Source organism: Helianthus annuus, chromosome 9 (assembly GCF_002127325.2).
Source record: "Helianthus annuus cultivar XRQ/B chromosome 9, HanXRQr2.0-SUNRISE, whole genome shotgun sequence".
Classification (NCBI taxonomy): domain Eukaryota; kingdom Viridiplantae; phylum Streptophyta; class Magnoliopsida; order Asterales; family Asteraceae; genus Helianthus; species Helianthus annuus.
In genome coordinates, this window is record NC_035441.2 from 161,862,414 (window position 1) to 161,913,246 (window position 50,833).

At 35.8% G+C, this 50,833-nt stretch overlaps 3 protein-coding genes and 1 long non-coding RNA gene across 5 annotated transcripts; all 4 read left to right on the plus strand.

Annotated features, from left to right (window-relative positions):
* The first annotated feature begins 16,693 nt into the window (after positions 1 to 16,693).
* On the plus strand, positions 16,694 to 20,846 carry LOC110879297. Of its 2 annotated transcripts, none has more exons than XR_002558602.2 (4): positions 16,694 to 17,728; positions 17,815 to 17,874; positions 19,958 to 20,514; positions 20,613 to 20,846. It is a non-coding gene; the product is annotated as an uncharacterized LOC110879297 (long non-coding RNA). The 2 variants fall into 2 exon arrangements; XR_002558603.2 differs by having other exon boundaries at positions 17,591 to 17,728; positions 17,815 to 17,848.
* A 6,670-nt stretch (positions 20,847 to 27,516) lies between these two features.
* LOC110879296 (protein KINESIN LIGHT CHAIN-RELATED 2) lies at positions 27,517 to 31,197 on the plus strand. The gene is made up of 3 exons (XM_022127720.2): positions 27,517 to 27,701; positions 28,206 to 30,097; positions 30,872 to 31,197. Exons 2-3 carry the CDS (start codon positions 28,242 to 28,244, stop codon positions 31,044 to 31,046), a joined length of 2,031 nt encoding a protein of 676 aa, XP_021983412.1. The 5' UTR covers positions 27,517 to 27,701; positions 28,206 to 28,241; the 3' UTR covers positions 31,047 to 31,197.
* Positions 31,198 to 32,285: 1,088 nt separating this feature from the next.
* On the plus strand, positions 32,286 to 37,886 carry LOC110879295. The gene is made up of 14 exons (XM_022127717.2): positions 32,286 to 32,589; positions 34,011 to 34,155; positions 34,315 to 34,382; positions 34,487 to 34,540; positions 34,627 to 34,710; positions 34,788 to 34,873; positions 35,126 to 35,206; positions 35,970 to 36,100; positions 36,282 to 36,323; positions 36,418 to 36,494; positions 36,566 to 36,656; positions 37,174 to 37,255; positions 37,440 to 37,509; positions 37,593 to 37,886. The coding sequence occupies exons 1-14, from the start codon at positions 32,495 to 32,497 to the stop codon at positions 37,759 to 37,761; spliced, it is 1,275 nt and encodes a 424-aa protein (XP_021983409.1). The 5' UTR covers positions 32,286 to 32,494; the 3' UTR covers positions 37,762 to 37,886.
* Positions 37,887 to 41,479: 3,593 nt separating this feature from the next.
* Positions 41,480 to 45,707, plus strand: LOC110879294 (protease Do-like 1, chloroplastic). The gene is made up of 8 exons (XM_022127716.2): positions 41,480 to 41,929; positions 42,132 to 42,254; positions 42,806 to 42,977; positions 43,145 to 43,182; positions 43,992 to 44,190; positions 44,306 to 44,458; positions 44,561 to 44,695; positions 45,415 to 45,707. The coding sequence occupies exons 1-8, from the start codon at positions 41,541 to 41,543 to the stop codon at positions 45,490 to 45,492; spliced, it is 1,287 nt and encodes a 428-aa protein (XP_021983408.1). The 5' UTR covers positions 41,480 to 41,540; the 3' UTR covers positions 45,493 to 45,707.
* The last annotated feature ends 5,126 nt before the right edge of the window (positions 45,708 to 50,833 follow it).

Genomic DNA, 50,833 nt, shown 5'->3' on the forward strand with positions numbered 1-50,833 from the left:
TTCATTTTACTAAAACGACACATTGTTATAATTTACAGTATTAAGAGTTTTTACATATGTTTTATGTTTCAGATATCTACCAACTACCCATAGTATTTGTCACTCGACCGGATCTGTGACTGTGGTCATATCACCATTGGCTGCCCCAATGAATGACGTATATCACTTAATTTTAGGTTCGCCCACCTAATGTGATTAAAACAGTAGTAATGTGCACAATACCCCACATACTGGCTGTAATTTGGTGATTACATAAACTTAATCACTATAATTTATAATTCTGAAAATAGTTTGGAGTATTGTAAAACATTGGATAAAAAGAGAATGACTCACATTGCAGATTTAGTACGGGCAGAAATATGGATTAGCCTTGTTAACCTAATTTAAATAATAATGTACACAAAACCGGGTTAGTGATCAATACAGCAGTTACGATAACTCACGAGATCAAATTCTCACAACGAATTACAAAGTGCGATACTTAAACATCCATCGATTTAACGACGAACGACAAAGTATCACCCTGATGTGGGCGGCACTTAAACATTCATTGGATATATTGATCAGTCGGAAAATGAATCGTAATAGCGATCGAGTGATTACCCTGTTTTGTGGCAGCACTTCGTGATCAGTGTGTGTTTAATTGTAATAATACTATGATATCTCGACGTCCACAGAGAGTTTATGCGTCGTTTCAACTTCAGAAAGCTACTGCCAAGGTCTGCTATTTATAGTGATTTTTGGGACTGGCTTACGGACCGTATGGCTTTTCCCTTTACGGTCCGTAAAGGGTGCAGTCTAATTACATAGACTAGCTGGGTTCGGGACTAGCTTGCATGAATCATCTAAAAATCAAATTTCAATTGTGACAGCAATTTAATTAGATAATTATCAACTAGGTTTTACCCCCCTTGAGTTTTAGGGGTCCTGATCCTGATTCCGATTGTTCTGAAAATTTTAGGGTTAGTGCAGAATTACTTGGGTGTCTCAATTAGGGTTTCCTTATTATCTAATTATCATCCTAATTATGGATTTTAATGAGAATTGTTACATCCTCCCCACCTTAAGAAAAATCTCGTCCTCGAGATTTACTGAAATAGATGAGGGTATTTCCGCTTCATTTCTGACTCCAGTTCCCAAGTGTATTCTAGTCCTCTCTTTGAATTCCATTTGACTTTCACCAGTACTAGTCGCTTGTGTTTGAGAAACTTAACTTTTCGATCTTCTATTTGTAAGGGTTTTTCTATGAATTTCAGCTTTTCATTTACCTCTACGTCTTGAAGAGGTACTACCAGGGATTCGTCTGATAGACATTTCTTAAGATTGGATACATGAAATACATCATGTACTCCAGATAATTCTTCTGGTAGTTGTAAGCGATAAGCTACTGGTCCTATTCGTTGGATTACTGGGAATGGTCCAACATATCTTGGACTCAGTTTTCCTTTCTTACCGAATCGTACTACTCCTTTCCAAGGAGATACTTTCAATAGTACTTTGTCTCCTATCTGGAATTCTAGTGGCTTGCGGCGATTGTCTGCATAGCTTTTCTGGCGATCTCTGGCTGTTTTCAATCTTTCCTTGATTTGAGTTATCTTGTCTGTGGTTTCTTGCACAATTTCTGGACCTGATAATTGACTTTCTTCTATTTATGCCCAACATACGGGAGTTCTGCACTTGCGTCCATACAGTGCTTCGAATGGAGCGGCTTCGATGCTTGAGTGATAACTATTATTATAGGAGAATTCAATTAATGGTAAATGGTTATCCCAATTACCACCAAAGTCAATTACACATGCTCGAAGCATGTCTTCTAGAGTTTGGATCGTCCTTTCACTTTGTCCGTCTGTTTGTGGATGATATTCGGTACTTAGATTGAGTCGGGTTCCCATTGCTTCTTGGAAACTTGTCCAGAAACGAGAAGTGAAACGACTATCACTATCCGATACAATGGAGAGTGGGACTCCATGTAAGGATACTACTTCATCCACATACAACTTGGCTAACCATTCCATGCTAAAGGTTTCTTTCATAGGTAGAAAATGAGCAGATTTGGTTAATCGATCCACAATTACCCAAATAGCATCATTACCTTTTCTGGTTTTGGGTAACTTAGTAACAAAGTCCATTGTAATGAGTTTCCATTTCCATACAGGCATTTCTAACTGTTGTAGTAGACCTGAAGGTTTCTGATGTTCGGCTTTAACTTGTGAACAGGTTAGACACTTAGATACGTATTCGGCTATATCCTTTTTCATTCCTATCCACCAGAAATTCTTTCTTAAATCTTGGTACATCTTATTGTTTCCTGGATGTACAGCATACCTAGATTTATGAGCTTCGTCTAAAATCTTTGACCTTAAATTTCCCTGTTTAGGTACCCAAATTCTTCTTTTGTGGAATTTCCAAATTCCATTATTTCCTTGTTCCAATTCTTTTAGGTAACCTTTCATTCCTTCGGCATCGTCTTTGATTGCCGTTTCCTGAATTTCCTTCAATTGTTCCATTAAATCTACTTGTAGATTTATTCTAAGAGCACGGACTCGCCTTTGCTTCTCATGATACTTACGACTTAAAGCATCTGCGACTACGTTTGCCTTTCCTTCGTGATATTGAATATCACAGTCGTAATCACTCAGGATTTCCATCCATCTCCTTTGCCTCATATTTAACTCTTTTTGCCCAAATATATACCTTAAACTTTTATGATCTGTATAAACAGTAAACTTACTTCCATACAGATAATGTCTCCATATCTTAAAGGCAAAAACTATAGCTCCTAATTCTAAGTAATGAGTCGTATAGTTTTCCTCGTGCTTTTTCAATTGTCTGGAAGCATACGCAATTACCTTCTTGCGTTGCATTAACACACATCCGTATCCTAATTTTGAAGCATCACAATATACTTCAAAATCTTCTGTTCCTTCTGGTAAGGCTAAAATTGGTGCATTGGTTAATTTCTGCTTCAAAATTCTAAAGGCTTCTTCTTGTTTAGGTCCCCATTCAAACTTAATGGCTTTACAGGTTAGCTTAGTTAATGGTACAGCTATCTTGGAAAAATCCTTAATAAACCGTCTATAATATCCAGCTAAACCTATAAAACTTCTAATTTCCATTGCATTTTGCGGAACCTTCCAATTGGTAATTGCTTCTATCTTAGCAGGATCTACGTGAATACCTTCATGATTCACCATGTGTCCTAAGAATTGCACTTCTTGTAGCCAAAATTCACACTTTGAAAATTTGGCGTACAACTTTCTTTTCTTAACAAAGTTAAGAGTGCATGCAAGTGCTGACAATGTTCGTCCTGACTTTTTGAATAAATAAGTATATCGTCTATGAAAACAATTACAAATTTATCCAAATATGGTTTACAGATTCTGTTCATCATGTCCATGAATGCTGCAGGTGCATTAGTTAACCCCGAAGGGCATGACTGTAAACTCATAGTGTCCATACCTAGTTCTAAAAGCAGTTTTAGGTATGTCTTCTTCTTGAAACTTTAATTGATGATATCCGGAACGCAAATCTATCTTAGAAAAGTACTTAGCGCCTTGCAATTGATCAAAAAGATCATCAATTCTAGGTAATGGGTATCGATTCTTAATTGTAACCTTATTCAACTCTCTATAATCGATACACATTCTCATTGATCCATCTTTCTTTTTCACAAACAACACTGGTGCACCCCAAGGGGATGAACTAGGTTGTATAAATCCTTTGCTTAGTAATTCATCTAATTGCTTCTTCAATTCTAGCATTTCGGTAGGAGCTAATCGATAGGGTGCCTTGGCTATCGGTATAGTTCCTGGAATTAGATGAATTCTAAATTCTACTTCCCTATCTGGTGGTAATCCAGGTAAATCTTCTGGGAATATATCTGGGTATTCTGAGACTACAGGAATTTCCTTAAGTTCTTTACCTTTAGTACTAATGATTACTGAAATCATATATACTATTCCTTGTTTTCGTTCATAATTAGCAACTTTCATTACTGATATGAACTTCAATGGATTTCGAGGTTTATCTCCTGTAATCATGATTATTTCTCCAGTAGGTGCTTGAATTTCTATAGAGTTTTTATCACAAATGATTTGAGCATGGTTGGCTATTAACCAATCCATTCCTAACACAACATCAAATTCAGCTAATTTCATAGGTAATAGGTTTGCAGCAAATTTATGACCTGAAAGTTCTATTCCTACTTTTTGCAAAACCTGATTGATTTTTACTGAATTCCCATCTGCGGTTTCGACTGTAAAAATCTGCCTAATGGTAGTTAAGGGTAACTTAAGAGCTTGGCAGAATGAAGTATTTATGAAACTTTGGTTTGCACCAGAGTCAAACAATACTTTTGCATAAACGTCGTGAACTAAAAACGTACCGGCTATCACATCCGGGATGAGCTCTGCTTCTTGAGTGGTTAGCTGGAATGCTCTGGCATTCTTCTTAGTAGCTCCTTCGGTCGCTTTGGGTTTGTTATCTACTGGTTTGACTAACTTAGGACATTCTGTTTTGAAATGTCCGGCTTCTCCACAATTGTAACAAATTATGGATTTCTTCCTGCAATTTTCTTCACGATGTCCTATCATTTTGCAAAAATTGCAAAGTTTGTTACATTTTCCAAAATGTTTCTTTTTGCAAATTTTACAGAATGGCTGAATTGAAGATTGCCCTGCTCCTCTTTTCTTGAAATTACTACTATTACCCACCGTAAATCCTTGGGTAATTTTCTGAGCTAAATCCTTCTTTCTGTCTTCATCTCTTGTGCGTATCAATTCATCGGTTAGGGTGTTAGCTAATTCTACTGCATCGTCAATAGTGCGAGGTCTCGCAGCCTTAACGATATTTCGAATTTCGCTAATTAATCCCCAAATATAGCGAGAAATGAGTACCGGTTCTGGCGAAGCCAGTGTTGGTACCACTCTAGCATATTCAAAGAATGTCGAAGTATAACCACGACAATCCACACCTAACATCCGATGAGTTAGGAACTTATTTGCCATTTGTTCCTTTTCATACTCAGGACAGAATTTTCTTTCTACGAGATTCTTAAATTCTTCCCAAGTCATAGCATAAGCCCTATTTCTTCCTTTAGCTTGTAACACAGTGTTCCACCATTCAAGTGCTCCTTCTTTAAACAAATTTGATGCGTACATGACCTGATCATTTTTAGCACACTTACTTATTGCAATTACTGCTTCGGTTTTCTCTAACCAACGCAGTGATGCAGTTGCCCCTTCATTGCCTGCAAATTCAGTGGGTTTACAAGCAAGGAATTCTTTGAAAGTGCACCCAGGTGTTGCGGCTTTCTGTTTCTTAGGGAGAGGCGTGTGCTGAGATTCATTATCATGATTAACATGATTATTGCCCCCATTTATACTATTACTGAAGTTATCTTCAGAAGTACGTTTACTAGGAATGATATGTTGCGGTTCGATTGGACTTTTTACAGCAGCAACGAATGTTGGAATAGCATTGGCTATCCCTTGAGCAACAATATTTTCAATATCTTGTCTAGTCATATATTGATCCCCTGGATGTTGCTCTGACTGATTAACCTCATTTACCGGTTCATTACCAATATTTGCCATCTGATAATATATATAATTTTATTAGTATCTGATAAATAGCAATTATACACAAACAATCACATAATTTACAATACACGTATAGTCAAAACTATCGATTTCTCGATTCCATTTTATATCCGTTATAGTATGCATCACTACACACAGATATTTTACAAAGTTTTATTCGGAGTTATGTTACAGACTGATTTCACTATTTACTTTTATTATTACACAACTATAGTTTTACCATCCTCCTATCTCTCGTTACTCTTCGTCCTAAAAACGAAGTTCCCTTTCATCATACTTCCAGGCAATTTGTCCCCCTATCTCCCTGATTCTATTTCCTGCATCCATCAATTCTTCACCAAAATGACGAAGTTCCGCCATATTTTCGTTACTCATTGGTGGATTAGGTAGGGGTTCTGGATCGAATTGTGGGAAAAAGGAATAAGGATCATTGACAATATTTTGAAATTGCCAATCATTCGTCCACCATTCGTCCATTTCTACAGGTTGGGAGTGAACCATTGGTTCTGGGATTGCTGGTTCAAGATTCATAGGGAGTGGATTTTCAGCAGGATAGGTAAAAATATTAGTATTGACAGTTTGAATAGTCTCACAACTTTCCAATAGAAAATCTATTTCATCTTGAAAAGTTGTTCCCTGGTTTCGGTTGGAACTTTCTCCGATCTCTACCTGAGTTGGTCTAGAACCTTGTCCTACTTCCATTTCTATATCCTTAGAATATTCCTCAAACTGTATTTCCATTTGCCTAGAATCTTTCCTAACTTCAGTTTCCATCTCTTGCTGTTTGGAACTTTCTTTGATTACAATTCATTTTCCTTTTTCTAGAGGGTTGTTTATTTTAGGAAGTTTCGGAACTGGCTTTTTCCTACGGATACAACTTCCCCAGACATAATTCTTTCTTTTCTTTCGTTTTGGCTTTGTCAAAGGTGGAGCATTGAATTCTACAGGTTGTTCCACATCAGCAAAGTATCCAGTAAAATCTTGGGAAACTTCTATATTCACCGGGTAAAGATTGAGGTTCTTAAAAGCTTCAGATATCTCACTCATGTTGTGTAGCATATATGCAAAATGCACAAAATACTAAGTTAAAACTTTGGAACAAAGTTTAACAAATAAACATCAAAGTTTTATTGCACACTATTTGTACATAATAACAGGAAAGAACACACTCTGATTTATTTATTTATTTACTGGGAAGTGCTATTACTAGATTTAGGGTATTTATAGATTTGCATGTTCTGCTACAGTGGCTAGCATATACAAATTTGCCCATTTCTCATCTAGCTTGTCTTCCCAAGGTGATTTATTGATTAATTCCTGGGTTTCCCTTTTAATCCTCTTTTCTCGGATTTGCTCTTTACTTTTCTTAATAATTATACTCCTTTCTCTAGGAGAAAGCGGATTCTCATATTGTGCCTTTCGCACAAATATTCCTTCTTCATGAATTGTTGGGAGTTTTGAAGATTTGGTTTGGGATGAACTTCCCTCTTCATAGACTGACCTATCTAATTTAAGATAGATATCTTGCAGCTTTTGCTTACCCATACTGTAACTAATAAATAATCAGTTTAATAAAACACATAATCACATAATAGTATTCAGGAAAAATTAAGTATCTCTAAATACTTAATTAGCTTAACTCAGTGGCTCTGATACCACCTCATTTCTGTCACGGCCCCCGACCCGGTTTGACCTGTTTCAGGAGCCGCGGGACAGAAATCCCGTGATATTTAATTATGTGATTTTAGCAGCGAAATTTTATCGTCAGGATCGTTTTAAAGCTAAAAAAAAAAAAAAAAAAAAAAAAAAAAAAAAAAAAAAAAACTTCTCCTGATTTATTATATTTCACAACTTGGGATAAAACCCCGGTAATTTACAATAACATGGTTTCTCTGAGAAATCCTTATTTTTACAAAACATATTTCTTTATTTTATAATGAGCCACTATTTTAAGCCTGCACTGCTTCCCAGCACTTTTCCTGAATTACAATAGATCACCTGAAACATTTTTGAAAAAGATTTTGTCAGCGGGGAAATACTGAGTGAATCATTCATTTTACTAAAACGACACATTTGTTATAATTTACAGTATTAAGAGTTTTTACATATGTTTCAGATATCTACCAACTACCCACAGTATTTGTCACTCGACCGGATCTGTGACTGTGGTCATATCACCATTGGCTGCCCCAATGAATGACGTATATCACTTAATTTTAGGTTCGCCCACCTAATGTGATTAAAACAGTAGTAATGTGCACAATACCCCACATACTGGCTGTAATTTGGTGATTACATAAACTTAATCACTGTAATTTATAATTCTGAAAATAGTTTGGAGTATTGTAAAACATTGGATAAAAAGATAATGACTCACATTGCAGATTTAGTACGGACAGAAATATGGATTAGCCTTGTTAACCTAATTTAAACAATAATGCATACAAAACCGGGTTAGTGATCAATACAGCAGTTACGATAACTCACGAGATCAAATTCTCACAACGAATTACAAAGTGCGATACTTAAACATCCATCGATTTAACGACGGACGACAAAGTATCACCCTGATGTGGGCGGCACTTAAACATTCATTGGATATATTGATCAGTCGGAAAATGAATCGTAATAGCGATCGAGTGATTACCCTGTTTTGTGGCAGCACTTCGTGATCAGTGTGTGTTTAATTGTAATAATACTATGATATCTCGACGTCCACAGAGAGTTTATGCGTCGTTTCAACTTCAGAAAGCTACTGCCAAGGTCTGCTATTTATAGTGATTTTTGGGACTGGCTTACGGACCGTATGGCTTTTCCCTTTACGGTCCGTAAAGGGTGCAGTCTAATTACATAGACTAGCTGGGTTCGGGACTAGCTTGCATGAATCATCTAAAAATCAAATTTCAATTGTGACAGCAATTTAATTAGATAATTATCAACTAGGTTTTACCCCCCTTGAGTTTTAGGGGTCCTGATCCTGATTCCGATTGTTCTGAAAATTTTAGGGTTAGTGCAGAATTACTTGGGTGTCTCAATTAGGGTTTCCTTATTATCTAATTATCATCCTAATTATGGATTTTAATGAGAATTGTTACAAATGTCATCCAACTGATCGCTGTATACTCCCCTACGCGAGCCCGAACTCCCAACTGAAGGCGATGTCGTACCCGATCTTGATTTTTGAGCGCGCCTTTTTACGGCATCTCTTCCGTATTCAGGCCGGTTTGGCGAATCATCCAGAAATTCCTCCAACTCTCGATCTCGTGCATCGGATTGGGCTTGGGATGAGGGTGTCCTTGACCTTTTGGAAGACGTGTTAGTTTTGCTACCACTGGGGATATTCGCCCACTTGGGATGAAACTTACAAATTTCCCAACAATGCATGAAACGGAAGTCGCTCCCCACATTCGTTTTGTATGTAACCAATGCATTTGTCACAAAGTCGGCTTCGGTTTCACCACTTTTTGGGTTTTGCTTTGCCTTATGTAAAAAAACCACTAAATTTGGTGAGTTGCCCGCTTATCTCGGTCCACTTCAAGGATAAGCTATCATTTTCACGATAAAGCTCCCTTTCCATTTCTTCATGGAATGCTTTACTAATCGCTTCCCACAAATGGTTTCTATGTTGAGAATTTCCTATTTTAATCAAAACAAAATTTAATAAATTACAAAGTTATATAAAAAACATAAATATTAAAATAAGGGCTACAAAATATTTAAAAATACCTAAAGTTGGATGTTGAGATTGTTGAAGCCAAGTCCTCGCCAATGCAACTTCTTGATTAACGGCCCATCTTTGTTGTTTTCGTTTGGCGCTTTCAAGTGCTTTCTCCGCCTCGGTTTTTTTCTTGTGACTTCTCTTCTTCATGGGTTTTGATGCAGAAGGACCATCGATGGGGGGTTGAGTTTCGGGGACGGTTTCGGTTTGGGAAAGGTTGATGGATGTTTGTGAAAGGTTGATGGGCGTTTGTGGAAACGGGCTAGGTATAGAATCGTCGGTGTGAGGGAAGTTAGTATACACACGATTCAAGAAATATGATGCATAACCCGCCATATCGGGCATAGTGGAGTGTATTAAAAATGGAGGAGGAATTGGACGATTGGGTGATGGGCTAGGATTTTCTTGTAATGCCCACGGGTTGTAGGATTTTCATGTGTAATTAAATTCTGAAAATCTTTTTTGTTTCATATGATTTCATATTTACTTTATTCAAAAAAAAACTTTTATTAAACATTTAAATCTGATATTTCACCAGTTAATTATTCAAATGTTATACCAGTATTTGTGTTAGTATATTTTGTTTCCCACTGTATCGCACAAACTCCCATCTAACTCATTGACCCATTACAATTTACAACTTGCAATTCCTTGGACAAATTTAGAACCGTGACTCATGAACACATGCAAACATGGTCGGATTTAGAACCATACCACCTGCAAACCTGGTCACTGCAATCCTAACTCATGAACAATGAACACATGAACCTGCAACCATTGTGTGCATTCTATCCTATATACAAACCATGTATGCATTTTTTGTTCTATACAAACTGCATTTTCCAATTTCCATCCCTACAAACCAGTGATGCATTAAGTCCTACATACAAACCATGTATGCGTTTCATGTTCCAAACCAATGACAAAATGCAAAATGCATATGTCCTAGTATTGTCCAAACTAGTGACCTAGTACTAATATTCAGTGGCGGATCCAGGAATTTTTTCTACCAGGTTCCTTTTGTTAAATTTTCATTAATTATCACTATCTTTTTTTAAATCATATAAAATTTCCACTATTTTTTCATTTTTTTCCAAACCAAGGGGGTTCCCGGGAACCCCCAAAACACCCCTGGATCCGCCACTGCTAATATTGTCCTAAGGGGAGTGGGGGTGGTCACTAGTGATAGAATTCTATCACTCACAAACATCCAATCAACTCCTGCCATGTCATCAGCCACTATTCTATCACTCACATCCTTTTTTAGTGGCAATGGTCATCACTCACAACACCTAACAATAAACCCCCACACTCTCTCACATCCATCATTTTTCACGCGTTATAAAAATAACGGAAATCGAACACGTGCTGCTATCACACGTTGAACAAATGACTGGCGGTGGACATTTTGTTTCTTCCACGCGTGCTCAAGGGCCATCACGGAAAAATAACTGACCGCCCCTTGTCCTCTAATGCATATTACCCTAATCATACAAACCATGAATGCAATGTACTAACATTGTACTAATCATACAAACCATGCATATGTATGCAAGTCTTAATGTTGTCCCAATCATACAAACCATAAATGCAATGTCCCAATAGTGTCCTAATGCATATGTATGCATTTATGTTCCAAACCAGTCCTGATGCATATGTTCCAAACCAGTCATATGAACACATGAACAACCAACATAATTAGACCCATATCACCATGAACAACCTACATAATATATCATAATCATTGAATTATATTTACAAAACCATAGTTACATAATTAACTCATTCAGTTATCTTAATTACCTAACCATATTACTCTACTATACTCGATATCGCCTTCCATGTTCAAAGCGTTGGAAGTGGAAATTAGTGGTCCAGTCATTGAGAAACCTCATAACCACCCTCAATGCGGACTACGAGATGGTGGGTTTCATTAGCATTCATCCTAATCCTGGCTACAAATATTAAAGTACTATCATTATCCAATTTCAATTGACAAGTAACTACACGCCAAGTCAAGTCGAATGCAAGTAAAATCAACTAAAATAGAATAATTTAACGACTAATTTACTGTTGATGGCCAGTGATTGCATCACCATTTCTAGCTGTGCGGATGGTGGTAACAGTGGTTTGGTGGTTGATCAGCTGTGCGGATGGTGGTGTGATGGCGGGATGGTCGATCGGTGGTGGTTGTGAAGGAAAGTTGGGGGCCTCAGTGGTGAAACTAGCCCATTAAATCAGGGGTATCCTCCATTTTTTTACCGAGCAATCATAAAATATTAAAAAAAAAGATAATAAATAAATAAAGTAAACAAATACCTAATAGACTTGTCCTCTTTTTTTTCATAGCTTGAAATCGTTCAATCACATCATCGTCTTTTACTTTATGAAAAAAAAAACATTTTCTACCGCACAAACAAGGCATTGTTCGAAATTTCCAGGCCCATTCGATTGCGTAAATCCATCTCTTATATAGGCTTTATTAGTTATTACAGTTTGGGCTTAATTATCATAAAACTAATTATTTGGGCTTTGTTACTAAACAGGTTTTGGGCTTAATGAATAATATCAAGTTTCATAATTTTCTCTTAGGGTATCCTCGTATATTTTTTGGGTATGCTATGTATAAAACCGATAAAAAATTACACTGCGAATACGAATACGAGATTGAGCCGTAGCCCGTGATACGACTCATTCTACATTAGTTCCACCCCGGGGGAGGCATGGTGTGAAGGGGTGGGAGTTGAGGGTTTTATTGCATGTGAAAAGGTTAAGGCAAAGAGGCAAATGTGAGAGATGGAAACTAAAATGGAGCATAATGCAAAAGAAAAAAAAAATCCAAGAAGGCAAATTGCTCTCTCTTACCATTAAACCATAGAAAAACAAATTTATATAATATCAAATTGCAACATAAACATGCAATATGAGTTGTACAATGTGCAGATTTTGGAGTTCTTTTGTTTTATTGGGCTAGGTGTGAGGTGAGTACCTATTGCGTTCGTTGCAATGCGTGGGTCCTAAATCGAGTTAGTTATTATTTTCAACATTTAACATTTATGGCTAATTTCTTTGAATTAACACGTCGCAACGGGCGTGCGTGGTTCAACGATTTTACGTCTGTTTTTTGTTCGGTGATATTTTTTTACTTTTTTTTATTTTATTTTTACGAGTTCTTCTAATGTTGGTGGTCGTTGTCAGTGGTGTGGCATTCGTGCTGCTTGTCACGATTTTTAGAACGTATTTAACCTATTAAGTTATTACTAATAATTTGTTTCGAGTTTACCACTATACCCCTTTGGTTGACATTATGGTTTATGACTTTTTACATTTTCTAGGAAAAATGAACTTTGTAACCAACTCCCACTCTATATTATATATAGATTACGATGAACATGTCAAACAGGAAAAAATAGACGCGGGTTCATCGTGACGCGCGAGTCCTAGATCAACTTAGTTATTTTATTCTATGTTTTACGTTTCGTTTTAATTTCTTCGCATTAACACGCCGCAACTTCAGTGTCGTTTGTCGCTGACAGTAGTGTGGCATTAGTGCTTGCTCCCGCCGCAACGCGGGGGTGCTTAATACTAGTTACATTTAACTTCGAATGATGGTATGTTTTTTTCAATCAAATAAACGTTTTAAATATTATTATTATTAATTTTTTTGCTTAGACTTTGGTATCCAAAAGGTGTGGTTGCACGTGTAGTTAAAAGCAAAAAAGGAGGTGATGGAGGGAAAAAGCTATTTTATTTTCGGAACCTAAGAGGTGGATGTGGATCAAAAGCAAGGTGATAATGGAAGGCCTACCCCATGGGATTATCCCTTTTTTCTCCTCCTCTTTTGAGCTTTGAATTTTCTTTTCTTTAACGGAAAACTAACTTGCTCCTAGTCTACTTTGATTAACCTCCTAGTCTATTTCGTTTAACCATCAAAATATACCCTTTACATAATTTGAAGAATTCACATCAGAAATAGAGAAGGGACATATTACCATCCTACTATCCTAGTACCACAACCCGTATTCTATTTTCAAATAAAAAGATTCATAATATTAAGATTGAGAGAGTAAACATGTCTATTCTAAATCACAGTTATCGAGAATAATTCCTTGATAAGTAACGTAACAATCATTCCTCTCCATCCGAACTTTAGACCAATGGGAATGAACAAAATACTTTATAGCTGGCAAATTTTAAATGTGTTATTTGATTTATATTTATAGGTATGGAATTTGTTCTTTTAGTTTTATTTAATGTAAATGTTTGATAAATATCTTAACCTATTTTTCTAATATTTTTTTTTAAATTGGCAAAATAGTCAATAGATTTGATCTTTCTTCTGGTATCGTGGATTTCGAATGATTTATCAACTTTAATTTAGAAAATTTTATGTGGATTTAGCCTTTATATTAATAGGTAACAATATCCGATTGACAATATGTTTTTTTTGAAGGGTGACTTTCAATATGTATATGGACCATTGGTCACCGGGCTCCCGTCAAGAACGGTTACCCGTCAGCCCAGTTTTTGCAGACGCGATGTTCTATCGGGCCCCGGCTGCCGCTCTGACTGACCTTCGCACGGAAACCATACTGTCCCCACACGAGAGACTCGCTGGGGTAACAGCTGGATGAAAACCGGATTGCCCTCAGGACCGCACCATGCCTCGGTAGGTAACGATCCATCATTGGGGCGTCCCGCACCATAAGCCACAAGTTGGAGTCGAACCGGCGAACTCCCAAAGGGAAGAAGCCGGCCTAACCAATTGGGAACTGTTTATCATAGTTTAGTATATTAATAAGAGTTTCACCTTTTGAATATGCAATGTATTTAAAATTTTTCATCTTGAAATAAATCTAAACCGTTTAATATGTAAATTCCTGCAATGTTTCAGCAACTTTTCAAGCTTCATACAATTTTCTTTTAAACTTTATTAGATTTACGTATTTTCATACTAATACAGAAAAAAAAAAACAAAAAAAAAGTTAATTACATAGTTAGTCCCTGTGGTTTGCACAAAATAATATACTTAGATACTAACAGTTTAAAATCACCTTCTAGGTATTAACTTTTCATTTTGTAACGTTTGAAGGTATTAACTTCAAGAGTATTAACATAGGAGTTAAATGCTTGGTTGGTCCCTGTGGTTTTCAAATATTGCAGACTTGGTCCTAGTAGTTTACTAATTACACGTGTGGTCCCAAAACTTGTCAAAAATGAACTCGGTTGGTGCCCAGCTCTAACATCAGTTAAATTTCTCAGTTAAGTCCATGTTAAATGACCAAAATACCCTTACTTATTAACAAAATCCACTGCATCATCTTTATCACCATCATCTTCATCACAAACCCACACCCCATCTCTGTCTCTCGTTCTTTTCCGGCGACGGAGATTAGAAGCGAAAAAAGAGGAGAGAGACGACAAGAGAGAGAAGAGATCGGAGAAGATGGTGGAACGGCAGTAGCACCGTCGCTCACGGCGGCGGCGGTGGAGGTCTTGCAGGTGATGGCGGTTTGTTTTCTGGCGACATGGTTGTCAGTCTTGCAGGTGATGCTGGACTAGTGACAGGGGATGGCGTCAAATTTGAACCAGGTTGTTAGAGAATTTGAGATGGTCATGGATATTGTGTTCTCATTTAACCCAATTGGATTTTGTTCTTGGTCAACAGCAGAACACAATCTAAGATGGGTTCTTCTTCAATTTTCAAACCCACCAAACATTTGACTTTCAAATTTTGTTTTTTGATATTGGGGTCAGTCAATTGTTCTTAAAGTTATGTTCTTTGTGAAGAAAGAATGCGATTTGAGATGGGTATTTGCATAAAGATGGAAGCTTTGAGGTTTTTATCTTGCTCAGTTTTTAAGGTTGGATCCTCTGTTTTTTTTAATAAATATATCATGTTCCTATGTTTTTAGATTAGGGGGTGTTTGGGTTAGCTTATTTTAGGCAACTTATGACTTATTGACTTATAAAAGTTAATAAGTTGTTTTTTAAGTGTTTGGATTGACTTATTTTGGAGGATTTTGTGTGTTGAGGAGTCATTTTTGAGAAGTTAGAATTTCTAACTTCTCACTTATGACTTATATAAGTTAATAAGTCACTTTTGAGAAGGAATCCCAAACACCCACTTAGTTTAGGTTTAATTTACTCTGAATTGTAATGGAGAGCGTGAGTATTGATATGAGGATTGTAATATGATGGTTCGTCTCGCGACCCAGTCAACTCAGTCGGCCGGGTAACGAAGATGATGCAGATGATGATGGTGATGAAGATGATGCAGTGGGTTTTGTTAATAAGCAAGGGTATTTTGGTTATTTAACATGGACTTAACTGAGAAATTTAACTGATGTTAGGGCTGGGGACCAACCGAGTTCATTTTTGACAAGTTTTGGGACCACGCGTGTAATTAGTAAACCACTAGGACCAAGTCTGCTATTTTTGAAAACCACAGGAACCAACCAAGCATTTAACTCATTAACATAGTTAGTCCTTGTGGTTTGCACAAAATAACATACTTAGGTATTAATAGAATGTGATTTTAAACCTACAAATAACGTTAATATCTTCAAATGTTACAAAATGAAAAGTTAATACCCTAGAATGTGATTTTAAACTATTAGTACCTAAGTATGTTACTTTGTGCAAACCACAGAGACTAACTACGTAATTAACTAAAAAAAACTCTTTAAACTGTTACTTTTAAAAGGATTAATCAGTTTTTGAGATTTTTTTCTAGCAATTTTGTCTATAGTTTAATTACAAACACTATCACTAGTGAACCACCCTTCTCCCCTAATATACTATTATTTTTTTCTTGCACTAGTCGTGGTTGTCGAAATTATATATATATTGTTGACGAGGGTTAATGAATAGTAACTTTATTTTTATAATAATATATAGCTTTATATTATTTTATTATTTAATATATTATAATAGTTTGTTATTATATTTACTTTTAATAACAAATTTTTAATTTTTCTCCTTTTTTTAAAAAAAAATATATATTTCCTTTACCATCTTTTAATATTTTTTTTCTTTTTTAAAAACATATATTAATTTATCGATTAATTTGATACTTCTTTAATAATTTAAGTTATAATTTTTTTCTAAAAACTTAAGTACGTAGTTGTGCTAAATTTTTTCCCTGGCATTCTGTTATAACTTTTGTTAAAAACGAATTTGTACTCAAAATAAAGTATTTATTTGGTATTATAAAACCATACGATGATAAACTAAATCTTTCTAATGGTCTAGCTTTCTAAACAACATCTTTTATTTTCAAATCACATTTATTTTACATTATCATTTACTCGGTTTCGCCGCAAAACGCGACATAAAAAAAACTAGTGAATATTTGATCCTTTCCTTTACCACACTTGTTTTTTGTTTTTTTTTTTTGTTTTTGCTTTTTTTATTGTTTTCAAGTTTTTTTAATTAATGTTTGTAATTCGTTGTTGCCATATTTTGTTTTTCTCTTATAGCCTTTAAAACATGGCGTTTTACATAATTCCGAATGTATCGTTGCGGTGTGTTTATTTTTATTAACGTTCCAATATAAATTCACTCAAAAAACGAGTCATCAAAGCACGACCCTACAAGCTTTCCAAGCTGCTTCAAGGTTTTACTTTTCTTATTTTTTTTCCTCTTACAGCCGTTAAACTATAATATTAACTCTCTATTATTTATCAAATTTGCTCACCTCACACATTTACTATTCAATTTTTATTTCTTTTTATTGGTCATCACTTCCTTACATCCCTAGGTGATTGGTCCATGATGTCTCCCACTTCTAACTCCTTTTTTAAGCTATGAACTAACTCCAATGCAATAAATTCTATTTTGATAAGTTGATTATGAATTTGTGAACACGATTTTAAATTTTAAATGTGTTGTATATGTCAAACAAAATAAAAAATAACAGTTAAATATGGTTAAACATTTTATAACTTTTTTCTCCACCAGTCGTTATATACTGGCCATAAGTCAGTCGAGTTAGTTATTGTTTTCTATGTTTTACGCTTTAGTCTATTCTATGTAAATTAACATGCCGTAACGTGTTTGTGTCAATTAACGTTTTTACGTTACTTTTTGTTCGGTTTAACGGTCCCGTCACATCATGCATGTCCTAAATACCAGTTTGTATAATTCGGGATTAGAAAAAATCTTACGAATGATAAATTGTGGGCTCTTTATGTTTTAACAGCCCACGGAGCATAACATGAGCTTAGAGCCTTAAGAGTTCCGATATTGGGCTTTTATATTTTCTTTTATTTTATTTATTTTTTCAACGGCTGGCTTTTAGATCTAGATCTAGATCTATTTGCTTTCGCCTGTATTTGTATTAAACGGTCCCTTGGTGAGAACAAGAACATCGTTGAGATCGAGCCGCCGCCATCCGTCGTAACTTCAGGTTAGTCAAGTTGTTGTTTCTGATCTGGTTATTTATTTATTTAACGTTTGACGTCTTAAGGTTTTGGTTTCTATTTTTTTGGTCAGTGGCGGCGGCGGATGATCAAGAAGATACCGCATGGTAAATTCCTTCATTTTTAGTTTCTGGTGATTATCTAAACACTTATTTATTTTTCACTTTGATTACCGTTTAACCCGTTTGTAACATGTGTCATTATGTGCAAAATTACCATAATATAAATTTGCAACAAATTGTTGCATTATATGTTATACCCCTAGCATTGCTAGGGGTTTTCCAAAAAAAAATTGTGATTTTACATTTTTAACCCAAAAGTTTTAATCATTTGTATTTTAACACTTAATTTGTTTAGTTTTAACCCAAAACTTTTCATCTTTTGTAATTTAACCCAAAACTTTTTTATTTACAACTTTGGTCCCCATAATTTTTATCTTTCGCAAGTTTTTTCGTTTTACGTTTCGTTCTAAATTTTGCGAGCTAATACGTCCCAACGTGCGTGTGTGGTTCAACGTTTTTCGTCTATTTTTTCACATTTGACAGTTATGTCGCAATGTGTCTATTTTCCCTCTTTGGCAAGTTCGCTGCAACGGGCGGATCCTACATTGACTTAGTTATTCTTTTCTACGTTATTTTGCGAGTTAACACGGCGCAACGTACGTGTATGGTTCAACATTTTTATGTCTAATTTTTTCCCATGTAACAAGTTCGTCGCAAGCGTGTGTCCTAAATCGACATAGTTATTTTTTTCATGTTATATGTTTCGGTCTTATATTTTCGCATTAACACGCCGCAACTTCAGTGTTGGTGGTCGCTACCAGCGGTGTGACATTGATATTATTTGCCATAGTTTTAGCCCCCCGCCGCAACGCGGGGGGTGTTTAATTCTAGTTGTAAAAAAATACATTGGATCCGTCCTTTAATGAATCCGTAACCAATTAGAAAATAACTAAAATCGACTATGATGGAGTGGAATTAGAAGTAGATTAGTTGTGCGTGTGAGTTCTGTTATTAATAATTTTATAATATAATTAACATTGAAATATATCATCATCGTGTACTTAGTAAATCTCACTAATAGCAAAGCTAAGATAAGGTACGAGGAGGATGGTAAGATGTAGACAGCCTTACCGAAAGGCTGCTTTCAGTTCCAGTGAAACCCCTGACTCCATAGTAGTTTTGCATCAAGCCTTGGACATAAGGCACATAACACTCAACAATCGGGACAAAGGCCGATTAGTGCATGTACCCTTTTGTCTTTCGGATATCAACGCTACCACATGAGGCGTGATTAACCGTTCGCTGCTTTTAATATTATTTTCACGAAATTAGTAAAATAATGTTAAACATAGTGCAATTTCACTCCCCCCCCCCCCTCCCCACACACACACACAGGGCCCACATATATATACATTATAGCACATCGTAAGCAGGCGTAACATTGAAATATATAAATTAGGTAAAATAAATCATAAAAATACTTAATTTTTTATGTGTGGAAGTGCAAGCATGATGCCCATAATAATATATAGAAGTTAACATAGTAACTAGTAAATGATCACTAAATGAAATTTTGGAAGGAAAAAATATATATAAAGAGTTTGAAATTCGGTCCGACCATCCAGTCTGGTTTCCAGTCAACTGGTAGACATTTATTCAAATGAAACCGGTTCCAATTCACACAACTAGACTGGTTATGTGTGTGGTTCCCGTCCCTGTCCGGGCTCTGTAAAACCTATGCAGTTAATGCGGTAAAATATCGGATATCGGTCAAGGACCGACATTTGAGATATTGGTTATCTCTGTGAGATATCGGTGGGATATCGGTAATTTTAATATAATGCAGAATTTTTATATATAGCAATTTAACACCAATAATTCAGTGATATATCAGTTATATCGGTCAAATATCGATGATATATCGGTCAAATATCGGTGATATATCGGTTATATAGGTCAACATCGCCGATAATATCGGTACCGATATTTTGACTGATATTTGACACTGATATTTTATTAGTAACCGATATGACAGATATAACTGATATATCACCGATATTAACTGCATAGTGTAAAACATTGCAAATTACGATGGCTGTTTTCTTTTGTTTCTATATCAATGCATTTTTTTTGTTCCCATTCAAACTAACCCTTGTTTGGCTTTAAGATGGTGATTAAGTAATTAACTTGCCTACATTGCTTTTGTTACTTTAGGGATCAAGTTTGATTGTATTTCCGGCACCTTAATTGGATGGGCTATGTGTCGGATGCTTGCGTTATGCACAATACTTTGAAAATAATAATAGATGAACTTGTTACGACACAAATACAGTAACAATATGAATCCAATAGGATTGTTCTTCGAAATTTGTTTTTCTTTGTGCAAAGCATCAAAGACAGTGATTTGAAAACTGCAAAAGACATAACGAAGAGTTTGTAAGGTTTGTCATCAATAAAAATTGTGAAGCAAAAACTTTATGTTGCAGAGTCCAAAATGTAAGGCTATGTTCATGGCAAGTCTCATGAACGTGATTTTCCACGAACATGGGCTTTCATTTGGACACTGCAACATGAAGTGTTGTTTCACACTTTTTGTTGATACTAAACCTTATGATCTCTTTGTTTCGGTCTAAAATGTCTTTTGCAGTTTTCCAGTCACATGTCTTTGATGCTTTGGAGAGTGGAAAACAAATTTCAAGGGTTATTTGTTGTTACTCTATTTTTATCGTAACAAGTTCACTTTCGTTTTCAAAGTAGTGTCCGATTTAGAGGTTTTTTCTTCTCTTTATTCAGATTCACTTTTTAATTATGTGGTAAAACTTAAAAGCAGTTGGAAACACTTTATAAAATGGTTTTCATTTTTATTCAGGTGACAACATACCAATGCAAATGGCCTCTCTAGATGCAAAGCTCAAGAATTGGTGCCCATGACTTGAAAATATTGAATCAGAATGATGTTTTATGTTTAACTTGGGTCCTATAGGGATGTTTTATGTACTTGAATTTTATTTTCTGACTTATTTGGCTTGCAATGTTCCTACAAGACATAACATATCTTTTTGGACAATTATGAATTCCCTTAAATTCCTTCTATATAATCAAATCAATGGTTGCGCTTAGCTGCTGCCACACTACCCTTTTAGTCATAACCACCGGTTGTTGAACCCAGTGGCGAAGCTTGAGATTTCCGACCGGGGGTCGAAAACGTATATACCCAAAAATTTCTATAAAACGGGGGATCGAAAATGTATATACGTAAAAATTTCTATACGAAAACTACATAGTCTCCATTACTGAGCGAAAAATTCGGGGGGATCGGCCACCCCCTCCCGCCCCCACGATGTTGCGCCCCTGGTTGAACCTATTGTTCAAATCCCCCGTATTAAAATTGAAACCTATATAAATTAGCAAACTTTTTGTGTATAAGGACTTGTAAGTTGTGCTTTGGGTGTTTTCCAAAAAAAAACTTGATTTTTTAGTTTTAACCTAAAGGTTTGTACATTTTCTAATTTTAACCCTCATAATTTGTTTTTTTAACTTTAACCCAAAACTTTTCATTATTTGCAATTTAACTTCACAACTTTTGTCACTTATACTTTTCATCTTTCGCAAATTTTCGTTTTACGTATAGTTCTAAAATTTTCGAGTTATTACGACGCAACGTGCATGTGTGGTTCAATGTTTTTACCTCTATTTTTCCATGTTTGATAGGTTCGTCGCAATACGCATATTATAGGTCGAGTCAGTGTTGGTTGTCGATGACGGTTGTGTGACATTAGTACTATTTGACACCGTTTTACGCCCCGCCGCAACGCGGGGTGTGCTTTGGGAATTTTTCACAGAAAAAATTGTTATGCATATGGTTGTCGTAACGTTGGCTTTGGGGGTTTTCCAAAAAAAATTGATTTTTTTTTACTTTTCACCCAAAAGTATTTCATAAATTACTTTTAACCCAAAACTATTTGTTTTTTACTTTTAACCCAAAACTTTTTATCTTTTACAATCTATCCTCATAACTTTTTTTACTTTCAACTTTGGTCCTTTATAGTTTTCATTTTACACAAATTTTGCGCTCTATGCTTGGTTCTAAATTTTGTGACTTAACACATCACAGCGTACGTCTTTGGCTTAACGTTTTTACGTTTCGTTCTAAATTTAGCGAGTTAACACGACGCAACGTGCGTGTGTGGGTGAACGTTTTTACATCGTCTATTTTTACCCCGTTTGACAGGTTTAACATAACGTGTGGGTCGTAGATCGACTTAGTTATAAATAAAGAATCCCCGCCGCATTGCGACGGGTTGTAATCCTAGTTCTATATTGTTTAACAAGTTTATAAACTAAACATGTATTGTTGTTTAACAAGAAAAGATTTTATTAAACAAATCAAATAACATGGAAGTATTTGTTAATTGTCTATAGAATTTGTTAATTTTTGTTAGTTGTCTATGGAATTTGTTAATTTTTGTAAAAGATCTATACTATATAATAAAAGAAACCTGTTTTGGGACACTTGTCATTCTCTCATTTAATTGATTAAAATTATTAATAATACTAATAATAATAATATTTAATCTAAATTAATACAAATTTTTATTATTAATAATATTTAATCAAATCTAAAATCTAATCTAACACAAATTTTTATTATCAATATTATGTAGTTAACAATACGTATGTAGATGAAATCATTAAACCCGTTAAAAATATTTTATCTATAATATCATGTACATTTCCAGTAAGCAACCTCTAAAAGTGGAACTTTTTCCAGAAAATTCATTCATATAAAAAACAAAAAATGATAAATGAAAATTCATTCATACAAAAAATGATAAATAAATTATTTATACTATTACTAGATTAGAACCCCGTGTATTACACGGGTCGAATAAATGTAATTTTATATATCAAATAATAAAAATAGTTCCAACTTTGGGACACATGTCATTCATTTGAGCCATCTATTTTTTAGTTTTCTCATCTCTATCTCCTAATTAATTATAGATAATTAATGTTAATTAAAAGATAATTATAAAATTAAATTTAAACAATTCGAATAGGAGATAATATAATCTTTTAAAATATTTATTAGATTTCAAAATTATTTATCTTGACATTAACAAAAGATGTACACTAAATATAAATTAATATAATGTAAAGAGTTAAATGTCATTTTAGTCCCTGTGGTTTGAGTCATTTTGTCAGTTTAGTCCAAAGGTTTTATAATACACAGGGTGTATAAAGATATAATAAGATATATTTTTTTTATTGATTGGTATATAAAATTACATGTGCTCAACCCATATAATACATGATGTTCTTAAAAATGTAACTTTTTTCATTATTTAATTTATAAAATTAAATTTACTCAACTCGTACAATACACAGGGTTCTTAAAGATATAACTTTTTTATTATTTAATATATAAAATTACATTTAATCAACCCATGTAATAGATAAGATTTTTAAAGATATATTTTATATTATTTGATATATAAAATTATATTTATTTAACCCGTATATTACACGGGGTTCTAACCTAGTATATTTTTATAACATGGGAGTATGCATGGTTTAGGTGGGATGACACCATCAAATAATCCAGAATAAATAAATCATTCGACAATTTCAATCATAGCGACTACAGGCTGCTTGCCTCCTTATCCTCTTCCCTCTCAGATATTCTTTCTTTTGTTCTTCTTTATACTCCACCAAAATGCCCATTTTGTATTTTTCAGAATGAAGAGTTCAAGTCCACACAATAAAATTTTGTTTGGCCCACATCCCTTCGGTTCCCTCAATTAGAAATCTAGAACGATTCAGATTAGAGGTGCATAAACCGGGTTTTCGGTTACCCAAAACCAGGTAAGGCCCAATCAGGTATGATCGTATCTGGGTATTCGTAAGAACCGGGTAGGAATTAGAATCGGGTACCGGTTCGGGTAGGAATTAGAATCGGGTACCGGTTCGGATAGGACCGGGTATGCGTATTTCCGGAACCGGGTAGGAATCGTGAAAAGGTGGAATTTTGAAATCTTACCGTTAGGAACTAGTTCCTAAGGGTAATATAGTCGTTTGGAACCGGTTATTTACCATTCTAACCCTCTAAATTAGTATAAATAGGCCTAAGATGTTTATTTTTAACCACACCACTTCTCTAACTCTCATAAACTCTCTAAACACGCAAAACATTTCATGTTTTTTGTATCACCAACGATGGCAAGTAACGAAAATGTTGTTCTGGTGCTTGAAACCAAACAAAACCCCGAGGTTTTGAAGCACTACGACTTATATCTAATGTCAGACAACACCAAGATGGCTCGGTGCAAATATTGTGAGAAGTTCTTGAAAGTTGTGGCAAACTCAACTCTCAAAAAACGTATAAAGAAACATTGACCGGTGAAAAAAACGAAAAAAAGAAGGGGGTTGTCTGGATCTGCTAACCAAAAATAGTGGTAGTGTTTAACTTACACCCTATGTGTTGAATTGTAAAAGATGATGTACAATAGTTTAATGCATACAAGTGTTACAAATTATATCTATACTATGAGGCACATTGGAGGAGCTTGAAGTTCAAGCCTCACTACACATGGTCTTATGTTTGCTACAGACTCACGCACTATCATGGGGCACCCTACGCAAGAATCACTTGCACTTTCTTGTGGCTCAAAGTTGTAAACTTACATTGGGTACAATCATAAGATGCATAATACATCTATAAAGCTTGATGTACAAGATTTAATTTAATGCACCAATGTTGCAAATTATATAGTATATAGTATAACTAGGTTATAACCCCGTGTATTACACGAGTTGAATAAATAAATTTTATATACTAAATAATAAAACAATATATCTTTAAAAACCTCATTTATTGCACGGGTTGAATAAATATAATTTTATATATTAAATAATAAAAAGATGTATCTATAAGAACCATTTTGTACGGGTTGAATAAATGTAGTTTTATATACCAAATAAAAAAGTTATATCTTTAAAACCACGTGTACTACACGGGTTGAATAAATGTAATATTGTTTACCAAATAATAAAAAATATACATCTTTATAAATATGCGCATTACACGGTTTGAATAAGTGTAATTTTCTGTAGTAAATAATAAAAAAAATATATCCTTAAAAAACCCCTTGTATTGTACGAATTCAATAAATCTAATTTTATTTATCAAATAATAAAAAGTTATATCTTAAAAAACCTCATGTATTACATGGATCGAGTAAATGTCATTTTGTATAGTGAAAATAAAAATATTTAATATATTAATACAAAGTTTGGTTTTTATTGAAATTGGTATGTGTTTACAATTTTTTTTAAATAACATATATATGTCGAATTTAAAAAAAAATATAGTATCACTCGAAATCACGGGCCTTATGTGAAAGTTCTCTCCGCACAGCCGGCTATAGGTGTATGGCTTGTTGTAAAATAGTACAAATAATAAAAATGATTAAATGTTGAAAATCCAAGTTTGGTTAGCCTCTTAGTTCATAAAATATTGATTTTTTTTTTTTAAACTTTCGCAGCAAAGTGAATAATAGTGGAGATATGGGGTCCAATGAAATAAACGAATATCATTTAAAGATAGTTTTTGGTATACCAAAAAATCCATAATATATTAAACTAATTATATTTAGTAGAATAGATATCTATAATATAAGATATTAAACTAAATAATATTAAACTAAAATAATAATTATCTATAAGAGATTAAACTAAAATAATAATTATTTATAAGAAGATGGACTAATATGATGAAAAGTGTCTCAAAAGTGGTTTCTTTTATTATATCGTATAGATATAATATAATAATATAATATATAATAATATAATATAATATAATGGTGTACGGGGCGCAATCGGGGAGTGGTGCGGTGAAGGATTTCCCCGATCGGGAACACCGCCGCCATCCCCGCGGGGTCCCGAATCGGGGTTCATTTTGGGTGTGGGGTTACCGCTTGAAATTTGCACGTTGAACGAGATATGACCGTTACCAACGGTTGATTTTAATAAAAAAAAAATTCAATTTTTTTTAGACAATATATACTAACCAATCTAATTCATTTTTTTTACCACATTCACAACTCTCAAACCCACACCAAAACTCTCATTCCTTTCAATCTTTCAAACACAAAATGGATTCCAAGTTCCCGTTTCTTTCTACCATACCCGACTTTCCCGACGATGGAGATGCATCGTCAAGCGATAGTAGCTTAGTTTTCTTCCAAAATCTCATCCAGCAAGCGGAGCTACTAGACACGGCATCGTCTAGTAAAAAAAATTATGTCCGTCGGGATCGTGTGGGGGGCCACGAGACACTCATGGCCGATTATTTTGATGAAAATCCAAAATTTAGTGAAGATACTTTTCATCACAGGTTTCGTATGTCCAAGTCGTTGTTCCTAAAAATTGTTAGTGACGTGGAAGCGTATGACGAGTGGTTTCAAGAAGGCTTAGACGGGAGAATGAAGAAAAGCTTTACACCGTTGCAAAAGGTTACTTCGGCAATTAAACAACTTGCAACCGGTAACCCACCAGACGAGGGGGACGAGTATTTAAATATGTCTGAAAGGACCTCTCGTGAGTGCCTTGAATATTTCTGCGAGACTGTATGTAAAAGGTATGGCGGTGAATTCCTACGTAGACCAACGAGCCACGACATCGCGCTATTGTATCAGGCTCATGAGGATAGGCATCACCTACCTGGTATGTTAGGGAGTCTGGATTGTACACACTTCGTCTGGAGAATGTGTCCCACAGAATTGCGTGGACAATACATGAGAGGCGATCATCAATACCCGACGGTTATGTTAGAAGCGGTAGCGTCTCAAGATTTGTGGATTTGGCATGCTTTTTGTGGGCCAGCGGGTTCACAAAACGATATCAACGTGCTGCAACAATCTCCGTTATTTGTTGCTCAACGAAACGGAACGGCGCCAAATTGTCCATTTCAAGTGAACAACCACTTATACAAACGCGGGTATTATCTTACTGATGGGATCTACCCTACCTGGTCCGTGTTTGTGAAGTCTTTTCCATATCCACACGACCCGAACGAAAAAAAATTCAAGAGGCAACACGAGGCCGCAAGAAAAGATGTGGAACGGGCGTTTGGTGTGTTAAAGTCGAAGTGGGGAATACTAAATCGTCCAATGCGTTCGAAAACGGTGAAAAAGATAAGGTCCATCGTGTATACGTGCCTTATTTTACACAACATGATTATAAAAGACGACGGAAGGGCGATAGCACCGGTTCATATTCAAGATCCTCCCGTCGAACCCGTCTTCGATGATACAGCGTATACGGAGCTCATTGACGAAGACACGCATTGGAGGCTAAAACACGATCTCGTTGAGCATCTCGGAAGTTTAGATTTGCCTCACCTTGAAGTTGATTCGGACGAGGAGTAGTTTGTTTTTATATTTTTCTAGGTTGAATGTATTTTTTTTTCTAGTTCGAATGTTTTTTTTTAAATTTAATGAAATGTCTTTTATTTAATTTTTATTTTTATTAATCTTTTTTTAATTTATAAACATGCATTATTTTAGAAAAAAAAAACAAAAAAAAAAAAACAACTCCCTTAATAGGGGAGTGCCGCCATCAAAAAGGGGTATTAGGGGAGTGTATTAGGGAAGTTGACGTGGCTTGATCTTATTGGTTACGTGTAAGATGGGGGACTCACCTATTAGGTGAGCACCCCTTACACCCTAATATAATTATATAGTATATAATACTATTACTATTTTTGGAATAAAATAAAAAGGGCCAAAAAGCAGAGCGTACGGTTACCGAGGAAGCAGTGGTGGTGGCAGATAAGCCCCCTCCGTCTGGCTTCCACCTCCCACTCTCTCCTCACCACAATTCTCGTTCCTATGCCATTTCAATCCTAATTCAACCTCCTCTGCTTTTATTACCAGCAATCTTTCATCACATATAACCGGTACGTTATCAATTCTTTCTGTTTCCGCAATCAATTCAACTTTTCATTACCTCTCTTTTCTGTTTTCTTTTTCTTTTTTTTTTTTAAACTATCATTGATAACTGTTATTACATTTCGACAATTTAGGTCTCGATTACGACTTTTTATTTACGCTGATGAATCTGCATGCGTTTCAGTTTTTAATCTGCAATTCATGTTTGTTTCGTAAAAGGTAATCTGATGTTTCTGAATTCTGTTCATGCAGCAGATTGCAGAAAACAAAATGAATGAATTTGTTTTAAATGATCAACATGATGCCTTTTTTTTCTGAAACATGCATCAACATTTATTGATCCTGCAACTTTTATTTTATTTTATTTTATTTAAAGCTGCTTGATCTTGATCATGTGATTATGGTTTTTATGCTTCAAAATCATATGATTAATTAGGGGTGTTTGGATATACATCAAAAGAGGATGGTTATCTGATATACGGAAATCTTATGTTGGATTTGTGTCTTTTTAGTCTTTGTAGATTCAAGAATCTGTGTTTGAAGCGAAAATGCCCGAATCTGCAACCGATAAACCAAAACCAGCCACACACAAAGAACACTTGACGGAAACTCGCATCTCACCGACTAGCCCGTTGAGTACCCATACCACCGGGAACGGGTCATTTGATTTAAGCATCAGCAGCAGTCATAACTCCATTGATCAACTGTATAACAATGTATGTGATATGGAGAGTTCTGATAAGTCCTCTTCAAGATTCAGTTACTTGTCCTACGGTCAGGAATCACGAATTGATTCCGAGTTACGTTTTCTTGCTGGTGGCGGCGGCTTTGCAAAAGCCGACACTAACAGCAAGACAACTGTCGATGAGAAAGAATGTACAGAGGCCCGTGTAAAGGGTGATGAGAAAGAAGATGAAGTTTCGGAAGCTACTACCCGTAAAAACACGAAAACAAGGCCACCTTCACCGGCTAGATCTTCATCTCCTGCAAAGATCCCGAAGCCAGGTGCAAAGAAGAAACCTGTCGGGTCAAAGTTGACTGTGAAGAAGAGCGAAAAGAATTCGAATACTGAAGATCCGAGATACGTTGGGCAGTATTTGCTAAAGCAAGCTCGGGAATTGGTGGCAGCAGGTGGCGATCCAAAGAAAGCGCTTGAATTGGCGATACGGGCCAAGGACTCGTTTGAAAGTTGTCAATCGGAAAAGCCTGATTTGGAGTTTGTTATGTGTTTGCATATGGTAGCGGCACTTTATTGCATATTAAGGCAGTATGACGAAGCTATACCCGTTGTTGAAAGATCGATTGAGTTAACGAACATAAATGGAGGACAAAAACACTTGTTGGCTAAGTTTGCGGGGTGTATGCAGCTCGGTGATACATACGCGATGCAAGGATATATCGAGAAATCGATACTTTGTTATAAAGCGGCTTTGGAGATTCAAAAACATGTTCTAGGTGAACACGATGCGCGGTTGGGAGAGACGTGTAGGTATGTAGCCGAGGCTCATGTTCAAGCAATGCAGTTCGACGAGGCGAAGATATTATGTAAAATGGCTATTGATATACACGGGAAAAACGGAACGAGTAATTCGCTAGAAGAAGCGGCGGACCGGAGGCTAATGGGCCTTATTTGTGATTCGACGGGAAATTACGAAGCTGCCATCGAGCATTACATGTTGGCCCGGTTGGCGATGTCAGCAAACGAGCATGACTCCGATGTTGCTGCTATTGATGTTTGTATTGGTGATGCGTATCTATCGTTGGCTCGATATGATGAAGCTATTTTCAGTTATCAGAAGGCACTCAACGTGTTTCGGTTTACGAAAGGAGAGAATCATTCATCGGTCGCTTCGGTTTATGTTCGTTTGGCTGATCTCTACAATAAAATCGGGAAGTTCCGTGAATGTGAAACGTATTGTGAACACTCGTTGCGCATATACCTAAAAGCTAAGCCTAAGGCCCGGAGCCCGAATGATGAAATCGCAAACGGGCTTATTGAAGTTTCCGCGATTTACGAGTCAATGAACCAACTGGAACAAGCCCTTGACTTACTCAAGAAATCACTCAAGGCTTATGGAACGGGCCCGGGTCAACTGACAACGGTGGCTGGAGTCGAGGCTCAGATCGGTGTATTATGTTACATGATGGGTAGTTATTTCGACTCGTACGATTACTTCAAAAGTTCTATTTCAAAGTTTCGGGTTGCCGGAGAAAAGAAATTGGGTGTTTTCGGGGTTACTTTGAACCAAATGGGACTAGCTTGTGTTCAGATTGAATCGTTTGATGAAGCTGCTGATGTCTTTGAAGAAGCTAGAAGTGTTTTGGAGACAGAATACGGACCTCATCACCCTAGCACACTCGGGGTTTATAACAATCTGGCTGGTACTTATGATGCGTTGGGAAGGTATTGTGGTTTTATGTTAATAATTTTATTTACCGAGATTGATACGGTTTTGTTCACGGTTTGGTTTTGGCAATTTGGCGGTTTAATGTTCCATATGACGGTTTGGAACTCAAAACCGGTCATGTAAACCGAATTGGCCGTTTAAGCTATATTATTTATATTAATAACCTATTAGCTAATAATAATCAGTACTATCAACGTGACCAATGACGCCCCGAATCTCACTCATCGTTAAGGACAAATTTATTTTAAAGTAAAATTAACTACATCTGCCCCAAACTTTCATTTACGTCATTTCAAAATAATTTACAACATTTGACCGGGATAAAAATTAGTCAAATATTCGGCCAAATGCAGCTATTTTTTTGTTAGACCGGGATTGTCTTTGATAACGAAAGTGAAAGTTAGAATGTTCATTGGTTATGTTATCAATGTGGATTATATCATCATTATCATACTCAGTAAATCTCACCAATAGCAAAGTTAAGGTAGCGTCTGGGTAAGATGTAGACAGTCTTACCTCTACCCCGTAGGAATAGAGAGGCTGCTTAGAGTCATAATCAACCAAAAATGGTATAGTATGGATTATTAAAAGCGGATTTGTCTATTCATAAATCATCAAAACCAAAAGGTCAAAACCAGCTGGTTCAATCGTCCTACAGTGCCTGGTTTGGTTCGTATCTAACGAAATCATAGCTAGCGGTTCGACCAAGAATTTTCTGTCAAAATTGACAGAACACACACTAAGCACTCCTAAATCAAACATTTGTGTAGGTGGGACGATGCAATTGAGATATTGGAGTATGTTGTGGGGATGAGGGAGGATAAGCTTGGAACGGCGAGCGCTGACGTGGACAACGAAAAGCGGTGGCTGGCGGAGCTGTTGAAAGAATCCGGCAGGAATAGGAGGAAGGGATCCCGGTCACTGGAATTTCTTCTCGATGGTTGATCCATGCTTTTTTGTTTAATTTCTACTTTTGTAGCTTTTACCAAAATGTATAGTTTTGTATATTATTTTTGTTTCTATTTATTTTGCTGTGTCTTCCTTTTACAATTCAAAGGTAATGTTTAACTTATAAATTATGATGCGATGTATCATTCCGTCACGCTTGTCAGTTTTGATTTAGGATTTGACATAATTTGGTCCATTTCTATCGACCAATAAGTTAAGGGGCGGGGTGTCCCCAGGTAGTGGTTTCCAAGTAACATTACCCGGACGGGTACACCGCCACCACCACCCAGTCCAACGTCCACCCTTGTGGCCTTAAATAAATCATTATACCTTGCAAAACAAAGAAAAAACCTTTTCCTATAATGCCATAAGTTATTCATTTTTTTTGTCCCTCTTATTTCACAACTCTCTCATCCACATTCATATTTTTCTCATCCCATCTATTCTATCCTAAAATGGGGATATCCATTTTTCATCCCAACCATCAATAACCAATCTAATAATGGGCGGAGGTGTGGCGCCGGTGTGGGACGATCCAAGGCTGATCCCCACACCGTGTAGCCTAAGGTCATAAGGTATCTATCTTTTTCATTTTACTTATCTCACAACTTTCTCTTCTTCAAATCAACGTCCCATCACCAAATTTTAATTTCGTCTTTTCTATCGCAAAAGCCGGAGTATCATCTTGTCCTCTTCCACCATCATAGGTGAACTACTCACCTCCCAAAAGGTCTTCTCTCTCTCAGTATCGTCACTATACTAATTACTACTCATCTACCTTCCCGAAATTCTTAGTACTATAACACACAAGATGGTGTTCCATTTGGAACCCAAGTACCACCTATGATGTATTCTCTTATTATGAAAAACTCTCCATATTATGTCGGCTTAACCCTAACGCATTATCTTTATAAACATCTTTGGTCAAGTCTACATCAAGAAGAGCTTGCGCAGACGTTTTTTAATGAAATGTCTTTGGAAAAACAAACAGTTTTCAAATGGCAATGTATGCGCTGCACAGACAAAAGATACTTCGCAAATTTTTTTTGAAAAACAAATGAGAACATTGCCCGGCACAGACAAAAGATACTTCGCATAATTTTTTTTGAAAAACAAAGGTGCTTAGTAATACCTTAATAAAAAAACAATCAGGATTGTAGGCAAATAGAAAATTGTATCATAAAATGGCCATCGGGCCGACTTGAGCCCAAACAAAGTCATCATCAAAGAAGCCACGTAACCGTTAAACACCCCTTAAAACACGCCACGTCACTAACAGAAAGGGTCATTCAGTTAAGTGAGAAATGCGCGGGCAAGGGTTCAGATTTCAGAACTTCATGGCTTCACAATAAACTCCATCCTTTCCCCAATTCACCAACAATATGCTATTCAGAAACCCTAAATCAAACTCTCTGGAGAACCACAACAACAATTAGCGTCAGAAAATGGGAGGCTTATTGTCATCAGCCGCCGGACCTCCGCCCCCCATGGTGCTGGTTCCGCCGCTCTTCGATTTCCCTCCGCTTGCTGCCCGCACCAGGTCTCTCTATATCTTCCTTCAGGATTCGTTTAATTGTAATATTCGTTTTGGATGCGTTAATTTGAATTCATAAGCTCGATTGTTCGAAGAATGATTTCGTTAGAAATTGGAATCTGTGTTGTATGTTGTGAGATCTGAACAATGCGCACAGAGAATTCGTTGAAATTAGTGTTATACGTTTCTGAATGATGCGGAAAGTGATATATTTGGAATCTGTTATGTATCGGTTGCTTATTTTTTGATTTATTTGTTAGAGGACTGTAAATTACAATCATGTGTACATTGTAAAACTCCATTGCTGATACTGTGGTGGATTCTGATAATGTGTACACTGTACAATGTAAAGCTCAATTATCGGAAGAATGATTCGTTTACAAATTGGAATCAGTGTTGTATGTTGTGAAAGATTCAAAAAGCGATTTCATTGGAATTAGTGTTTTACGTTTCTGATTGATGCGAAAAGCGATTTATTTGGAATTAGTGTTTTAGGTTTTGTCTCGATTGCTAATTTTTTGATTTGTTTGTTAGAGGACTGCTAAATCAGATTGTGGTTTTTTCATCTATCACAAATTATGATGATTAAATGAGGTGTAGGATTATTTGTAAATCGGGAATTTTCATGTGTACATTGTACATTCCTATGATGTGATGGTAGGTTTGTTAATAGGTAAAATGACAAAATTGAACATTGACCAAACCCATTTTACCAAAATAAACATTTGAAGCAGCTAAAGTTAGGGAACACACGAAAATCCATTCAGTTCAGAAACGTGTCGAAAGCGTCTAAAAATAGAATCTTAAATCATACATGATATCCAATGGGATATAGCCACGTGTTGAAAGACTCTATATCCGTTCATGCGTCTAAAAGTCTCTAGAAGTATATCAGCTGAAGAGGCAAGGTTCAGATATAGAGTCTGAACCTAGCCGCTTCAATTAAAAGGTTCAGATGAAGAGGCTAGTATATACTTGTAGAGTCTAAATTTTAGACGCATGAACAAATATAGTCTTTAAACACGTGGCTATTTCTTATTGGATATCAGAGAGGGACCACCATGATTTAAGAGTCTATTTTTTAGGCACTTTCGACACGTGTCAAGTTCTGAACTTAATGGATTTCCGTGTGTTCCCTAACTTTAGCCACTTCACATGTTTATTTTGGTAAAATAGGTTTAGTCGGTGTTCCTTTTCGCCATTGTCCCTTACCTTATATGTGATCTAGTCTTGTATTTGACCTTTGAGGATATCCTAAAGGTTTGTGATCAATTGGTCATGCTAAGATGAGAAGCATTTAGAGTTTAACAATAAGTTGAACCGTTTTGTTGTTCATATTGTTTGCTTATGTTGTTTTAGGGTTTGCTTATTCTAGGAAATCAAATAGGTATCTGGATTTGATTATAATAAATTCTTAAGTGATGCAGGATGTTGGAGTCATCGTATAATCTGTTATTTGGGAAGCTCGTCTTAAAAAGCCTGTTTGAAGATTATTTTGATGCAGCAAATCATTTCAGTACGATATTCTTATTGAAGCCAATTGAAGATCGTCATGTAGATTTAATAGCAAGTGTATCCATCAAAACATTTCATTACTTGCATATGTTTGCTGATATAACGTTTTGTCCAATATGCACGACCATTCTTATGATCTTTTTATTTGTGTGTATAACTGTATATGTACTTATGTTTCATTTGGAGTTAAAGAAAGGTTCCTTAGCCCACATTTAGGTTTCAGGTCCTCTTGATAACAAGCCCGAGGAGCCAATAGTTGGTAATGCACTATTTCGCTGGCAAAGGTATTATCCTTCAAGTTTGCTACTGATTTCTTCTAGAAATTGTGGGTTGCAACTTACTTCTTTTGGCGTTCTTTAAAGGAAACCTTTTTTAATATCTGTCACAGTGATGCCGATGATCCTCACACATTCACAGATCTTTATGTATCCAGTGTTGATCCGTAAGTATTTATTTTCTCTTCCATCAAGGGTAAGTTTCATGTTTATCATATTCTTCCTTTATGTTCTTACACATTCGTATTTCCAGGATTTTACTCATGAGAGCATGTGCATACTACCCGAAATACGGTTTCGGAGCATTTGGGATTTTTCCAGTCCTTAAAAAACAGAGGTTCGCTCATTTCAATCGAGCAAAACCACACAATTCTTGTTATTTATATTCATTTGCAAAGTTTACCTTCTATACAGAGTATGTTCAGAAGACTATGGTACAATGGGTCTGAGATATGGCTCGTCACGTTTGTCATTTGGAACCACATTTTTGCCATATTCATGTATGTAATGCAATGCATGATTATAAACTTATCAACTTTTCATATACGTTATGTTCCTTTCATTTTCTTCTCTAATATTCATTTCTATGATGTCATTGGGGGTTCCTTTGATTCTATAATTTTACTATAATGCCAAAATTTATTTTACAACGCATATAATACGCCAAACTATCAACAAGTTTCATATACCTTTATTCAACACTAATTCAACATCTTCGAGTTTTTCTTTATTATACTGTTTTCCGAATGTAGTGGGAAATGACTTCCCGAAATCTGCATGGCTGGTGACCAAGTTGGGAAGGTTAACTGCTGGAGTCCAATATGATCCTGGATGTAAGATTCTTTCCCACATCGTTTTAATATAATGCTATTTTAAGTCCATTTCGTGAAGTGCTTTACCCTTTGCCCTGTTGAAGGAAAACCATTTTGTATGAAATACAGTTATTGGTCATCCATGGTTCTTATTACTCTATATTTTGTTCTCTAGTTTCATTGTCTTGCCTTTTTTCTTTAAGAGTAAAATGTTGCTTTCGTCCTTGAGGTTTGGCCAGTATTGCGACTTTCGTCCAAAGGTTTGTTTTTCCACATCTTGATCCAAAAGGTTTGAAATCTTGCCATTTTCATCCGGCTCATTAACTCCATCCAATTTTCTCTGTTAACTCAAGGGGTATTTATGTCTTTTTACGTATATTGTTTTTGTTTTTTATTTAGTAAGGGTATTTTGAACGCTTGTACATAAAGTGAAAAAGACCGAATTGCCCTTTAAGGTAACAAAAAAGACGGAAATACCCCTGACTTAACAGAGAAAAATGGATGGAGTTAATGAGCCGGATGAAAATGGCAAGATTTCAAACCTTTTGGATTCAGATCTGGAAAAACAAACCTATGGACTAAAGTCGCAAAACTGGCCCAACCTCAGGGACGAAATGGCATTTTACTCTTTTTTTAAAGTTCTTATAACTTGTGTTAGTGTAGTATAGTGTAATTCATCAAAGGTTATGCTCTTCATCCTCCCTGAAATTATTCCTCTATAAGCATTGTTGCCTCTTTTATTGAAATTGTAAAATGATATGTTCTCATGGTTATTGTGCTTTAGTTGTTGAAAAGGAAGGTGCAAAATATAAAAATTTGAAGAATTGGAATTACGCCATAGGCTATGGAATCGGATCCGGCAGCCCATTGAGCCCGTCTTTTAATTTTGGTCTCGAATTCGCCCAGAACTCCAAGGTTACCATTGTTTATGGTTTCTTGAATATCATTGAAGCATTATCCAGTTAAACAGCTTTTACTATTTCTTTACAATTAAAGTTTTGGTCTTTTTCATATTAAGATCATTTATCGTTTGGCTTTCTTTAATACTCCATAAGACCTGAAGTACTTTTATTTCTTTGTAAAACGTCAACTGCAGTTCATTGCCTCTTTCTATCAGCATGTGGTGGTCCAACGAAGGGTTCTCTATCTCTCTCTCTCTCTCTATATATATATATATATCTTTCTATATATATGCGTGAGTGTACACGTATTACAATTGTTGAATTCTGCAGGTAAAGAATCCACTGGAAGAGAATGAAGTAATTGGAATTACTAATTACATAGACTTTGGATTTGAGCTGCTAACAAGGTAATAAAGGGTGTGCAATCCATCCACATATGGTTTGAAAAGAGAATCTGAGTCGTTATATCTGTTAACAGAATGAATGATCAAAAGGGATCAAACAACATCCAAGATTCCACCTTTAATATTGGTGCATCTTGGCAAGCCAATAAAAACATCTTGCTGAAGGTTAGCTGTCTTGGTTTCAATGTAATGTTTGATATTATGAATTACAGTAAAATGCCATTTTCGTCCCTGAGGTTTGGCCACTTTTGCGACTTTCGTCCAAATGTTTGTTTTTCCACATCTGGATCCAAAAGGTTTGGAATCTTAACATTTTCATCCAACTAGTTAACTCCATCCATTTTTCCCCGTTAAATGAGGGGTATTTCCGTCTTTTAGACGTTTTTATCAAAATAAAAAACACTATTAAGAAATAAAGATACACCTCTGTTGACTTTCTAGTTATGACTTTTCTTATAAACATTAACAAATAGGTATAAGGACGAAAATACCGCTGACTTAACGTTAAAAATGAATGGAGTTAACGAGTCAGATGAAAATGACAAGATTTTAAACCTTTTGGATCCGGATGCGGAAAAACAAACCTTTGGATGGAAGTCACAAAAGTGGTCAAACCTGAGGGATGAAAATGGCATTTTACTCTAAGAATTACTATGTTAAATTTTGTTCACGTATTGTGCAGGGAAAAGTGGGCCCTCTTAGTTCAGCACTGTCGTTTTCTTTTAAGTCATGGTGGAAACCTTCATTCAGTTTCAGCGTGTCAGGTATAACTTATGTGACGAGTATCGGATAATTTTCAAGAGAATTCTGGGAAAAGAATACTTGAACACTAAAACTAGTTCTTTTGGCGTGTAAACGAAACCGTATTGATTCCTTTTTGAGCTTAGTTAGTGAGAACCTTTGATACCATGAATATGCATGAATCTGAAACGATTTAATGATGGGCAGCTATAAGAGAGCGTGGTGGGAAGACGTCTTTGGGGTTTGGTGTTCGTGTCGACAACGTGAGAGAAGCAAGGTTTGTGTTGTATTGGAATGGTTGATGATTAATGATGTTTTTTTTTGAAGGATTGAAAGACTTAACATGAAAAAACTGTGCAGTTACCAAAGGGCGGATCCGAATTTCGTAATGCTGACACCAAACAAAGAGCATTTAGCAGAGGGAATCCAGTGGAAAAGTGGGCAGAGACCATTGATGCAATCGGATGTAAACTCCGGAAACTTTGATGGTATGCCCAGGGAACTCAGACCCTTGGGTAGAATTTTATAATTTTTTTTTCTCTTTCTACAAGTCCTGGAAAAACAAACTGTAATACACCTGAGGACTTTTATCTGAACTTTTTTTTGTTTTCATTTCATATTTAAACTAAATAATAATTTCAAAGTTTTGGGTTCCGCTTGTCCAACCAACTTGTGACTCGCAACTCGTTAGCTACTTCAGAATATAAACATTCGAGCCGAGTTTAACGGTAACTAGTTCAAATAAATTTCCATTCCTGCTATTTCTTGTATAATGTTAGTGAATTAATTATTTCGATATTGCTGTTGACTTAGATTTGAGATATTAAAAAAAAAATAGATGGGAATTTATCAAAGCTCTCCTAGCCATGACCCGGCTGGCTTGAGTTGAAAACAAACTTGAGCTCAGTTTCTGGCTCAGATTGAAGACTTATGAGCTGAGCTTTCAGCTTTCGGCTTGTATTTTTATAATGCGTACGAGCCGGAGCTGATTTGGCTTGGTTTATCATAATTTACTTATCTTTCCTATCTTTTTGATTTACTTTTTTGCCAACAGATTAATTTGTAAATCCAGTGCTATTAAGCTGGCAATTAATACTCAAGTCATTTTACCTGCGAATAGGTCAACATGGGACGTCTCAAATAAAAAAGTTGATTTGATAGCGAGAATTATTATTAGGGTGTAGGGAGTGGTTAGGGTGAGCGGGGCACTCCTCTAAGAGGGGAGTCCCCTCTCTTACGCACACCCAATCAGGTTATGCCACGTCAACTTCCCTCTTAAACTCCTCTCACACCCCAATTTGATGGCGGCACTCCCCTCTTAGGTGACTTATTTTTTTATTTTAAAAAAAAAAAGAAAATCAGTGATTGGTTGAAAGTGAGGCTGGCCCCACCAACAACCCTCCCCTTCTTCGGTGAACTCCCCCGAATCCCTTCCCCGAATCGGGTCACCGTAGGGATGGCGGCGGTGTTCCCGATCGGTGGATAGGGTCACCGAACCACTCCCCGCTTGGTGCCCCGGATACCCTTAGACACTTGAAAGTGGTAAACTTCAAAATCAACCAATGAGAGTGTGCCATGTCAAAGTGGTAAATTATGTTCAAAAGTGTTGGCAAAGGTTAGACACTTCATGAATTGATAAACTATTTAAAAAAAGGAAAAAAGTGTGATTGGTTGAGATGACATGGACCCCACCCCACACACCTAGGGCTGTAAACGAACCGAACGAACACGAACAAGGCTTTGTTCGTGTTCGTTCGTTAAGGAAATAAATGTGTTCACGAACGGTTCATGAACACTTACCAAACGAGATTTTATGTTCGTGTTCGTTCATTAAGCAAATGAGCGTGTTCGCGAACGGTTCACGAACACAAACGGACACAAATAAATTTGGCGAACGCGACGAAGGATAAAGATAGATGGCCCAGAGAGTAGCACTCGAACTTGAATCCCTTATTGTGGAACGTAGGTCGATTGTATTCGTGGATGTAAATAATGAGAAATGAAAGGGAAATGATGCATAAACAAGGTGAAAATGGGTTTCCTAGTTTAATTGTTAGGGAAATAAAATAAATAAAAGTTTAATAATATAAAAAGTACAAATAAAATATAAGAAAGTACAAAGATCTTCAATTAAAACACAAACATACGAACATAAACGAACGTAAATCAATGAATATTCACGAACACGTTCACGAACACCTTACCGAACGTTCACGAACACAATCGAACGAACGAGACCTCTGTTCATGTTCGTTCATTTAACTAATCGAATGAAATTTCTTGTTCATGTTCGTTCGTTTATTAAACGAACGAACATAAACGGACTTCCCGCCGAACGGTTCACGAACTGTTCGCTGAACGTTCGGTTTATTTACAGCCCTACACACACCCCCCCTCTCTCCTACCCTCCCTCTCCCCGCATCGGCAACCCCTCACCGATTTCTTCCCCACAATCGGTAAAACATGTGCGGTAAAAAGGTTGGCATCGGTCACCGATCGGTGCCACATGCCTTTGCCGCTGCCACTCCGGACCGCCTTATGTGTATAAACATTTGTTGAAGTGATTGGTACTCTTCATAACAAATGTACAATGCATGTATGCCATGGATATTAGTAATCATAGTCCACTACTTGATTTAAAATCCGTAGGATAATGGGTATATCTGTTAACTTTTTAAAAAATATACATTGGGATTTTAAGTTAACTAGTGGGACTACCTGTGTACTGTCAGTATCGTTTCATAAAAATCAAATTAGTAAAAAATAAGTATATATTATATAAAATATAATGGGTGGAATCGAAAAAGTAATTTTACTAGTTCCACCAAGTCACTTTTCATGTGACTTGGTTTGGTTTATATAGTAATTCCTTGCTATTCTGTTTTTATATAATTTTATTACTACAGAAAATAGAAATATAAAAACTAAAGGTAAAGTGGATTGGTATATTTCTTTATTACCTAAGAATTAAGAAATACAGAAATAAAAATGTCTATGAGTAGTGAATAAACGGGACGTATGCTGCGAGTAATTAGACCATTATCACATTCTTACTATCTACTTTCAACCAATGTTTTTTATTTATATTTGGACATTGTGGTTTTTTGATAGGGACATCGTCACATGGACACATGGTTCTCGAAGATGCAAGAAACATGGTTTGAAGATGGGTCCATTTAGAGTGATTATACAGTTGGGTTATTTACACTTTTAATAAAACAAAAGTTTGGTAGCTTAATTAATTGAAGGTAAAATAGAAAAACTGAATTTTGCATCCCCTTTTTACTTATAATTACTCACAACTATTCTTTATAATATAAGTAACTCACTCTAAATACATCACACTAGGTGAACTAATGGTCCTTGAAACATACATTAGATTAGAAAGATATATCGTATATATTGATGAAGAATGTTAATGGTACTTGAAAATATCTAGCTCTTAATACGGGAAAAACCTCCCTTTGTGGGAATTGAATCCAGGACCTATTGGTCCTAAAGTCTTATTCCACCCCTAATATATCACTAGTCTATAAAGCCATGAACTCTAACCTTTAGCTCTTCTTAAAGACTACCTTTTCATTATATTTTGTTTTTAATTTTGCCGGATAACAAAAAGGAACATGATTTAATAATCATAATTATTTTTGTTATGTTATATACTTATTATTTAATTTGCATGGATTATGAATAATAATTTTATCAATAAAATATTATATTTTTAACTTTAGTTTCGCTTTTAATACGTTATATGATATACACATTAATTTATAATTTACGTTCGTTAACTTAAAAAATTTTAGTATCATATCCGTACTCTAACAAAATAAAAATAAACTGGTACTTACCAACTTCCCACCCCTATAGGTAGATGTAAAGAATAGTTTTAATTTTACTCTTTACACTATAAATAATATAATTTTAAAGGGGTTTTGTCTTTGGTAGATTAGGGTTTGCAATTCAGAAAGGGGTAGCGGCGCAGCTTGTTGCCCGTCTACCTTCTGTTTTGATGTAACTTTACAAGTATGAATAAATCGTTAAAAATCATAATAAAATACTTTATAATTTGTTTTCAAAAAAAATTTTAAAACTATATTCAAATTTGATATCACAAACTATACCAACTATCAGTAACGTAATAAATCAAACTAAACCGATAACGACCGACACCAATCACACAACAGCATACCACTAGTTTCAAATTAGTATTTGTATTTAACCTGAAGTTGAAACTTAAAAGTCCTCTCTTTCAAATACAAATAAAATAAAAACAAGTCATCGCTGATATTCATTTCTGAGCGAAAAGGAATGGCTGCACATTCATTCTTCTCCACATACATCTCTTCTACTACTCTCTCTCCTCGTTTCCCCACCCCCAGTCGCCCCACACTCTCAGTCTCCAGAACCTTCGCTCATCGCAACCTCCATACGGCTTGCATCGTCGCCTCACTCCGGCCATCCGCTCACCGTAACCACTCGACGGCGCCTGAATCCGCCATCAACAAGTTTCTAGACTCGTTCGTCGTGTTAATCACGTCCGTAGCCCTATCCGTCTCTGTGTTTGTCACCGATGTCGATTCCGCTGCTGCGTTTGTTGTCACTCCGTCTCGGAAGCTGCAGACGGATGAGCTCGCTACCGTTCGTCTGTTTCAGGAGAATACACCTTCGGTTGTATATATAACCAACTTAGCTGCTAGGTATTGTTATAATAAGTTATAACTTGTGATTTATATGTTTAGGTTAATGGAATGAGTGTGATGATTTGATTTATTTGGATAGCGAGTTTGTGTTTGTGTAATGATTTGTAGTGGATTAGTGGATGAGAATGTGGAATTGTTTTTTTTAATGGAGGTAGTTTTGTTGATTTGTTCGGTTATTGAGTGAAGTTGTGTTGTTTAGGCAGGATGCGTTTACTTTGGATGTGTTGGAGGTGCCGCAGGGGTCGGGATCAGGATTTGTTTGGGATAAGCAAGGACATGTTGTCACGAATTATCATGTTATTCGAGGTGCGTCTGATCTCAGGTTGGTTAAGTTTTTCCTCTTTTTAGAGATCATGATGCTTTTTCTTGTTGTGTACATGTCCATTTCTTTGGAACCATGGTAGATGTTCATGTATGAATGTCTAATTATTCCATGTTATAAAGGAAATCCAAATCACCGCAGGTGTAGAAAGCGCGTAATACTATGAAATTATGTTTGGCTGTTATGTTGTATCCGTGATCATCTGTCAGCAGATTGATGAACAAATTGAATTAACCTTAAGAAAGAACATGTATATACTATTAACCTCGTTGATCTTAGTCTCTTACTTTCTTGTTAATATCATAATATGCATAATTTGATTGAGTAATAATACATAGACCTAAAACATCCCCCTCCTCATGTTTACTTTTGATTTTGGCACGTGTCTAAATTTTCTTGTTAGGTTGTTTCCTAGGCCTACCAATAGTTCTTTATCTAGTTTGTCCACCGTGGTTGCAGTGTCTACCTTTGTCGTTAGGTTTTGTTAGAAACGCCTATGATATCATTATTTTTTCTCTTTTCTGTCATTGAGTTGATGTATATATATTCAGGGTAACTCTCGCTGATCAGACCACATATGATGCAAAAGTTGTTGGGTTTGATCAAGATAAAGATGTTGCAGTACTGCGTATCGATGCACCGAAAGATAAATTGAGACCAATACCAGTCGGTGTGTCTGCAGACTTGCTTGTTGGGCAAAAAGTTTTTGCTATTGGAAATCCTGTGAGTGTGCATATACTAACTTTGATGCATGAGAATATGAGTAATTTATATATGTATATTGTGCATATTCTAATATTTTTTTTTTTCACTTTTAACTACCTTTCCCCTTCCATAAATTTGTACTTGGTAGATTACTTACTTTGACGTACATATATTTTTTTTTGCAGTTTGGGCTTGATCACACTCTAACGACTGGTGTCATCAGGTATGAATTACCGCTACAAGTAAAGGGGGTTGGTTACCTTTCATTATTGCAGCACTTATTTTTATACCTTTTAAAGCTAAGGTCTGTTTTGAGGAATTTGGAAACATATTAAGAATATCTTTACTAGGAACTAGGACATACCTACATCTAGATTGAAAATATAGGCCGAAATTTGTTGATTAAATTGAAGCATGCTACATTGCATTCTATTCCTTAATCATATGCACAAGCAATCCTTATTAATGACTATTGTATTTGAACATTTGCAATAATCCTGATACTTGTTGTTGGACAACTAGCTCCCCAATTATTTTATTCCTAATAAAACTCTAATTCCTAATGCACTTTGTGCCACTTATCCTTCCTTTGTGACATAGAGTTTGATACTACACACACAGATACCTTCTAGACAGAATACATCACTAGTCTAAAACGCCACTACAATACATAACTAGTTTGGATCGTAAAGAGTTAACTAGGTGTTGGTAACGACATTGTAAAGCTACCATCATGTTGATCATTAATCAACTTCTACATACATTGTTTGGGCATGGAAGATAGGGTAGATCATTGAAGCCACACCTTGAGACTTGATGACAAGGTGTTTAGGGGCTGGAGTAATGATAAGCCTTTGATGGATTATTATTAGTATTATTTTATATTTTTATTTATTGGGCAAGTCTTTATATTCTTTTAGCATCTATTAGATAATCTTTATTAGAAAACAGAGTTTTATTAGGATTAAAAATAAAACTATGTACTTATTAGGCATTCGACCTCGAATGGTTACTTCATGAGGTTGTTTGCAGTGGGCTAAGGAGAGAAATAAGCTCTGCTGCAACTGGCCGCCCGATTCAAGACGTTATCCAAACGGATGCTGCAATCAACCCTGGAAATAGCGGAGGGCCACTTCTCGATAGCTCAGGAAACCTTATCGGGATAAACACAGCTATATACTCTCCATCTGGTGCATCATCGGGTGTTGGATTTTCCATTCCAGTTGACACAGTGAGTCACATATCTCCACTTGCCCTTTAAATCTCATCTAGCCATATGAACTATGAAGCCTCTGAAGTAAATTTCTTCTTTCATTTGATGTATTTGTTGAATCATATCTGTTCAGGTCGGTGGAATCGTTGACCAATTGGTGCAATTTGGAAAAGTTACCAGACCTATTTTAGGAATTAAGTTTGCACCCGATCAGTCGGTGGAGCAACTCGGAGTCAGTGGAGTACTTGTCTTAGATGCTCCTCCAAATGGCCCTGCGGGAAAAGCGGTATATATGTTATCATTTCCTTTTACCAACTTCGTAAATTTTGCATAATTTTGTGTCTACACCTTGAGAAGTTGCTGATTGGTTTGAACTTTGAACCTACAGGGTCTTCAATCAACGAAACGTGATACCTACGGAAGGCTCATACTGGGTGACATTATTACTTCTGTAAATGGAAAAAAGGTTGCTAATGGAAGTGATTTGTACAGAATTCTTGACCAATGTAAAGTGGGTGAAACAGTAAGTTTCCATCCAAATTTTGTGTTAAACTAGTAAAATTCCCCGGCGCGTTGGGGCGGGAATCCAGTCGGTATTGGTTCAGTTCGTTACGGTATTGATACTGTACCAACACTCAGTATAGCAGCCGAAAGGAAAAACTCCAAAAGTACAATACCCTAATTAACGAATGCCAAGTTATTTAAAGTATACAGGTGCTATTGAAAGTAAAAAAAACACGCACAAAAGACAAACCACAAAAGGGGCTCATTTTAGCATAGATAGGCGTGCTCATTTTAGCAAAAAGAGATGGTGCATTTTAGCACCGCCTCACTATTCACAACCATGAACTTTGTTATATATATAAATATAAATAAATATAAATAAGAGTAAATTACGTTTTTGGCCCCTGTGGTTATATCACTTTTACTATATTAGCCCAAAATAAGAATTTTTAACATATCTGCCTCCATGGTCTCTATAACTAACCATTTTGGCCCCTAAGTCTAACCATTTTGGCCCCCATGGTCTCTAACTAACCATTTTGGCCCCCATGATCTCTAGACTTAGGGGCCAAAATGGTTAGTTATAGAGATCACGGGGGCAGATATGTTAAAAATTCTTATTTTGGGCTAATATAGTAAAAGTGATATAACCACAGGGGCCAAAAACGTAATTTACTCTATAAATAATGTTGCTTAATATACCGTATTTCATACTTGTATGTCAACCTTGGTGGACAGGTTACTGTGGAGGTGCTGCGTGGTGACCATGTAGAGAAGATTCCTGTGGTGCTTGAGCCGAAGCCTGATGAATCATGATTCTTGAAAATGTGAGGTCAGCTTGTAAACTTGTGGAATTTGTTACGAGAAATATCTCACTGTATTATTTGACGCATTGTTTCCTAATAGGGATCTTGTAAATAGTCTGCACGCCTCTATGAATTTGAAATTATATAGTTGTAATTCAATGCGAATGTTGTTATAGTTTACCTTACCTTGTTACTGACATGTGTTGCTTTTAACTTTACCTTGAATCAATTTGTTGTGTTATTTTTCTTTTTTCTGTTGTTATAAACACCAGGCTAAAAGTGGCAGGCCTCCATAACATCATGCAGAAAAAAAAATGATTTTCTAAGGTTTTGTTAGAAATGTCAACTTCATGTCTATGTGAGACTTTTGTAAAGATAGCAGTAACCAGGGTTAGAAGTTTATATCATATCCACTTCTTAAATGTAGTTAATAATATTTATGTAATCTGTTATAAATAAACTATAGCCCCAGGGTTGTCTTTGAGAATTCCGGAGCCCTGTATGACTAGAAAAAACGGGCCCCATTGAACAATCGCTATATCTCGAACAGATTATCAGAAACCTGAAACGGGTTAAAAAGATTTTTGCCTCCTAGGTGCTTAGTTTACGACATCCATAGATAAAAAGGAAATAAGCAAGCAAGCTCATATGCACATCACTAATAAGGTAGTATTTGGTATGCAGGAATGAAATGAACCATTACAAGAGAATGAAGAAAAAAAATATTTGGTTGGTCAATGAAATAGAGTCACCCATTACATAAGTCATTACATTTCAACAAAATCATTCTATCCCCCCTCCCTCTGTTTTTTTTTTCATTCCATCCCTTCATTAACAACACCACCACCCCACCGTGTCACACCCCAACCGATACGGAAAAATCAAGATGAGACATAATAGATTGTTCAAAGACCCATAGTACTAAACTAAAATATATTAATCATTGAAATTGATTTGTCATACATAAATGAAACACATTGCTCAACCAAGGAAAAGAAACATGACATTAAATTAAATTGATAGTCTAAATCCAAAGGCCTACATGATCTCAATTTTGTAATAGCACCTCAAGTATCGTCTGAAAATATGTTAAAATAATGATCAACAAAAAGTTAACGAGTATACAACTTTAATACATATAACATAATTGAAAAGGCGTAAGTCACATGTCAAAAGTATCTAATACGGCAATATGTAACTTGCAAGTACAAGAGGCATAACTCAACCTAAAATATAAGACATTTGAGCACCTTAGCACCGAAATGTTAAGTCTAAGTAAACTTAACAATGACCACGGATCCGAAAGATCAATCTAGGCGGGTTATCAATCCTATAGCGCTATACATGTTAAGGGCGACTTGCAAGGTTAATGAATATGCATAGGAACAATTGTAAACAAGTATGTAACACATAAAGCATTTAGATTAATGAACATGTAAGTGGATATGTATTTAAATAAGTATGTGCAGTTTGTAGTGTTTTGATATATGAAAATGTTTTCAATCCCAAATAGTGTAAAAGTAAAAAAGGAATCATGTATACTCACGGTTTTGCGAAGTTAACCGAGATATGTCACGAACAAGCGCACAAGTAGGGCGAGCAAACTAAGTCTAGCATAAAGGGTAAAAACGTAAATGTGTAAGTGTGTATGTAAGTGTAGGAATTAAGGATAAATGAAAGATTAAATAAAAAGGAAATGAAAACGTAAAGGTAAAAAAAATGAAGGATAAAACCTCATGAAAATGATTAAATGAAACTGTTTATATATATAGTTGTTTTAATAATCATACAGATTTATTATATGATTATGTGTAAAACTACTATTTATGCAATGAATAATAATAAAATAAGGTCTTTGTAAAATAAGGAGTTTTAAGTGTTAAAATTGTTATTTTACAAAGTGTTATGTATTTATCATAACTAGGTTTTTATAAGAATAAATAAATGATAAATAAATAAATAAATTTCGGAAAAAATAAATAATATTATCAAAACAAAAAGTTTTTATAATTTTAATATTTATTTTCTGCCCAAATATATTTATTATATTTTTATTGAATTAAAATAGAATTTTAAGGCTATTATAATGCCTTTAAATGGCAAAGTCAATGTAAAACTAATAAATTCAGAAAATTCAAAAATAAAATAAGGAAATAATCTTTCCATAAATCCCATGTGATGTTCACCAAAACACAAAATCACCAATTACTTGGTTAGTGAGATTTCGGTTTGGTTTGGGGGAAAATATGCAAAAGTGACGAAATGGTTACAAGATGTACATGCAAGTGTGTAGATGGTTTGATTTGCATCCTAAACCACTACATATGCCTACCATAACACAAAACATCCAAACATTAGGCTAGTTTGGTGTCTTGGTTTAGTTTTGGCGATTTTGTCCCAAATGGGTTAAATAATGCATAAACATGAATAAAGGGACAAGGACATGAATGTAGGTTGTTAGATCATGTGTGTATTCTTATACAAGTCCCAACTGTAACACAAAAACACACAAAATTGGTGTTTTGGTTTGATAAAGGGTTGGAAGTCAAGTTAGAGTTAGAAGGGTAATATAGTCAAGAACAATTATAAAAGTAAAAGAATCCAGTTTTGGTTACTATTAGATAAACGTACCGTAAAACCAAACCGTTGACCAGTTTTGGTTGTTTCATGGAATCATGGTTTCAAACCGAACAATGAACGGTGGTTTGAGTGACAGTTCAAGCAGAAGATCCTCACAGGATCGAGTGTGGTTCAATTATGGTTCAATTTAAGGGAGGTGTGATGCCTCGAATAGTAAAGCTAAAGCCACTTCAAATTTTTTTTATGTTTGACTGAACTGCCTATGTCAAATAGTAGAGGATGCATGGGTAGTCAAGAAAGCAGTTTATTGACTAATTGAAGTCTAGGAAGACTTAATGAGTAAATGCTATGTTCATTGGTCCCATAAGCAGGGTAGTGCGGGTAGACTCATCCTTCACAAAAAAGTTGAGTGAAATTAAAAACAAGGTGTTATTGTCAAGACAATTTTTTTTAATGGAAAGTAGATTTTTTGTGATTTCCTATAAATGAAGAATATTGGTTAAACAAAAGGTCTTACCTCGTGATAAATTTGGGAAGACCCAACATGAAGGATACGAATCCCTTACCATTACCAACGTGAAGTGTAACATTACCATAATATACCTCGGAGTTGGCCGATACCACATATATTGCATGTGCCATAAATGGTGTTTTAAATTCATACCCATCCAAATTGGCGACCTTCTCCACGACCATGGTTATTGTTACCACGATAGTTCCAACGTCAACAGTTTTCACGGTTGTTGGGTTGATAGGAACCGTAAATGATGCAGAAGCACGGTTACGTAGGAAATCTAAAAGTTGGAGATGATGTGGATCCAAGATTGTTACGTGAGATCTCCAGGTGTAGAGGTAAGGCATGCGCACTAAATGCGGCAGAAGCACGGGTCTCGCCAAAAGTGTAGTCGTGATGACCAAGATGCCTGTGAAGTGCATCAAATGAAGTGGCCTGTAAGGAGGGTGGATTAAAATCCATGTTATTCATAACATAAACCGTAGCTGACAAACATAAAAGAGGCGGTGGTGGATGAAAGTGGTGGTTAGGGGTAGCGGAACAGAGGTGAAAGGTGGCAAGAGAAGCTGAAAGCACCTATTAAGATAGTGATATAGGTAGTGAAGTTAAACATGCCGCCAAAAAAGATCAAAGCTTGATTTGCATATTTCGACGTGTTCCAGCGGCAACAGGTTACCAATAAGTATTTATAGTTTTATTTGCTTGTTAAACATGAACTCAATGGTACTATGTTAGTTGTGAAGATGATAAGTGCAAAACTATACATATATTTTATATGAATTGGGGACCTTGTTTAGTCATTTTCTTGTATAAAGTTGGTAAATAAGTCATTTATTTGTTTACCTTTGATTTTCAAGCATAAGCGGAACACAAAATGACAAATCAAGCGATTTCGTGGTGAAAATCAAGCTTTTACAAGAAAACAGTTTCCTGGCATGCCCCCGTGTATACCTAGACACGCCCCCATGTCTCCTCTCAATAGAAAAGACAAAGAAAGACACCAAGGCATGGAACCGTGCCTGATTAAACACGTCCCCATGTCTAAGTCCCATATGAAGACAAATGCTCTAGTGGACCCCCACAAAGTTGACTTTGGCCGTGTCCTTGACACTACCCGTTCCTGAAAATTGTAATACGGACGCAGTTGTCACTAGAGGACAAAAGCAACAAAAAGTCAACAGCACAGGCCCGTGTCTCATGAAGCACGAGGTCGTGCCCCCTTTTGGACAAGCTGTAAATAGAGCTTTGAGGTGTCATTGCAAACCATTCCTTAACATCCACTCTCTCCCACCTTCTACCACCATCTTCCACTATCACCCACCATACCATTTCCCACATTTTATCTTTGTTTGGTGCTGTCTTTGGATCCAAGAGTGTAAGAACTTATATGAATAACAAATCATTCTTGTTTATCTAAAGTGTTTTCACATTAAAGTTTGGTGTTGTTCATCTTTATATTCATGTTTGGCTAATTTCTTGCATCACTTGTGGTAAATAAGCCCTTAATGGTTTTTCATTCTCATTGATTTGGACCTTTCATTTGGTGTGTCTTAATGACTTTGAGTAAACTATATTTATATTGAAAGTGAATTTAAACCAACCATCACTTTGTGTTTATTGAGTCAAACATTCGTGTCTTTACGTCTTTATAAATACACGTTAACTACTTGGATGGGGGTAAGAAGTATGGTTTGAGTTAAGTTATTGCCTTGCATGGAGAGGTAGTATAGAACTGTCACACCCCGATTTCCACGTGTCTCACCGGTGGGCCCGGTGGGGGATTACCGTGACGATGTTGGCAACAATATAGTCAAACCACACAATTATATAATGCACAGCGGAAGCATAAGATAAATATATAAATTTCAACCTCTGATTGTAATATCAAAATGTATTACAGGGTTGAATATATCCACAGTGGATCGTAAATAAGCATAAAGTATTGTTCCATCAGATACTGCAATCAAGTTTGCGAGACTTATCCCGACGCTAGGGAGCTAATACCAGCCAATTACGTTTAGGTACCTGCACTTAATCTTTTTGGGGAAAATACGTCAGTTTACACTGGTAAATACATTCAACTGACACATTTAAAAATGTTTAGTAAAATTGATTTGAATGCACAAGGCACAAACTCTTTTATAACTTGGGAAAATTCATAATGATCTTGTGAACGTTTTACATGTTCTTTTATGCGTTCAGTAGCCCGGGTCGTGCCGGGTTAAAGATTTATAGACACACCACGTTTGCGTAAAAC

Coding starts and splice junctions, on each gene's coding strand:
- LOC110879295 (XM_022127717.2), top strand. CDS start 32,495: ATGGGAGGCTTATTGTCATCAGCCGCCGGACCTCCGCCCCCCATGGTG. Junction 34,541..34,626: donor TATGTATCCAGTGTTGATCC/GTAAGTATTTAT, acceptor TCGTATTTCCAG/GATTTTACTCATGAGAGCAT. Junction 36,324..36,417: donor ATGTGGTGGTCCAACGAAGG/GTTCTCTATCTC, acceptor TGAATTCTGCAG/GTAAAGAATCCACTGGAAGA.
- LOC110879296 (XM_022127720.2), top strand. CDS start 28,242: ATGCCCGAATCTGCAACCGATAAACCAAAACCAGCCACACACAAAGAA. Junction 30,098..30,871: donor ACTTATGATGCGTTGGGAAG/GTATTGTGGTTT, acceptor ACATTTGTGTAG/GTGGGACGATGCAATTGAGA.
- LOC110879294 (XM_022127716.2), top strand. CDS start 41,541: ATGGCTGCACATTCATTCTTCTCCACATACATCTCTTCTACTACTCTC. Junction 41,930..42,131: donor ATAACCAACTTAGCTGCTAG/GTATTGTTATAA, acceptor TGTGTTGTTTAG/GCAGGATGCGTTTACTTTGG. Junction 42,978..43,144: donor TTTTTGCTATTGGAAATCCT/GTGAGTGTGCAT, acceptor TTTTTTTTGCAG/TTTGGGCTTGATCACACTCT.